Genomic DNA, 72,089 nt, shown 5'->3' with positions numbered 1-72,089 from the left:
GTTTTTTGCAAGGCAATGGAGTTAAGTGACTTATCCAAGTTCGCGCAGCTAGGTAATTAAGTGTCTGAGGAAGGATTTGAACTTAGGTCCTCCTGAATCCAGGGCTGGTGCTCTATCCACTGCACCACCTAACTGACCCAATTTCTGATACTCTTATAAAGCATATCAGAATGATGCATATGGTCTTGACCCTCAAATACTCTACTGCTGACCAAAATCACTGTTATTCTTGGATTCTCACAGTAACTTCCTAGACCTCCTTCTTCCATTATGCTTGTAGATACCATTTATAGTGAAATAGGACTAGTCAGGGATTCACAAGGCTGAGTTCAAGTCCTGCTCCAATTTATAACTCCCTAACGTGATCCTAAATAAGTCATTTAATCTGAATCTACTTATCTCTGAAATAAGGATAATAATCACATTGTCTACTCAGTTGTTACTAGTATAATATGAGATCACTGGAAAGTGTTATCTATGAATCATAATTAATATGATAGCCAATTGTCACAAAATCATCTGCCTCCTGCTATGTCCAAATACATATCACTTTGGATTGATGTTTTACTCAAGCAAGATAAAACACTGCCAAAGGAGCCAATATCTATTCTAGGAAACCTCCCTATTCAAGGTAATTTGTACATTTTATCAAAAGAGGAAGAAAGGGGGAAATAATTATGGTCTATTTACCTTAGAAACACTGATTATATTGGAATTTAAATTTACTATTTTTAATCCTTTGCAATGCAAAACCAATACTGTGTACCAAGAGGATATTATTACTATTGTTGCTGCCACTGCTAGTGCTTAACTAAAGTTCCTCAAAATTCTCACTTCCAAATTGTTCAAAAAGAGCATGAAGCTTCCAGGATGCTTTTTTAATAATGGTAATGATAATGATGAGTATAAACATCTAAATAATTCAGCTGACTGTCATTTTGAATCCTGTTCATACATACATATATATATGTATATATACATATATATATATATACATATATATATATATGAAATGTGACCTAAAGGTCAGTTAAATACCCTTTTCAAGAAATGGGAATTTGAAAATATGTGATATTCATTGTTCAGTTTGTTGGGTTCACATAATGCCATTCACACACTCAGTATAACTTGAATAATGGAGTCGACAAAGTCACCCACCCAGGATTCTAATATTCATATCCCACATAATAAGCAGATAGTGAAATAGTTGGGAGATAACCACATAGGGATCCCAATGTGACATGGTTGGCAATAGGAAAAGTTCCTTGAAAAGTCCACTAGTTTGAATAAAAAAGGTTTTTGAAGCAAACTTCTAAGGGAAATGTCTGGGTTGCCTGAGTGTAGATGAGTCATTTTCTTAGAGTATTAATGGAGGAGTAGCAGAAATCCAAGAAGGAAAAGGAGTGTATGTGATATGTGTCTGGTATAACATGGGTATAACTGTCAGAAGTATACACTGATGGACACCAAAAGGAGGAATTTCCACATCTAGAAGAGGAGAAAAAGAATATATGCCTTTGTCTGTGTAGGCTATCTGAATTCACTGTTCAATACAGACCTGGAGATGAGTCTGGTGTGAAAAATGTGCTAATTCAATAGTGACTCTTCCAGTATATTCTACCACATAGATCTTCACAATAAATAGAGTTAGTAATAATATGTCTGTCTCTCTCTGGCAAGTGCACAGAGTCTCTGTATGGCGTAGAGATAAGATGGTCACTACTAGTAGCAAAAGGAATTAGGATTGGTCTTTTCCTTCTCTACTTGAATATATAAAAATTCACTTTATTTTTTAACTTTTTTCACTTTTGGGAGGTTTTAATTTATTTTAAATATTTTTTACTTTTACCGATTACTTTTAAAAATAGTTTTCAGGGCGGCTAGGTGGCATAATGGATAAAGCACCAGCCTTGGAGTCAGGAGTACCTGGGTTCAAATCCAGTCTCAGACACTTAATAATTACCTAGCTGTGTGGCCTTGGGCAAGCCACTTAACCCCATTTGCCTTGCAAAAATCCCTAAAAAAATAGTTTTCAAGATTCATCCTTTTACAAACTTTTCAGTTCCACATTTTTCTACCAAGCGTCTTCTGTTTATGGCAGTGAGCAATATGATATAGATTATGCACATATAATCACAGTCAACATAGGAAATTCACTTTATTAAAAGTCCATTAATGCTTCCTGATAATGCTGTGTTATCATAAAAATTTGTGCATGAACTTCTAGAAAAGAAAAGAAACTTCATGAATTGAGAAAACCGCTTCTGAGAAATGACAGTAAGAAAGAAAGTGAGTTTTCCTATAAGGGGCAACTAATCTACCTTTCACAGGGTGACATAAATGATCTCCTGAGGTCTTCTTTCCTCAAGTATCTTCCAATTCCACTTCCTTCTGGACAGAACTGCCACCAGATAGGCACAGAATCACAGAGAAAGGGCAGTACTTCCTTATGTACTATCAGTTCTGCTTTTAGCACAGGTCTCTTAACTATCATCCAGTGAAGCAACTCTGTAGAGATACCAAACATCAAATGCCAAGCAACTGCCACAAGCAGAATAGGCAATGAATCCTAGCTGAAACAGAGGTAAACCAAGGAGAAATAGAGGATAATTTGCAGGTAAGTCAAACTACCACCACTACCACCACTTTGACCATTATTCTCCCTCACACCCTGATGAATATAGCACAATACTCTGAACTGAAGAGTCTTAGAAACTACAGTGCTACCCAAAGTACCAGATATCACTGAGAAAGGATATTAATTGTACAGAGTGGAATCTATCTTCCTCATCACTCCAAGTAAGTGCTACAACTGTCAACAAAAAGCTGAAAAGCACAGTTCAGGGAAGAGAAGAACTTTTCTCATCCCCAGAAGATCAGTTCTACTTCTAGTCCAAACCCCACAACTATCATCCCAGAAATTTACTCCCATAGAGAAGGAGTTAGTCATTCCAAGATTTACAAATAACTATGACACACAAAGCTTGCAACTCATCTAGCAAGGCAACAAGGCAACCTGAGGGAGAAAGAGAAGGCAACCAAAGCAAGGCAAGTGAAACCAACTCCACCTTCTTGACTATCATCTTCCCTTCAGACCATCCTCAAGATACCTCAGAACTCTAGGTCTAACAGGATTGAGAATAGCAATACTTTCAGTCTCATGTCCTCAGCCATCATGTTGGGCAGCAACCCTTGTAGAGGTGCAGCCTAGCCACTGTTCCTTCAGATGCTTAACTGTCTCAGATCCTGAAGACCCAGAAAAGAAAATTCTTGTCTACAAGTCCTGGCATTATGAGATGATTCAAAATCAGAAACTAATATGAATTTATCAGTGAAACTAATTTTAAAGAAGAATCTCTATCATCTGCTTTACTACTGCATCCTGAAGACCATATAACCTTGGCATCTTACTTGTAGGAGAAAAGTTCCATGTATGTTGTCTCTGCATGAAATTATGTCTGTCTTACTTTTTCCATTTGCATCACAAGTGCTTAGCACCATGTTTTTCAAATAGTAAAAAATGTAATTAATGCTTTTACTCATCCATTCTTTTGTCCTAAACACTTTTAACAATGTATTTTACTTATATGCACATCTGATTCAACAAATTCCAGTGGCTTCCTACTGCATCTAGTATAAAACATAAACTTCATTGTTTAATTTTTGGAATTCTCCCCAACAATTCTTAGCTTAACTCTTCTTTCCAGGATCAATATGCATTACTACCCTGGTCATAATCTGTGATCAAACCAAATTCTGGTCTTCTCTCTGTTTCTCACAAGCACCCACTCCACTGATTACATTTGCAGTGACCATCCTTCAAACGAGGAATGTGTTGTCTCCTTGTCTCCATGTCAAAGTCTCTCTCTTTTGTCAAGATGTAATTTAAGAGGGGCAGCTAGGTGGCACAGTGGATAGAGTACCCACCCTGGAGTCTGGAGGATCTGAGTTCAAGTTTGACCTCAGATATTTAATAATTACCTAGCTGTGTGACTTTGGGAAAGTCACTTAACCCCATTGCCCTTAAATAATTTAAAAACAAATAAACAAGTCCACATTTTTTAAAAAAGATTCAATATAAGGCATCATCTTTTACATGATTCCTTTTCTTATCTCTCCAATTGCTATTGCCCACCCTCTCAAACTGTCTTAAAGAAGTTTTTACATATTTGTAAATACACATTTATGTTTGTGTTAACATATTTTCCCCAAAATAAGCCCTAGCATGATTTTTCAGCATGCTCACAATATAAACTCTACCCCCAAATAAGCTCCAGTTAAGATCATCAGTCAAATGAATGCATTTGGTATGTTCTTTGCAACATATGCTGGGCATATTGAATTATAAATATAATATTAATATATAATTAACTAGAAATAATGTTATTGGCATTAATACTTAAAATAAATGTTAATATAAATAATAATTAAGTATTCATAAATATGCGAGTGGGTGCCTTTGGACCAAAGGTAAATGTCTATGTAAATAGATGAACTCAAAACATATTGCCAAAAGACTAATCAGAGTACAGACAACACACCAGTAATTTGTGCACTTGATAAATCTGAATGGAAACAAAGCACCACACCTAATCATCACTAAGAGCAAGAAAGATAAGATTGAATGTGTTTCCAGCATTTATATTCTGGAAACTTAAAAAGCCTGGTACATACAAGCAGTTATGAGGCAGTAGATTGATTTAATGCTGTCATTTGTTTTGCGAGGTAGCCAAAGAGCTAGTCTGGAATTTAGCCAGCAATCATTGAGCTAAAGACAAGAGCTTCCTAGCAGACAGAAAAATAGATCAAATGACAATTTCAACAGAAATTTATACATCCCCTTAAAATAAACCCTAATGCATCTTTTGGAGCAAAAATTAATATAAGACTCCATCTCCCTTTGGGGGAAATATTATATACATATATATATATATATATATATACATACCTATTATATTTATTTGTTTTCTTTCCCCATTATAATGCAAGTTCACTGCCAATAATAATAACAATTTCATGCTTTTTATACCTAGTACTCAGTATATAGTAAGTACTAAATATTTGCTAAGTGATTTGCTTTTTCACAGATTCTTTTGTATGTTCTACATTACAGACAAAGCAGAATTTGTGTGTTCCCTCAAATTGACACCCCAATTGCTGTTTCTCTCTTTGCACAGACTCTTTTCCAAGTATGTAATGCTCTTCTTTCTTATCTAAGTCTCTGAGAATTCATAGATTCATTCAAGTCTCCCATTAAATGACATCTAGGAAAAGCCTTTTCTGAGTCTACAGCTTGGATGTATTTTCTTTTTCTTCAGACATAACATATATGTATGCATATATATACATAACTATGCATAAATATGTTTACATATAGAGAGAGATTTGCATATTTGATACTGCCCCTCCCTAGAACAATGTAAGGGCCCCTGAAGGTAGAGGCAATTTTTAATTTTCCTTTATACTTTTTATATCCAACATAATGCTCTATAACAGAGCATTGTTTAATAAATCTTTCTGGATCAGAATAATTTGAACTGAACACAATTTTTAGGGAATAATACAACTAACTGTAACAAGATTGTTACATGTACATGGAAAATTACAATTGTAATGAGGAATGAATTTGGAGAACAAACAAGATTGCTCTGCCTGTTGCTCCCCCATCCACATGAGGGATTTGGTGAATCTATTTCTTTAAGTTTATAATGACATTTAATCAATGATGGCATTACACTAGCTCCCACTGGTTCCTCAGAATTTGGCAGAATTCAACACCTAATGTGAAAATCACAAATTTACATTCCTTATTCTTTTTTAATGTTTATCTGTGCAACAGCACTTTCTAAGCACTGCAGTAATGTTCATTCTGTCCACAGGTGAAAAAAGATTGATGGAACTATGCTTGTGATATTTATGTATTCATTTCTTAAAACTTATTATGCCTTTGATGAAATACTATATTTAATTCCCTCATTTTTGTTATTTCAGTAAACAAACATATAACATAAAGACAAAAAAAGTGTCAAACAACCAGGGGGTGACAAGCTGTCATTTGCTTTAGTTTTGCCCAAATTCCCTCAAGGTATTATGACTGGACTGATGTTTCCTGAACACTGGAATCAATAAAAATACAGATTTCAAGGGTTATCTTATTGCCCATTTCAGAAGCCATGGAAGAAGAAGAAAAAAGAATAGGAATAGACAGAATGAGTTTTGGTTCTGCATGTGTTCTATCATTAGCTGCTGTGGTCACATTGCTGCTTTCTCTATATAAAGTTATGTTTGCTTGAAATATTAAACTATAGCATATTTTTGTATAAAATGGTCCTTAAGGCAGAGAACCGGCTGTAAATTTATTTGAATCCCATCCCTGCATATAATGGATTTACTTGTCCCTCCCTCAGAGAACAGACAGATAACCTGTGACTATTTCTCAGTTGCTTACTGTTTGGTGAAAAAATGTATTTAAGTTAGCTACTCAACTGAAAATGAGTGTGCATATAAAAGGCTATTTTCTGGACAAATTATAGATATCAATTAGGATTTTATCCTAACTCTATTTAAATTGTGCTTCAGTGACCCTGTTTCAAGTGGAGAGAGTGAAGGGAAAGTTTAAAGGTTTAGCCTTTCATTACCCCATTCTACAGAAGTAGCTTTATTAATTATTCAGAAGTCTGTGTGTGTGTGTGTTTATGTATCTGAATGTATGTGTATGTGTTCATGTCAATTAAAGATGAAAAAATCCTCTACACTTGAGTGATTAGGAACTGCAGGTCTGGAAGTGGAACGACTATCATCAGTCATTTATTCTTTATCTTCAGGCTATGTGTCCTTGAATACATCAAACATATTTCTTCCTTCTGTGTGTTTGTTCTCTTTGGTGACTGAGGGTTACAGGCAAATTGAACAAAATATGACTTTATCAACTTTAAAAAAGTTTTGAAGAATCACCAGAGGCCCAGGAAATGAAGTTCATTCAGAATTTCCTAGAAGCTGAGCCCTTGCGGTACAGAACATCTCTGAGATGTAATTTGACTCAATTCAAAATGTATCATGTCACCCTCAGACTTAAGGTCCTAAAAGCAGGTAAGTTAATTTGCTTGAGAAAATGTTTGTAAAAAAAAAGAGAATGTTTGTAGTAGTCATTTTAAATTTGAGGTCACTCTACCCTAGGAATTCAGGCATTAGTTGGATCTCTATACCCAAATTTAAAAGAATGTGTTTTATTCTTTATTTTGGCATTTTTTATAATTCAATATTATATATATATATATTTTTTCCTTAAACTACATGTATAAACAACTTTAATGTTCTTTTAAAAAATTTTTAAATGTCCAAATTCTCTCTTCCCCCTTCTACCCCTTTAGAAAGCAGTCAAATTGTCATAGGTTAAACACTTCTCATCATGCAAAACACATTTCCATGTAAGTCATGCTATGAAAAAAACAACTAAGAAAAAGTATCAGATCCACATTCAAATTATAATGGTTTCTTCTCTGGAGATGAAAAACATCTTTCATCATAAATCTTTTAAAGTTGTTTTGGATTGCTGAGTTGTTTTGCATTGCTGAGAAAAACTATATTCATAGTAGATCATCATACAATTTTTCTGTTACTGTATACAATGTTTTTACTGGTTCTGCTCATTTTACTTAGCATCAATTCATCTAAGGATTTCCAGGGTTTTTTGAAGCATCCTGCTCCTCATTTCTTGAATTATATTAATGTTCCATTGCAATCATATAAAACAATTTCCTCAGCCATTTCCCAGTTCAGCCAATTTTCAGTTCTTTGCCACAACTAAAAAAGCTGCTATAAATATTTATGTACACATAGGTCCTTTTCCTTTTTGTTTTCTATCTCTTTGGAATACAGGTCTAATAGTATTAATAGTATCATTGCTTGATCAAAGGGTATAAATGGTTTTATATTTCTTTGGGCAGTTCCAAATTGCTCTCCATAATTGTTGAATCAGTATACAACTTCACCAACAGGATATTAGTGTTTTAATTTTTCTACATCTCCTCCAACATTGGTCATTTTCTTTGTCGTCATATTGGCCAATCTGATAGGCATGTGGTGGTAGATCAGAGTTGTTTCAATTTGCATTTCTCTAATCAGTTGTGACTAAGAGCATTTTTATATGACTATAGATAGCTTTGATTACTCTGTCTGGGTACTGCCCATTTATATCCTTTGATGATTTATCAATTGAAGAATGGTTTTTACTTCTATAAATTTGACTCAGTTTTCTATATGTTAGACAAATAAAGTCTTTATCCGAAAGACTCACTGTAAATATTTTTACATAGAATACCAACTTGTATTTCCCTCCATCCTATTTCCTCCTGTTTATCCTACCTTCCTCTCTCTTTTTTACCCTGTCCATTCTGAAAAGTATTTTGCTTCTGACTTTTACCTCTCCCAAACTACCCTGCCATATATCACATACACGTGCACACACACACACACACACACACACACACACAATCTTTTTCTTATCCTTTTCCCCTCCTACTTTTCTGTATGGTGAGATAGATTTCATCACCTAACTCAATGTACAAATTATTCCTTCTTTGAATCAATTCTGATGAGAATAAAGTCCATGTGTTTCCTTCCTCCTTCTCTCTTTGCCCTCCAATGTAAAATCTCTTTAGGACCTCTTTTAAGTCAGAGAATGTGTCCTATTCTACCTTCCTTTTACCTTCTTCCACTACATTCTTCTTTCTCATCACAGTCAATTCACATCTGTACTTTCAATGTATATTGCTTCTAACTACCCTAATAATAAGAAAATTTTTGACATATATAAATATCAATTTCCTATGCAGGAATGTAAACAATTTAAGCTTATTGGATCTCTGATGATTTCTTTTTAATTTTTTATGCTTCTTTTGAGCTTTGTACTTGAAGCTTAAATATTCTATTTAGCTATGGTCTTTTCATCATGAATGCTTGAAAGTTCTAAGATCATTTTCCCCTGAAATATCATATTCAGTTTTGATGGATAGTTGATTTTTGGTTGCAATCTTAGCTCTTTTGCCCTCCAAAATTTCATATGCCAAACATTCAAATACTTTAATGTAGAAACTGCTAATTCTTGTGTTATCCTGACTCTGATTCCATGATATTTAAATTGTTTCTTTTTGTCTATTTTCAATATTTTCTCCTTGATCTGAAAGTTCTTGGATTTGGTTATACTATTCCTGGGAATTTTCATTTTGGGATCTCATTCAGAAGATGATCAGTAGATTCTTTTAATTTTTATTTTACTCTCTGGTTCAGAATATCAGGACAATTTTCCTTAATAACTTATTTAAATATGATATCCAAGATCCTTTTTTAATCATGGCTTTATAGTAGTCCACTAATGCTTAAATTATCTCTCCTAGGTCTCTTTTCCAGATCTGTTGTTTTTCCATTGTGATATTTCACATTTTTGTTTTTTCATTATGTTGATTTTGTTTGATTTTTTCCTTGGTGTCTCTTAAAGTCATCAGCCTCCACTTGCCCAATTCTAATTTTTAAGTAACTATTTTCTTCATTCTGCACATTCTTTTCAATTTGGCCAATTCAACCTTTTAAGTTCTTTTATCAGTGAATTTTTGCTTATATTTTTCCATTTGGCCAATTTTGCTTTTCAAGGCATTCTTCTCTTTGGATTTTTGTTCCTCTTTAACTAATTGGCCTATTCTGATTTTAAGCATTTTTGTGCCTCCTTTATCAAACTATTGATTCTTTTCTTCATGATTTTCTTGAATCACTTATTGCTCTTCCTCATTTTTCCTCTACCTCTGTTATTTAATTTCAAAGTCCTTTATAAGTTCTCCCATGACCTAGGACCAATTCATATTTTTCTTTGATGTTTTGGATGTAAGAATTTTGACTTTGGACTTTCTTGAGTTTCTTTTGATATTTCTTATCACTAAAGTAACATTCTATATTCAGGATTATTTTCTGCTCTTTGATAATTTTTCCAGTCTATTTCTTGACTTTTAGTTCCAAGCTAACATGAGGTTCTTTTACCTGAGTGTCCCAAGCTTCAGGATTTTTGGGTAGCTGTTTCCATAGCTAATTCTTAGGGCCTCTATGTTTTTGTTTCTTTTAAGGGGGTAGGCTATAGAGAGAAGTGCATTTACCACTCTCCTGTACTGTGCACTGGTCTGTGAGTGATCTCAAGCACTCTTTTCCACCCTGAAAATAGATCAGGATCCCTATTTCTCTGCAGCTATAAGATCTAGTATTTTAGTTCATTTCCTTGACCTGGGACTGTCACAGCTGTGACCCAGCTCCACATTTAGGCAATGCAAGAGTCCTTCCCCTACTGACAGCCAAGGAACCCATGTTAATCTCCTCTACATAAGTTGTCTGTTCCTCTTAAAATCTGTGGGCTAAAAGGTGTGGAAACCACCACTGCTACCACCAATTCAGTTGCCCCAGAGACCTCCTTCCAGTTTACAAAGATCCAGTTTGGACTGGCACAATCTGTACTTGCCCTTCTAAAATACCTTATACTAGAAAAAGATTTCATTCTATCTTTTTGTGGGTTCTGCTGCACTTGAATTATGCTACAGTCATTATTTAGAAGTATTTGGAGGGGGTTGAGGGAGAGTTCAGGCAAGTATCCCAGCTTAACTCTGCTATCTTGGCTTCACCTAAAGGGATGTATTTTTATTTCTATTCTAGCTATATCGTTTAAGTTCTAAATAATTTAATTAGTTCTAAGTGAATGATATGAGTATAGACCAGAATGGAGGGCTGAATCACTGGAATTTAAAGAATTAGATTGGAAGTAGTAGTAGTAGTAGTAGTAGTAGGAGGAGGAGGAGGAGGAGGAGGAGAGAGAGAGAGAGACCTATAATCCTTCATTCAGAGAGAACCCATTTCACCATGACCTCGAGGGAGAATTACAGCTAGCCATGTTCTGAGAAACTGCCCAATTAAGAGTACATTTAGGGGGCAGCTAGGTGGCACAGTGGATAGAACACTGGCCCTGGAGTCAGGAGGACCTGAGTTAAAATTTGACCTTGGACACTTAATAATTGCCTAACCGTATGACCTTGGGCAAGTCACTCTTAACCCCATTGCCTTAAATAAAAAATGTTTTTAAAGAGTACACTTGAGTTGAGAGTCTAAATCCAGAGACTCTATGCACAAATGTAATTCTTTTTATTCAGTTCTTTGTAGTCTGTAACATACTCATAATTAATCAATTACTCATAATCTTGTAAGGAAAATTGTATAAATATATTCTTTCCCATTTTATAACCCTCTTTGAAAATGAGGGTTAGGAGGTAGTTAGGTAACATGAAACTAGCTTTATTTTACCCAGATCCAGAAGTCTCGATGGCCATTGATTCCTTATCAGTCTTCTCCAGTTGCTGGAGTGTATGAGCATGTGTGAACATGCATTCAGTTTTGTGTTTTGTTAAGTTGGTTGTATTTCTCCATGTAATAGAGCATAGTCTGCTATCCAGATCTGTTCAAAGAAAATAGCATAAAAGGGATTATAAAACTAGCACATTTTCAATTTTTCTAGAAATTCTGTATCTCAAAATGTCAATCATATCTTGTACAATCATATCTTTTCCATATTTCTAGGTGATAAAATGAATAAATTTATTTATTTATATATATATACATATATGCATATAAAATTTGTGTGTGTGTGTGTGTGTTAGATCATTTGGATAGTGTACATATCATACATTATGCCTAGGGAACTCAACCAACTTTCTGTTGCTGAACAGTAAGTGGAGCAGGCCTATATAATATGATTTGAGAAATGCTAGCAAAGGAAACTAAATCCAAAATATCACCACTAATCTATTTGTACTCAAAGCATAAGGGGTCCTAGGCTCCAGTGATCTATGTTTGTGAATGAATTTCAAATCCCAAAGACCCTATCTGTATCCATCAATCCAAAAAAGAGGGAATAGGAGGAAAATAGAGCCTATTAAATTTTCTATATTAAAGGTATAGCTTTTCTCTCAATTTAGAACTTAAATTTCTATTTCTTGCCTTAATCTCTCAAAGACTACTATCATTGATGTGTGGTTAGGATTTTTCCAATTAATTGACATATAAGTACATATACACAAGGGCAAAGAGACTTCTGAATAATGTAAATAAATAACAATGTAGAGTATAGTGATGAAATGCTAAGTGATTAAACATTCAGTCATTTCCTTTCCCTAAAATAGACTCACTAAAGCAGTAGTTATACACGGAAATAAGAGTATTAAATTCCAAAAGATATCTAATAATCTGAAGAGATGAAGAATATTTCCTTTTTAAATTGTTTTTCTGTAGTTCTAGGGAATATGTTGTGATGTTTAAAAGTAATAAGACCTCAGGAGGTTTCATGTTAGAGAAAACTCATCTGCAGTATCCTATTTCACATATGGATAAGTCTAATTCTTAGGAAGCTTTTCTTTACATTGTTTAAACATAATCCATTGACAATCATTGATATGATGGGATGAATCTAATATAATAAAATATATTGATATCCTAAAATATGATAGTGCTACCAGCATAAACCTCTATTAACACCCAGTCAATCATCTTGCTTCTGGTTTGCCCTCAGAAACCATGATCAAATATGCACAGTACATTTGATGAAATTTAATAAATATAAATGTAGTCTTAAACTCATGTTCAGAAAAATTCAATTCATAAATAGAATATAAGACATAGGAACATCAAAAAAGCAGTTTGTCTGGAATTGATCTGATGGCTCTAGAGGGCTAAATGCTCCCTTTGAGTCAATAATATAATGTGGCGTTTAAGACACAAAAAACAGGATTAGGGAAGTAATTGTATCTCCAACAGTCTATTCTGGTGAGCTTGCATCTGGAGCATATTTTGCATGCCATATTTTGAATTACATTAATAAGCTGAAATATACATAATATTGAATATTGAAGGACCATAAATATATACTATATAATAACTTATTGAAGGGACTAGAGGCATTTAGCCTGAAGAATAGAGGATTTTTGGTGAACAAAAAACTGGACTTCAAAAACATAGAAGATAATTATCTAATTGTCTCTAATGGCCATAACTAAGAACAAAGTCTAAAAGCAGAGAAGAGGGAAGTGGAGACTTAATAAAATTTCTAACACTTGAAATTATAAAAAAATGTAATGGAATTCCCATGCACAAAGTGGTTCCCTTTCAATGTAAGTCTTCAAACAAAGACTAAATGGTCACCCATTAAGTAATGTATAGATGAGATTCTAGATAATGAGATAAAGGGAAAAGTCAAGTGGCAGAGTTTCTGGGCAATTAATAATCAATTTATTAATTAGACTAATTGAAAATCAATAAATTGATGGTCAGTGGTTTCCCTAAATCATCAAAGATAAACCAAAGCCTGAATGCTTAAATAACTTTGGAAAAGGATATGCCCCTGACAGAGGAAAATCAGCCCTGGTTGGTGAATGATTAATGAGAGTATGGAAATATTAACGTGGAGATGAGTGGAAAGTTTTTAGTTCTTTCTGCTGAGAACACAACTACTCTAGTTGGTTTTCTCATCTATAAACTAATTACACAAAAACTTAATGAGGAGCACAAGGGTATAGGTTTACTTTTCAAGGGAAAGAATTCACCTAGATTAGGTTCTGTTTGCAAGGTCTGGGGAAAGGGGTGAGAAATCCCAACCAAGAGCATATATCTATAGGGCTTGAGCAATCTCATCTATTAGTAATGTCCTTCAGAGACTGACTGGCATCTACAGAGACTGATCTCCAACTGATAAAATAAAGGAAAAAAACCTTAATCCTAATTTAATAATTAGTTATAAACATAATTGACAATAATAATTTGTCTCAAAAAGATATGGGTTAAACTAGGTGATAAATGAGATTCTTTTCAATAGCATTATTTTCTATTTCTATAGTAAGTAGAAATGAAAAAAGATATATACATACATATATATATATATAACTGAACATTTTTTTAAAAACTGAAAGAACAAAACAATAAATTGCAAGACCAGATAGCCAAAAAACTTAATTCAATTCTATGCATAGTGTTCAGAATGAGGCAGTATATAGTCATCAAAGTGTTTTGTTTCATTCAGTACATGTTTTCTTTTTCAAGAACCTTGAAATAAATTATCCATTTCACCCTAGAAATAATAATAAAATAGGAAAAGTAGCCTAGATATAATCTTAAAAGATTTTTAAATTTCCAGAGAGCAGACTTTAAAAGATTTTAAAAATGATAAATAGGATAATAAAAACTTTAAATTATATAGAAAAATAAATTCAAGAGGAAGTAGATCTCAATAATTACATATCAAGGCATCTATCCATGAATAAAAATTATTCTAATAAAGACAAAAAGGAACAAAGACATTCTAAAGAGAAATTTTTTTTGGCTAAAGGCTCAAAATACTGGACCTTCACTCACCAATTCAAATTTTTAAAAAACATATAGAGAATAGAATCAAGGAAAGTTAACTAAGGAAAGCTCAATAAAGTGGTACAGTTATGCAATAATAGTATCAAAAATATAAAGTCATATGGAGTTGGAACTGGTGAAGAATGCTAAGAGCAACAAAAAGTGATTTGAGGGGTGGCTAGGTGGTACAGTGGATAGAGCACTACCCTGGAGTCAGGAGTACCTGAGTTCAAATCTGACCTCAGATGCTTAATAATTACCTAGCTGTATGGCTTTGGGCAAACGGTTTAACCCCATTTGCCTTGCAAAAAATAATTTAAAAAGTGATTTTGAAAGTTCTGTGTGAGTAAAAGAGAAAAAAATAAGGTATTTTGAGGAATATCTGGTCTAATTTTAACAGATGATAGCAAAAAAGGCAGAGCTACTGAATTCTTATGTTGTAAACCCATTGAGGACTAAAAAAACTAAACACAAAAGGTGATGGAGAGGTATATGTGAGAAGAGTGCAGGGTTTGAGCAGTTGATAACATATAACCTATAAAGAGTCCCAAAGAAGAAGAAAAAGAGTAAACAATATTATCAAGAATTTGTATAGCATGAGGAGTGAGACCTGGAATTTGCAAAGGCAAAATGTTCTAATGGTACCCTTATGATTTTGGAGGAAAGTGCAGAAGACAGCAGGGTAGAAACTTGTGGTTTTGGGGCGGGGGGATAAAAATAATAGAATGAACAGATATGGTTGCAATTTGCTGGACAGAACTCTGCCCTCCTGGTCTGAGCTGCAAGTTCCTGATTCAGATTTGGGTCTATTGGATTGTGCATGGTTGAACATCTCTGGTACCTCCTAGGAGGTGCTGCAGGCTCAGAATAACTGAATTACTTAGTCTTTGGACACTGCAGGAGTCCTTTGTGACTCCTGCCATGCTTATTCCACTGTAGGCTTACCTGCTGGGCAAAAGGCTAGAACTTCTTTGCTCTGCTCTGTTCACTCAGCTCATCTCTACTCTGAAAATCAGTCACACAGCTACAAGAGAAAAAAGAATTTGGAACTTAAAAAAAAAGTTTAAAAATCAATAAATTTTCTTTTAAAACATAACAGATGGGTAACAAAATGAATGTTTATATAAAATTCTAAATAGGTTATCTGTGTAATAGAGAAAAAATAGAGACCTTTTTAATAAAATCAGGGATAAAGCAAGAATGCTCCATTTTAATACTGTTTAATACTGTTTTGACACAGTGTCAAAAATGCTAAAACTATGGTAAAAAGAGAAGCAAAAGAAATTGAGAAAATGATCGTGCAAAGAGAAAAATGGTCACTTTTTGTGGTGATATGATTGTGTGCTTAGAACATTGTTAAAATCTGAATCAATTTGTTGAAATAATTAGTCACTTCAGCAAAATTACTGAATATAAATCATCAGCATTCTTTATTTAACCAATGAAACAGCAGAAAGACCTAGAAAGAGAAATTCCATATAAAATAACTACAGAAGCTGTAAAATGCCTAGGAGTACATCTACCAAGATTTGCTTATAGACTATTTGAATCTATGAATTGTAGATCTGTATGTTGAGATGCTTGGATATTTAGAATAAGCCTAAATTAAATGAAAGTTTTTTTTTCCTGGCAGATTGTACTTAAAGTAGAATAAAGCATTCATAATTTTTGCCTTACTAATAATCAGTAAATAACCATTTCAAAGACCACTTTTGACATAACTTTGAATTAGTGCATAGCATGGAACACATTGAAGGCAAAAGGAAAAGAGGATAGCAGAGGTTCAGATGGTTAGATAGTGTCATGGAAGCAATGATTATGAATCTGCACAGATTTCAGGAGATAGTAGAGGATCAAAGGGATAACACACTATGATCCACGGAGCAACAAAGAGCTGAATATAAATGAATGAATGATTGAACAAAACCAATTTCTTATATAAGAGTTCTGTAATTCAAGCAAGCTATCACCAAGTGATCCTGTTTAATGAATGATGTGACAGAAACAAGAACAAGAGAAAATTAAGGAAGGTGTGGCAGGAAAGAAGTTAATTGGACTTCTGGAATTTTATGAACAAGCTTGTGATTCATTAATATAATTTCTTCCGGTTAGATACTATCGCAACACACTGAAAAGTAAAATGGATTTTCCAGAGTCAATATGTGTCAGAGATAGGAACTTAACTCAAGTCTTCTGATTTCTAAGACTAATTATCCACTATGCCATGCCAGCTCTCTAACTTTATAATTTGAGAATTAACTTTCATTTATTATAGCCTCTCTTCAGAACTGTCTAGTATTTTGGAAATATTTTTTCCAAAATAAATAAAGCATCCTTGAACCTAAGCTGTATGCAGAATGGAGTGAAAATCTAAAGTATATCATAGGAATATCAAAACATCAAATACTGTACTGAACTAAGGAAAGCATGTTACCATGACAACCAAGCTGCCTATTCTGCTAAACTTGGACTGGGCATGTGCAAAATGGTATAACTAAAGGAGAATATAATGGAAATATACAGCAATGGCAAGGTACCTTGTATTTAAATTTACCTGGTATTGTGAGGGGGGGAGGAGAAGCAATTCCTTCTACATCATGGAATTTTAACAGGAGCGGAATGTAGACTAGTCTTATTTTGGGAGTCCAGTCAGTTCTTGGGGATTGTGATCCCCATGATAATTCTTCATGCTCCTTTCCCTTTCCTTACTGCCTATTCTCTCATGGCAACTGCTGCTGCTAATCCCAATTCTCTCTCTCCCTTAATTTCTGCTAACTGCAGCAACATTTAAATAACATTTTTGTCCCTTAAAAAACTATTGTACATAATGTTCCTATCCCATTTAAAAGCATTCTACAACTATATGTGTGTTATTTCTGAGAAACTTTGGGATTTTATCCTGTTCTGACTATATATTTCTCATTGTCTTCTATCCCAATATGAACTCCTGGAAATTTCTGCTGTGGTCAGCAGTTTCTAACTATGCTTGTTGCCACCTAGGGATAGCTCCAAAGACACTTCTACAATCCTATTCTTCCTGTAGCTGAATTATTCTTTTGACAGCTACAGGTAATCCTGGCTTAGGGCATGATCAATGGCCTGTCTTTTAGACTAGTAGTCACCTTTATCAATCCTGTGGTTTTTCTAGGAATGTGCAAACACCCTGCAAGAAATAACCTACCTGCTGTTCTATCTATCTACCTATCTGCCCCTCCTGAGTGTATATAACATTTGCTTGTAATTTCCTTCAATGAACTTCCCAGTCTGAATAAAAGAGGGAATTGTTCTTAGACCTTCAGTAATTCCCTTCTTTTTCAAAAAGGAATCTGAAGAAGGATATCCAGGGACAGCCACTAGACTCTGTCATGTGACTTTGGTACCACTAGGGACCCATTGACTCTATCCAGGGTCCAGGACCTGGACTGTCCTTGGTAAATAGCCTTTCAAATTTCTGATCTTGATGGAGCTTTCTGAGGATTTATTTGAGAGACTTTAATGACTAGTAATTTTGGAAGATCATTGGTTATTTGAAGACATTGGTTATGTGGAGTCATTGACTATTTACTTGTAGCTACAGAAACCTGAAAGAATAACAGGGGATAACAAAATTTTGCATTTGAGATCATATCCAGACAAGGTGGGATGCTCCATCAAAAACCTCTAATGTAATGCATTTTTGTTTTGGTATCTAGAAATGTAAGTGAGAATGTGAATATACATACACATATGTGTGTGTGTGTGTGCATCACAGAATTTGACCCAAAAAAGGATTCTCCTTTATGTACACTAAATTATTGTTTTCCCCCCGTTACATGCGAAAGCAAGTTTCAACATTCACTTTTAAAACCTTGAGTTTCCAATTCTCTCCTTTCCTCTCATCCCATTTTCCCTCATTGAGAAAGCAAGCCATCTGATATAGTTTAAAAAATGTGTAGTCACAAAAATTATCACAATAGTCATGTTGTAAAAGTAAATATAAACTCTCCCCCCAAAAAAATAAATCTCAAGAAAAATAAAAATTAAAAAAGAAGTATGTTTCAATCTGCATTTTGATATCATCAACTCTGCCCTTGATATGGATAACCAGGTAAATTGCAACCTTTGTTCTGTCTTTTGTATAATGTTGTGTGCTTTATATATGTGTGTCTTAGCAAGATGTTTAAAGTCATGCTAGTTCTGCTGGAAGCCACTATCCCACACTTTTGAATGCACTATTTGCTCATTTTCTCACAGCTGATAATCTGCTTCTGTGTCTCTCAGAATCTCTGTGGATGTAATTATATGCAAAGAACTTAGAAGGAAAAACTTTGCTGGCAAATATCAGTGTCTTCTTAGTCACTGAAGAAAATCACCAATTTTTCAAAAAGAGCCCTCCTTTACCTTTACAATCCTGAATTATGGAGAAGGTATGGGTTAGATAAACATTCTTTAAAATTTCTAATTGTTTTAAGGAAGATAAGAGCAGTCTCTCTGCAGGATGACAGGATTATTTTTTCACAGTTAGAAAAGAAAAATCATCTTACCAATAAGAGAAAAGTTAGCTTTTAAGTACTGGAAAATCTAAATGAATATTCAGTAGTTTACAAATTGAAGTAGGAATCAGTGTATGAATAACTTTTCAATTGTATGTTTTGAAGTTAAAATTTTTTAAAATTCTATAAAATGATGAGACTCCTACTCATTTTTATAATAGATTATGAATGAATCTTAAGAATTATCTTGCTTCTTACCCATATAAGAGAAGTTGATTTAAAAAAAAACAACTTGAAAATGCTTTATATTACTTTTGTGACTAATACACCAGTACTTAATTGTTATTAGAATGGATCATGATTTTATAAATCTGTTAAAGTTCTTATAATTCCTAAGAACCTCTTAATTGGTTTTTGTGCCCCCCATCTTTTAAGAAATATCTGAATTGTAAAAAAATCAAAAGAAAGAATTATATTATAATAAGCAAATGAGTGAAAAGGTCACTTGAGTTCTAAAATTTAAAGGAGATTTCATTGTGGTGAATTTGGATTGGGATAGGGTTGAAATGTAGGATTTATGTAAACAAAAGAGAAGTTGTATAGTATTATTAAATGTTTTGGAGATTTAGAAAAAGAAACATAAGAAAGGTGTGATTTTTAAGATCATTGGAGGAATAGAGAAATAAACATTATATATAATGTTTATTTCTAATATTTATTCATTTATTTATTTATTTATTATTTATTTATTGTTTGTTATTTATTTATTTATTGTTTATTTATTATTTCTAATATTTATTTCTCTACACTTAAACACTCAACTGGGTTTAGAAATCTATTTTACCCACAGGAAAATATAAGGGGAAAAGGATAAGATGTAAATGAGGAGGGGATGATGGCAAGGAAGACAGATTGGAGGAGAAGTTAGTCAGAAGTCAAAACTTTTAAGGAGGGGCAGGGTGAAAGGAGAGAGAAAATAGAATAAATGGAGGCAAGGAAAATAAGGTGGAGAAATTTTGTGATGTGAAAAGATGTTAAAAAATGTTGAAGTGTTTTCTTAATAAAGCCTTAATTTCTAAAGCACAGAGAACTAAATAAAATTTATAAAAATAAGAGCCATCATCTTCTCCAATTGATAAATGATTAACAGAATTGAACAATTTTCAGATGAGGTTATCAATTCTATCTATAGCTATATTAAAAACATTCTAATTCACTACTGATTGAGAAAATGCAAATTAGCTTGGTTAATAGGACAGAAAAGCAAAATGACAAGTATTGGAGGGGCTGTAGAGAAAATACCCAGTTAGTGGAGTTGTGAACTGATTCAATCATTCTACAGTGCAATTTGGAACTATTCCCAAAGGGCTATAATACCATGCTTACCCTTTGACCTAGTAATGCCACTACTAAGTCTGAATTCCAAAAGAGATAAAAAAAAAGATAAGGACTTATAGGAACAAAAATATGGCGCAGGGGAAAGAGCACTGACTTTGAAGTCAGGAAGTTGGAAGTTCAAATCCAGCCTTAGACTCTTGACATTTATTAGCTGTGTGACCTTGGGCAAGTCACTTAACCCTGATTGCCTCATATCCAGGGTCATCTCTAGTCTTTCTGATTCAAATTTGACCACAGCATCCTGATAGCTCCAGAGAAGAAAGTGGGTTGGTGACTTAGGACAGTCCCCCCTCATTCAAATCCAATTCATAGTATCACCTCCCTGATGTCATGGTCTTCTTCAAGAATGAAAGTCAAACACCATTACTGTTAATTTGTACATAATACATTTCATTTTGCATTAGCTCATGTAAGTCTTTCTAGGTTTTTCTGAGAGTCTCCTGCTCATCACTTCATATAGTACAATAGTATTCCATCATAATCACATTCCACAACTTGTTCAGTCATTTCCTAACCAATGGGCATTCCCTCAATGTCTAACTCTTTGTCATCAGAAAAGAGCTGATATATTTTTGTTCCTATAAGTCCTTATCCTTTTTTGTTTTTTATCTCTTTTAGAATTCAGACTTTTTCCCCTGATAATGTATGTTCAGTTTTGCTGGATGGATGATTCTTGAGTGAATTCAAGTTTTGTTTTTTGGAATATTATATTTCAAGTCATCTAATTCTTAAATGTAGAATGTTTTAAATTTTATGTTAATTTCATTGTGGTTCCATAATACTTGAATTGTTTCTTTCTGGCTACTTGTACTATTTTCTCCTTGACCTAAGAGTTCTGTAATTTGGCTATAATACTACTGAAAGTTTTCATTTTAGAAATTCTTTCAGGAAGTATGGATTCTTTAAATTTCTATTTCTAGAATATCAGGACAGTTTTCCTTGATAATTTGTTGAAAGATGATTTCTAGACTCTTTTTTTATCAGAGCTTTCAGGTTGTCCAATAAACTTTAAATTCTCTCTTCTGGATATATTTTCCAGGTCAGTTGATTTACCAGTGATTTAGCAGAGATATTTTACATTGTCTTTTATTTTTTCATTCTTTTGGTTTGTTTTGTTGTTTCTTGATTTCTTATAAAATCATTAGCTTCCATTTGCTCAATTCTCATTTTTAAGAAATTAATTTCTACAGTGAATTTTTGTGCCTCTTTTTCCATTTGGCCAATTCTGCTTTTTTAAGGATTCCTCTCTTTCCTTTTTAGACCTCTTACCATTTGACCTAGTCTCATTTTTAAGGTGTTATTTTTTTCATTATTTTCTTATGACTCCTTTACCAAGCTGATGATTCATTTATCATGATTTTCTTACATCATTCTTATTTCTTTTCCCAATTTTCTTCTACCTCTCTTACTTGGTTTTCAAAATCTTTTTTGAACTTTCCCATGGTCTAAGAGAAATTCATATTTTGCTTGGAAGCTTTGGATGTGGGAGCTTTGACTCTATCCTTTTCTGAGTGTGTGCTTTGATCTTCCTGGTCAACTTTCTAAGGTCAGATTTTTTTTTCCTATTATTTGTTCATTTTCCCAGCCTATGATTTGATTTGATTTTTAATGTTATTTTATTCTTTTTTTCCAATTACATGCAAAGATAGCTTTCAACATTAATCTTTTTCTAAGATTGTGTTTGCCATATTTTTCCTACCACCATTCTTTCCCTCCCTTTTCCCATGAAAGCAAATGATCGGATACAGGCTATACATATATAATCATGTTTACCATATTTCCATAGTATCATGATTTGATTTTAACTCTTTGTAAAACTAGGTCTCTGCTTCCAGAGTGGAGGGTACTGTCCCAAGCCTCTGGGGTTTTTTGTAGCTGTCTTAGGAGATACTTCTATGGACCTGAAAATTTTCTGTTCTTGCAGGGTAGTATGATCTTTGGGATGTTTATTATTCCCTTGGCCTGTGCTATGGTCTGTAAATAACTACAAACACTCTTTTATGCCCTGAAACTATGAGGAGGGTTCCTGCTTAACAGCAGCAAGCACTGGTGGACTGCTGCTCCTCCTCTCCCTGGGACTGCAATCCATGACTGCTATCTAGATCTGAGTATGGGCAAGGCAACAGAATTGTGTCCCTGTGATAGCAAAGAGACCCCCTGTAACCTCCTTCTAATTCAGTGATTTCCAAGGACTGATCCTGGGATGGAGCTATGTTGGACTGTGTTCCACTCTCACCCTGGTGTGACAGATCTTTTCTGCAGAGCTTCTAAACTGTATTTGGTGTCTGTGACTGTGAGGTCTGGAAATTGCCACTACTGCTACTGATTCAATCACCCTGCTGCCTGTTTCTGGACTACTGTGGTCCTCTCTCACCTGGAGGTGAGACCTCTTGCTACTGGCCTTCTAAGTAGTCTTAGGATGAAAAAATGTTTTACTCCAACTTTTCATGGATTCTACCATTTTAGAATTTTTTGGAGTCATTATTTAAATGCATTTGGAGGAGTTTTGGGGGAGAGCTGAGTGAGTCCCTACCTTTACTCTGCCATTTGGCTCCACTTCCTGAACTGAACCATTAAAATAAGATGGAAAAATCATCAGCCCTTTTAAACATTTTTTGTAATTTCTAAAGTATTAAAACATAAGAAACTGGAAATTTCCATCTTTGCATATAATTAAGAAGTTGCAGCTAAAACTATTTGTCTGTCACTTTAAAAAGATATAAAATTGTTAACTAAGTCATTAAGGGTTATTGTCACAATGTTAAAGCATACATTTTACAAGGGAACATTGATAACTACTGGGTAGGAAAAGGCACAAAGAAAAAGATACTGTAAAATTTCCTTGTTTGTTTGAGACCATCTGCTTGGGCAGAGTCATAAATTCTTATCTTATCAATTCTGTGCAAAAGCTGCAGATGTATGAAATTTCCATTCCCTTTCCCACTGCAAATACTTTTTGTCAAGGGGGAAAGTATTATTTAAAAATTTATAGCAATTAGGAATTTATTTGGAGTAGTCCATAGTGAAGTTAACCTACTTATTTATTTTAACCAATTTATTTATTTTTGTTTTAAGATTGAATAAGAGATTAAACAATTGTCAGTCTGGAAGTTTATAGCTATCATGAATTCACTCTCTATGTGAATTTACAGAATATTATTACTTCATTAGATTGTAATGACTGTCCTTTCAAACAGGATAAATTTTAAGTTGTTTTGAGGAGAAATATTTGTAGAAAATAATGTTAAGTAAAAGTTTTTGTGTTTTTTTAGAAAACCTGATACATTTTTATTTGTTAGCTAAATTACCACAACAACTTGAGATTATTAATAACAATCGTGCCCAACCCAACCATGATCAATGAGACTTTACTGTTTGGAGTGAAATATTTTGGGATCCTGAATATTCTTTTTGAGATATATTTTTAAATTTGTTGCTTTGATTCATCACTTCAAAATAAAGAAAAATAATAGTGGCTCCTTGAGAGTAACATCTGAGATCTAAGGTCAGTAGATAACTGTCCCTAAGAACAAGATTAAAAATGCACCTTGAAAAGGATGAGGCTAGACTGTCTTAATTCATTTTTCCATACAAGAAATCTACCCATTTGATTAATTCTAAGCCTGACTATTATATCCTGTCATATATTCGGTCAGTTATAGTCATCCTGAACCTTGGCTTGACCTAGAGGATTAGCATTGATAATGTTACATTTATATCCCTGTCTCTTCTTTTCTTAGCAAATCTCAATAATGAAGAAAAGTTAATCTATAATTTTTTATGGTTAATCTCCTGTTTTGATCTGAAACCATAGTCAATATATATTCCTCACCATATATGATCCTAAATAACAGAATTTATCCAAAGCTATGAAAATTGAAACTTGTTGTTTAAGACTAAACCTTATGGGCCTGTAATTGAGATTATTCTTAGTCTGATTCTAGTTACAATCATCAAGAAATGCTATTGAGCCGATGAACCATGAGGCCAGTAATCCTATGGAATTGACATCTATGAGGTGGAGTTCTCATGGGGAAGTCTGGGAAATGACTGAGGTATGGTTCTCCTACTCAGTTTTCCCAGTTCGAAATTTTCTCTTGAATAGGAAGTTTTGCATCTGACTTACTCCTGATTATAACATTTTCTCAATGTAACTCTTAACCTGGAACTCAAGGTAGGGGAACATTTTCCCCTTACTATAGCTATGTGCCTATTTTCCCTTTTATGAAAAATAACTATATTATCTATATATAATATATATTATTATATAATTATTATTTATTGTATAATTATATATTATATATATTATATAATTGTATATGTTATATATATTATATTATATATATTATATTATATTATATTATATTATATTATATTATATTATATTATATTATATTATATTATGATATTATGTTATATTATGTTATGTTATGTTATGTTATATTATATTATATTATATTATATTATATTATATTATATTATATTATATTATAAATATACTATATAATAATCTATATTAGCATCAGATGAATATGTCAATAACAATGGCAGGTAATCAACTTGAGTACAACATTAAAACTTCATCAGAAAGGCTAATACTGGAGCACATCTAAGCTACTATGAGCTATTCAGCCAAGAACTATAGTCTTTTCTATATCCTAAACAATGAAGTAGATGAGTATTTGGACTTGTCACTTGCCTATTACTAGTTTTATATAATTGTGCTATATATTGGTCCTTAAATACTTCAAAATGATATAAAAATAATTGGGTATTGATTAACAATTTATGGAATTAAGATGTTATTTTATTAGAATATATATAACATGACATATGACACATGACACATGACATCATATATCATATAATATACAATATGTGTTGTATTATGTATGTTATATGATATATAATGTAATGTGTAGTGTGTAATGTGTAATATACAATATATAATATAAACAATAAAATGCTATTTTATTAATTATTAAGATTAAATCAGAAACATCTTCAGTTTTGTCTTGAAGAAAATAATTTTAATGCAATCAGTTTTCACAGAGGAGAGTAATTCATGGAATATTTTGTGTACATCAGTGGAAAAGTGAATTGTACTTAGGTTTATTATTTAATAATAGCCCCTGGTTCAAGAGTATTTCCTGTGGTGCAAACATTATTTTAAACAGTTTATTTGGTATACACTATTTTTAAATTTATTGTTTAGAATATTGGCACATACCATCCTAGGACATTTTGCTACACTTGACGTTTAGTTGACAGCTTTAAGGTGAGTTCATTCATGTAATAGAGGTCATCTTTTTTATTAAAAGCATTCTGTCATTTATGTTTTATAGCAAGACTGGAAGTTTAGCAGTCTCTACTCCTCCTAAGGGACATTATGAATTAATCATAACTAATTAGTTTAATGCAATTGTAATTAATTGGAGTTCTAAAAAATTGAGTAAAACTTTTAAGAAAGCAATAAAGCCAACTGAATATATCTGTAATTTAAAATAGCTTAAAAATTCTACTTGTGTGATCTTTTAAATTGTTTGACTTTTTAATGTTCAGTTGAATTTGAGTTTCTTAAATATATCAAAATAACAGCTTGGTAATTTATACCATAGAAACTGAAATGACAATGAAGGCAATGCTAGTTTAGAAACTTAATTTTGTTCTTACCTTATATGTCTACTTCAGTAAATATTAAATTTTTAACTAAAAGGACTAATTTTCAAATCTACTTTTTTTAGATTTTTAAAACTTCTTCATATTTTTGATGCTAATGTTTATAACAAGTATAGAATTTAGAAAAGAATAAGGGTTCTTTAACAATTGAAATGCTCTAAAGTTTTAAGTAATCTATAGATTTCTAATTTAATATTTTTCTTAAGGCTTGAAGTAATTGTCATCACATGATCTAATTATTGGGGAAGTAATGTTTAAGAAGTACTAAATTGTATTGTGATCTGTTTTGTAAAAGATTTTGTGAAAAACATCTAGGGATCTAAAAGTGACATGGAACCAGAAAAGCAAATGTACTAAATAGAAAATCCAGTTCCCTGAGGAAAGATGTTTTCTGAAGAGCAAAGATACCGAGAATCAAGATGAAATGTGCACCTTGAATGTATGTTGAGGATGGATGAAAAACTTGATTTTCGACAATCCTGGCTCACCATGGTTGAGTTCAATCTCTTCTACCACTGGTGATCCTTTTGGCCTGAAGGATGTTATTCATCCCCTTTTTCAGGGACACCTCACTTTTCTTCTATATACTTTACTTCCTTTTTTGAGAATTAAACATTACCTAAATGACTCTTTTCATATTGGGATCTGTATTACTGATAATGTTATCTAGAAGTGACCCCAAACCTTAGAGTTGGTCTAAAGGGTACTCCTGGTTCTCCCACCCTGACTAAAAGGGGAAACTATCAATCCATAGGAAAATCTAGGACCTCTTCTGACTGCCAATTTTTAATCATCCTCTACCCAAACCCCCCGCCAAGTTAAACTCCAGGGAATGTCTGTTGTGATCAGTAGTTTCTTTCTCTGTTGTGATCAGTAGTTTCTGTCTCTGTTGCTAGACAGAGATAGCTCAAAAGACATTTCTTCAACCACAATCTTCCTATAATTCAGCTGTTCTATTGATCCTACAGTTGATCTTGACTAAGGACATGGTCAGTGATCTGCTTCTTTTGGCTAAAAGTGATCTGAATCAGTTCTGTGGATTGTTTTTTGTTTGTTCGTTTGTTTACTTTTAATGAATAGGCTTTCCTGCAGTGGATAAAGCCCTGGCCCTGGAGTCAGGAGGGCCTGAGTTCAAATCCAACCTTAGACACTTAATGAATACTTAGCTACATGACCTTGGGCAAGTCACTTAACCCCATTGCCTTGCAAAAAACAAATAAAAAATCAATAAAAACTTATAGTTTGCCCATTCTTCCATCTTTCTACCTATCTATCTTAAATATCATCTCCCACCTATCTTGAGTGTATAAGACCTGTTTGTAATTTCCCTCACTGAATTTTCCAAAGACAGAGCATTGTTTCAGATTCTCATTCCTTGGCCCTGAATATATATGTCTTACTTTATTGATTACCTTGTTGACTTGATTTTTATACAGGTTTGACCTAGATCATGAAAGCATTTAAATGAATCCAGTTTATTTACACTTTTCCAGTCATCTACCTCTGAGGTCATTCTTGACTATTTCTTGAGCCCCTCATCCTGCATCCAATCACTTTCCATGTTGATGATCTTACCTACTTATCTTTCCCATCCTTTCATTTCCACTTTCACTAAGACCAACCAAATGTTGCTCTTTGTCACCCCTTTCCTGGATTATTCAAATAAGATTCTAAATTGTTTTGTTTCATTTATTTTTTCTCTTCTACAATCTATCCTTCATACAGATTTACAAGTGCAAAACACCCAATATTTAATTTAATTCAATTTAACATTTATTGAGGGCCTATTAGGTGTATCAAGTACTGAGATAGAAAGACAAAAGTTGACATAGTCATTGCCCTTTTAGAGCATGAATACTAATAAGAGAATTAAGCATGTACATGAGTAAATAAAATTTTAAAAATATATCAGGTTACAAAATAGAAGCAACCAGTAAAGCAATCAGGAAAGATCTTGCATAGAAGACACCTGAGTTGTACTTAGAAGGAAGCTAGGGATTCTGTGAGGAACAGAATTTCATATATGGGAAGCAGCATGCTATTATAAGTAAGACAGAGTTCTTTAAAAAAAATTAGATGAAATAAAAGACCATAAAGACACATATAAGATATTTTGATGAAGATTTTAAAGGTCAGGCTGAAGATTTTGTGATTAAGTAAATAGGGAGTTACCACAGATTTTTAGAAAACAGTATAACATACTGATAGAGATAATTCACTCAGTGAGCAGACTGAGACATCTTCCTCTTGTGAAGGGCCAATGTGGGAATTCCCAGAATAATAAATATTTATAACAAGGGTTTTGTTTTTGATTCTTTCTCAGTAGGGTGAAGTGAGTGAGAGGAAAGAAGGCAGATTTTTGTTCATTGAAAAAATAAAATTTAATTTTCATATAGGTAGATATATAGTCATATTTATATTTTGTGATTTTATATATATATATATATATATATATCCTTTTGATGGTTTTATAAAGAATAACTCAAATGGAAGAAAAACTTAAAAGCAAGAATCTATTATATTAACCTAGGTAAAGGTGATGAATGCTTGAATTACAACACGATATTGGCAAGGCTTGGCAAATGATTAGATGACATAAACTATGGCAATGCTGAAGAAGAAGAAAGAAGAAAGAAGAAAGAAGAAAGAAGAAAGAAGAAAGAAGAAAGAAGAAAGAAGAAAGAAGAAAGAAGAAAGACGAAAGAAGAAAGAAGGAAGAAGGAAGAAGGAAGAAGAAGCAACATGTCATTATAAGAAAAACAGAGAGTTCTTAAAATAAAATTAAGTGAAATATAAACAATTTTGATGAAGACTTTAAAGGTCAGGTTGAAGATTTTGTGTTAGTAAATAGGGAGCTATTACAGATTTTTTAGAAAACAGCATAATATACTGTCAGAGCTAATACACTTAGAATGCAGACTGAAGCATCTTCTTCTTGTCTATGGTCAATGCACAATAGATGTAAGGAAATAGGAGGAAGGAAGGAAGGAAGGAAGGAAGGAAGGAAGGAAGGAAGGAAGGAAGGAAGGAAGGAAGGAAGGAAGGAAGGAAGAAGAAGAAGAAGAAGAAGAAGAAGAAGAAGAAGAAGAAGGAAGGAGAAGAAGAAGAAGGGAGGGAGGGAGGGAGGAAGAAAGAAAGAAAGAAAGTTTGGGAGAGGGATGAATCTGAGGCAAAAATATAATGAGTTCAGGCTTGGACATGTTAAGTTTGAGATTCTACTGCAATATCTACATCCAATATCCATCAGTCCATTGTTAATGTTGTATTAAAGTCCCAGAGATAAGTTAACCTACATATATGAATTTGCAAGTCATCAACACAGAAATGATCATTTAATCTATTGAAATGAGATTACTAATGTATAAAGTATAGAGAAAGCCCAGAAGACGTTGCTTGAAGACACCTCAAATCTAGTGGGTGGAAAAATATGATATGGAGAAAGAACAATCAAGGAAATAGTAGTGGATTCAAGAGAGGAATATCTTCGAAGATCAGAAAGAAAAATGTGTCCAGAAAGAGGGGTGAGCTACCAAGTCAAAGGGTTAGAAAAGTAAAGGAGAATGAAAAGTGAGAAAAGACCTTTGGATAAACCAGTGCAGTGAAATTTAGTGTTGTTGAAGACAACTATTTCAGTCAAGAATTATGATAGAGGAGAATTTTTCAAAACAATGAAAATAGAGTGAAAAGGGAAGAATAGATGCAATGAACATAAACTAAAATTTCTAGAACTTTGATTATAAAAGAAAGACAAATATCATGATAGCTTGAGGGGATAAAGATTCTTTATATCACCTTTATTTCCAAATATATCACTCCCTCTCCTTATCCTGTTTGTCATCCCTTGTAATAAAGAATTAAAAGAGAGAAGGTAGGAAGCATTTTAGCAAAACTAATCAACCCAATGACCCAGTAAATTCCATGCCCATGGTTTCCCACTTCTGCAATGATGGAAAGAGATACAATTTCCCAACTTTCCTTTGAAGCCAGATTTGATAATTATTACAGTATTAACATTTGGTTTTATTGTTAGTTTTATTATTGTTGCTCTTTAGATTTATATTTTTCATCGTGTATATTTTTTTTCCTCTGCCAAGTAGATAGATTTGTTGAAGATAATAACCTACCTGGTCAGAACGGAAATTTTATATTGTTTTTGACCCATTGATTACAGAGAGAAAATTATTTAAAGAAAGTGTTCTCCCTGGCCTGCAGGATGTTTTGCAAAATTCTCTAGTGATCTTATTTATTCAAAATCTTGTTTAGGTTTCTCATGTATGAAAAAAAAATGGTGGCATTGGTAATGAAACATAGGCTGTTTTCTATCTTCTCCATTCTCTTCTCCTTTTCCTCTGTTTTTTTTTTAGGATTTTGCAAGACAATGGGGTTAAGTGGCTTGCCCAAGGCCACACAGCTAGGTTATTATTAAGTGTCTGAGGCCGGATTTGAACTCAGGCACTCCTGACTCCAGGGCCGGTGCTCTATCCACTGCACCACCTAACAGCCCCAGTGATGTAAATTTAAAGGAAAACTGATTTTCAATTTAATGTACATCAGGTTACACTGACAAAAGCAGAATTTCAATGAGAGACAAGAGAACAGGGAGAAGTAATTCTTAGGGATAGGAAACTTTCAAAGAGGGCAGACATAGGCATTATGTCCCATTCTGAGCACTCATTATATTAAAGCAATAACTTTAGGGATAAAGTTGTATATTAGAAAAGGGGTTAAGATTGCACAAACATGGTGGAAAGTCGACAAATGGGCATTTCACATTAAAAATCATATTGATATAATTACACTTAAATATCAGAATATAATAATAATAATAATTATAACCAGCATTTATATAGTACTCTGAAGTTTGCAAAGTACTCTACATATATTATCTCATTGGATGCTTACAACAACCCTGGTCGTTAAGTGCTCTTTTTACATTCATTTTACAGATTAGAAAACTGAGGCAAATGTAGATTTACTGACTTGCCCTGGATCATAGACCTAGGAATTATCTGAGGTTAGATTTGGAGTAACTATTCCTGATTTACTCAGGGTCACCCTACAAGTTTGAAGTAACTATACCTGATACTACCCCATTTAGCTGCCTTCAATGTAGACAGGTTGGAGATTTGGTTCAAAATATTACACATTATCTCAGATATGGTGGCTTTGTCAATATCCATTGTATAACTCTTTTCATTGCTATAAAGGGGAGTTCAGTGGAAAAAAAATTTTGAAAAATGTGATTAAAAAAAATTCTTCAGAAAAAAAATTTATCATGTAGGAAAAGTATACAAAGTACAAAAGTACAAAAAGATAAACCTAATGCCTTTATCTTGATATTAAGGGATTAGATATAAACTTTGTATATCTAAGTCTGAAACCTTTGTGAGCATGAATTAGAAAAGCCATCTTCTCCATTAATATACTGTTTATCAATATCTAGGGATGAATCTCAAATCATAGAATCCAAGGTTTATTCACAATTCACAACCATTATTAGAACTGGGCATTTGTAATCACAGGAAGTTAAAACTGGTAAGATACTGGACTCCTTCATAGAAGAAAACAGCACCTAAAGTGGTTAGAATGAATGTTAAAACAAAAAACTATAATATAATTCTTCACTATTTTCCCTATTTTAGATAAATGTCTCTATAGCCAAACTCCCCTCAACAATCTCCTACAGTATTCACTGACAGACACCAACATCCCTGGATCACATGCATCCTGGTGTGTCAGTTTCTCATCACCTTTAACTGAATTTATCTTTAAACTCTTAGTCGAGGACACCTTTCATCCTTCTTACTTTCAAGCATTCAGTGCCCCTTTCCAGTATGACAAATTTGCTTGTTATACTTCAAACATCACCAGATCTCTTTAGGGGTCAAAAAGATAATAGTAATAGCAACATTGAAGTCAAAGTCAGTATTTAGCTCTTTTCTCAAGAGGTTAATTATAGCATTCTTGTTTAATGAGCATGGGTCAAGATGGTTTTCTTTGGGGATCATAGCTCCAAGAAAGTTAAAATAAATTTTAATTGATAGAATTGGGAATGAATTAACTGTGTAAAATTTAAAGAACTACAATGTCTTTTGCAAATTAGTATCTACTTCAAATCAGTAAGAGGGAGAAGTCCTAGCTATAGGTCATTCTCTATTTCATACATTCACTTGGCCCTACATGAAGTTGAAACTTTTGAATGACCAGGAGAAGAAACCCAGGGGAATGAAAGACTGGGATGGGTAAGTGAATCAGATTACTTCAATCCACAGACACTGATGACTTTTCAAACTCAGTTCCTATATTCAGATTTCACTTAAGTTCAATTGACTGATTATGTAGACATCAGATAGAAGGACTAGGGAGACAGACCTATGTGAATTTGAATAAGTTAGTTAATCCCTTTGAAATTCCATGAAATCATTTGTACAGTGCAGCTGAACTAAGTCATCCTGAAGAAACCTTCAATATCTAGAATTTTATTCTTCTAAGATACCAAACACAAAGTCATTAGCTCTGCTGTAATGTTAAGAGTTTTCCATTTAGATCCTTGGTGAATGGGTTCAACCATTTAATATTTATTTATTCATTTACCAAGCCTCTATTATATTCTAGAGAGTATTCTAGGCAATGGTTATATAGAAACAAATTCCAATATTGTCATCTCTTAAGAAGCTATATCTGAGCAGGTAAAATGTTTATAAATCATGAAGTACAAAATAACAAAAGTAAATACAATATAATTTTCTGGAAGTGAGGAGTGGTAGAGAGTACTAATGTCTGGGAAGATCAGAAAAGTTCTTGGCTATCAGTGCCACTTGAACTGAATTCTGAAGAAAATTTGGGATTCCAATAGGAATTGATAAGGAAGGTGAGCATTCCCAGAAGGGGGAACAGACTGGACAAAAACATAGAGTAAGAAATGAAGGAAGGAAGGAAGGAAGGAAGGAAGGAAGGAAGGAAGGAAGGAAGGAAGGAAGGAAGGAAGGAAGGAAAAGAAAAAACAAAGAAATGAAATGCAGTGAAAGAAGGAAGCATTAACTAAACATTTATTATTTGCCAAGAACTATACTGAGTACTAGGAATAATAACTTTCAGGGAGTCAACATTCTAATTAGGGGAGAGAATACATAATAATACCATTTATAAAATGTTTCAAATTATGCAAAGTACTTCTCATTTAGTATCTAAATTCAATCTAGAGGATAGTTGTCATAATTATCCTCATGTAAATAAATAAAATGAGACTGATAGAGTTTAAGTGATTTACCAGGGGTTACCTGCAAGTAAGTTTCTGAGGAAGATTTCAAACTCAGGACTCCCTAACTCCAAGTCTGGCACTTCATTTACTATATCCTCTAGTAGCTCATATAAGAGAATTCAGTTCCAGGGCAGATGGAAGTGCCTAGTGATCCTAAGGGTATAGCTAGAGGGCAGGTGGTAAGAACTAGTGATCTACCATCTCACTGGAATGATAGTCACTTTTAATTCACTGCTCAGTCAAGTTTTATGGGCAGTAAATACTCCCATTTTGCATGGGTATACAACTGAAGAGACTTATCCTCTTATTTTTAAGAAAAAAAACATGATGTAGAGCATGAGCTCTGGGACTCTTCATACAGTGGTGGGAATAAGAAGTAAGCATCTAGCTTAAAGGAGAGTCTAACACTCATTGGAAAAAAGAGAAAAGATTTGGTCCTTATTGTCTTCTTTACTGGGCCCTCCACAATCTACTAGGATCTTGGTCTCAAGAAGGCAAGAGTGTTCTGGAAGCAATAGGGAAGCAGGGAATTTTTTTTTTATTTAGTCAAATCTGTTCTTTAAGAATATATTTGGCAACTTGTGGAAAATGGACCTCTCCAGATGAAATGTATGCTCATTACCTGTGGATTTTATCTAGCCCAGGGCTTCAAGAATTCTGAGAATCACAACTTGATTCTGGATTTCATATCAAAAAAGGTTGCCTTTTCTATGTAGCTCCCTTCCATTTGGAAATGGTACGTCTTTGTTATTGTTGAATAGATTATGTGCTTATATGTAGTCATCTCTCTCACTTTATAGTGGAGAATATGGATGATTATCGACCATTTTACTATTTATGTTATGGAACCAACTGGAATAAGTGAACCTATTATAATTCCATGAATCATTATGGTACCAGGAATCAAACTACTTGATTTCCAATCCTGAGTCAGACAATAACAAGCATTGTGAGGCCTAGGAGATTAACCACCCTGAGTTTTAGTTTACTCATCTCTAAAATGAAGAACTAAGCTAATGATCTCTAAGGTCCTTCCCAACTCTTACATTCTATAAACCTATGGGGTACCAGCTACCCACTGCATTATCATGCTCAGTGTGAATTTTACAATAAATTGGCGTCCCTGGAGATGATGCTGTAAGAAGCCAAAAGGTTCTGTGGTGATTAAAAAAAATTTGCTAAATTGATGACTTAATTGATTTCATCCTTGTCTTAGAAAAGGGAACAATGCTGAAGTAGGCAGGAATCTATATATCTACCAAGTCTGGCAGGCATCCCCTTGCCCAATCCAAAGGAGAAGCAAGTTTCCTTCTACATGTTATGAAAGTAAAAATCATAATAATAACATATGATGGAGTTTGGAGAGAGAAAGGAATTAGAGGTCTGCTTTCTCAATTCCTTCACTATCTCATTTCTTTCTTGTAGATTCCTGTTGGTTCAGATTGTTTCTCCATCTTCCCTTAGCTCCTAAAGCTCTCTCTGGTGCATCCAGTCTAATCATGACTTGCAAATTATGGTTTTCAACAAGATTTGTTCCTTTTGTAATCTCTAAGTCTCTCCTCCCTCTCTGGAGGGGCCTTACTTAGAACTGAGCCAATATTCCAGTACCTTTGATGACCACATAACTTTTGTACTTCCTTTTCAGGCATGACTTTCCAAGGTCTCTTGGTAAATTCAGAATTAGATTAGAAGTCAAGAATCCTTATTCACAATACAAGACTGTTTCCTTTCTGCCATGCTGATTAAACATTATGATAGCTTTCAAACACATGCTTTCACAAAGTCACAGATAGTAATTATAGTTTATTTCTACAGATCTTTGGACATAACAAAATGCTTTTCTCTCTGCAATATTATTAGGTAAAGATTACAAGTATTATGATTACTATTTTACAGATAAGGAGACTGAAACTTACATACTTTAAATAATTGTTCACAGACACAAACTAGTAAGTGGAAGAGTAAGGACTCAAAGCTAGGTGATTTAATTGTAATTACTGAATTTTCTTCCTTAATTGACATGAGGGACTCAATAACTTTTTGTTAAATTGAATGTAATTGGTTACCAATTTCCAAAGAATTAGGATAAAAATTCTTAATTTATCCATAATTTAATATTTTTCATAAGATCTAGAGCATTCATCTAGTCCAACTTCCTCATTTTGTACATGAGGAAACCAGTATCCCAAACAGAGTAATCCCCATCTCCTACTGCCTTTTCCTCTGTTTCTCCTACAACACTACATTTCCCAGCTACCAGTCTTTGCACCTACTATTCTCTCTGCCTGGAATATATACTTCCTCCTCTCTTCTAATTTACAGAATCCCTTGATACCTTTAAGATTCTTTTTCCACTATGCCAAGATAACTCAGAAGATCCTTGTGACTACAAGATTCAGGGATGTGTCACAATAATTCAAAATTTTATTCCTAAATACTCACAGTCATAAATTTATATGACTCATCTTTAAACAATAACCCCAATAGCAAGTTACTAATATCATATACACTCATTCTACCTCCAGCCATGTATTAAACTACTCAGACCTTCAGTCCTTTTTTACTGCTTCCCCACCCAGAACCCAGTGATGTAATTTGGAATGGGAGATAGGCTGCCAAACTCTTCTCAAGCTCTGGAATTTTAGTCAGAAGATTTGGATTGGTTGATTCTTGGGTTTAATAGATTTCAGTTGTTTGACTATAAGTCTCTTTAGTCATTCAGCTTTTTCATTTATAAAATGCAAATAATAATGGCCTCACTATTTATCTAATGAGTTGCTCTGTGGAAAAGTATTTTATAAACATTTGCTTGTAAACAACCTGTTAGGTTTATAGTCTACCAAACTGAGTGGAGCTGGGGAAGAATTAAGTTTTTAAGAGAAAATTTATGGGAGCAGGTGCTTTACCTGTTTTGCTTAACCCTAAAGGATTTATGTGCAGCATAGCAGTCTTGTTCTTTCTGAGTTTTCCTAGAAAATTTGGGAAAGAGTGTACCAATACCTAGGTTAGAAATAATCAAAATGTCTTCCAAAAATTTTTCTTCCCAAAATTCTATATCTTTCACTACATGCAAGTTGGAAACTCTTTTATCTTTTATGTTTCCATAGTCTAGCCTGAGGCCATCTAAATGATAGGTTAAAAAATAAAAATTTGCTTAACTACCTAACATATCATCTCTGATGTCCTTTTTTTTAGACAGATAGAGGGAAATGAATCCAGAGAATGGGACCCAGGTAACAGAATTTGTGCTTATGGGTTTACCTGGGAGCTGGACTCTACAACTCATGCTATTCCTGGGGCTTCTGGTGATATATGTGGTAACAGTTGTGGGAAACTTGCTCATCATTGTGCTTAGCTGGTCTGACCACCGCCTGCATACTCAGATGTATTTTTTCCTGAGAAATTTGTCCCTCCTGGAACTGGTGTTAGTCTCTGTTGTTGTCCCTAAGATCTTGGTCAGCATCCTCACCAGAGACTTCTCTATCTCCTTTGCTGGCTGTATCATGCAATCCTATCTCTATTTCCTCCTGGGCACTACTGACTTCTTCCTCTTAGCTGTCATGTCCCTGGACCGCTACCTAGCCATCTGTCGTCCACTACATTACGAGACTTTGATGAATCGTTCCATCTGTGCCCGACTAGTAATGACTTCCTGGATTGCTGGTTTCCTTTGGGTGCTCTCTCCTACCATCCTTATGGCTAATTTGCCTTTCTGTGGCCCTAATGTCATTGACCACTTCTTCTGTGATAGTTGGCCACTTATGCGACTCTCTTGTGGAAATACTCAACTTCTGGAGTTAGTGGCCTTTATACTTTCCACAGCTGTTCTTCTTGGCTCCTTAGCAGTGACTTCTACCTCCTATGCCTGTATCTTTGCTACTGTCTTCCGAACTCCAACAGCCACAGAACGGAGAAAAGCCTTTTCTACCTGTGTTTCACATCTCACTGTGGTTGTCATCGTCTATGGAAGCTCTATCTTCCTTTATATCCGCACATCAGAGGCCCAATCTATGCTCCTTAACAAAGGGGTCTCAGTCCTAGGGTGCATCATCATCCCACTTCTAAATCCATTCATCTTTAGTCTCCGTAATGAGAAGGTGAAGCAAGCCCTAGGAGATATCTTGAGATGGCACAAGAACATAGGTGTCAGAAGGCTGTAAAGACCTGTGGGAATGGAAGGAGGATCTTCTTATTGTTTGTAAGGCAAAAAGTCCTAGGTTGATAGGATACTGTTGTCTCTTAGAGTCAAAGGAGAGACTTCATCCATAAGCAAAAAAAAAAAAAAAAAAAGAATTCTTGGAGATTTATACATGTTTTTGCCACTGATGAGGCAAAAACAATTAGAGTCATCTTTAACCTGGAGGGATAGCATTGTGGTCTAGTAGAAAAAGTGCATGGAGTCAAAAACCTTAGATTTGAGACTCAGTTCTTCTACTTAATACCTATGTGACATAAGACCAAGTAAGAAAAATCATTTATAAATTGAGGAGGAGCGGTCCTTTCTAGAGCTAAGATTCTGCAACTCCTAGATTTAAAAAACTTTATAAAATACATTAAAAACTTAACTAGAAATCTACATATGGAGTGAGAATGACATCTCCATGAAAATATCAGTAGGGATAGGGTATTATCAACAGTGGGGCAAAACATATTCTAGATAACGTTGAATTCAGAAAACCTTTCCTCCAGAGAGAATTTCAACTTCCACACAAGTCACCATGGTAAAGATATTTAAAATGGGGTTCTGATGGGTGCCAAAATGGTAGATTAGGTGTAACCCAGTTGAACTCTCCCAACATGCCCCTCTAAACAATTTTAAAAATAATACTTCAAATCAAATTTTGAAGAAGAGGCAACATAAGTTTGGGATGAAACATCTTCTGGCTGGAGAAAACTTAAGAGCTTGACTGCTGAGGTCTGTTGGAAGTTGAAAGCCTCTGTAGAGTCTACACACACACACACACACACACACACACACACACACACACACACACACACACACAAACAGTGACCTCAGCAGCAGCATCTATGGAATCTCAGCCCCAAAATAGCAAGGGATTCATAACTAGGCAGAGATTGGCAACTCTATTGCCCATTTGCAGTTCTGGGTCATCATTTCAGTGTGAGAGGAGTGTTGGTGACCACTGAAAAGGGAGTAATTCCACAGTTCCAAAGCAGAAAGGAATGCTAGCCCTTGATGCCACAGGATACCAGAATTCTTCCTAGAGAAATATATTAATGCAGATCAGGAGAGTGGCAATCAAAACTCTTCCAGAATTACATTATCTTGGAAGCACCAAAAACTTCCCCCCCCCCCCAGAAATAGTTGTGAAAATATCAGTATAATAAAGTCTGAAACTTGGGGAAGCAAAAAATGGAATGAAAAAATGGAAGAAAATGTATAGTTTTTCAATGGAAAAATAACTGATCAGGAAAATAGATCAAGAAGAGACATTTTAGGAGTTATTGGACTAACTTAAAGAAATGATCAAATAAAAGGTTTTGATATCATATTTCAGTAAATTATCAAGTAAAACTGTACTTATATCCTAGAATTGTAGGGTAAAATAGAATTGAAAGAATCCTCCAATCACCTTCTGAAAGATTTTCCAAAATAAAAATTCCCAGGAATAATACAGCAAAATTTCAGAGTTCCAGGTTGAAGAGAAAAATACTTTAAGGAGACAGAAAGAAATGATTCATATATTATGATGCCACAGTCAGGATGACACAAAGATATAGTGACTTTCAGAATAAAAGAGCAGAGGGTTTGAAAAATGATATTCCAGAAGGCAAATGGTCTAAGGCCAAAAATAATCTACCCAGTAAAAATGAAGATGATGTTCATCATTTAGGGAATGGCTAAATAAGTTGTGGGATATAATTGGAATGGAGTACTATTTTTGCGGTGGGAAATAAAATGAAAGGGGTGGTTTCAGAAAAACATGGCAAGACAAATGTGAATTAGTGTGAAGACATAAGACATGAACTGAAAGATCATTGTGTACAACAATAACAAAATTGCAATGTTGATCAGCTATGAAAGATTTGGCTACTCTGATCAATACTATAATCCAAAAAAATTTCAAAACACAAGATGAAAAAAAATGCATGAACTCTAACTGCAAATTGAAGTAGTAATATGTGTATATTGAGATAGATAAATATTTTTACTATCTTTAACTTACTTTTTTGAAATATGACTGATATGGACATGCTTTGCATTATTTCATATGTATAACTGATATCATATTGCTTGCCTTCTCAGCGGCTATGGGGTGGGATAGGAGGGAGGAAGAAAGTAAGAAAATAAAAATATAAAAAGAAAAGAATGGTAAAATTAATAAATAAATATGTTAAAGTAGGAGGAGTACCACTTTAAAAGCAGCAATGAGATTCTGAGAGTGGAGTTAGGCAAACAAGTAAAGTTGAGTTTAGTTGCTGAGTTCCAGGAAAAGAAGCAGCATGGTGCTGAGTTGCAAGTAAAGGACCCTAAAGACCTAGTACTGTCTACACAGCATGGGAATGAATTTTTCTGAATGAGAGGAAATATTACCCTTCCCTCTGTAAATAATGTATCCCCACTAGAAAAAACTCTATTCACTCCCATGATTTTTATGTCTTTAAGTACATGCACAGTACTAAAAAGAAACATAAAAGGTAGTCTCTAAAGTATGCCTCAGGGAGATCCAAGTAATCTCTGGTAACTTTAGTTTTTCCATCTTTGATTGGAAAGAATGACTTGTAAGTAGATAATGTCATCCTCAAGTTGCAAGAAGGAAAGTATTGGGTAGTAGAAAAAACTCAAGATTTGTAATAAAGAACTTTTGATAACTATGACAATTTAACCTTTCTGAGCCTGTTTCTTCATCTGTTAAAGAGGGATTACCACTCATGTCCTGCCTACTTTATAGAACAATTGTGAAGATCAAAGAAAATATTTAAACTAAACTGTTCTGAAAAGTGTAAACTCTAATCAGAAACAAATAGTCTAATCCTAAATAATGGGTGGACCAACAAGCAAATAATTGAAGCTATCAATAATTTCATGAAAGATAATGACAACAATGATTATATTAAATGTGACAACATATCAAAATTTATGGAATCCAATAAATACAGCAATTAGGGAAAAATTTATTAAGTGCTTAACATTAAATTTTTTAAAAGACAAAGAGCAGAACCATGAATTGAGACTTCTTTGACATAATTTTTTCTACCCTTTCCCCACACTGGGCACATTTCCCCTTTCTCCATAACTCAGGCATCTCCTTTGCTGGAGATACAGTAGCTACACTAACCTCTACCTCTGTCTCCCTGAGTACTGTGAATTTTTTTCAATCTGTTGAATTTCTACACAGGAATGTAGCATTGTATGTTGTCTGTTTAGAGTAATACAGTATAAGAGAATTGGGATTTAACTGCCATTTTTCCTCCCTACACATATAAGTTCTCTGTTTCAAATTCCTGCTCTTGTCAGTCATCTCTTGAACAGGGTCACCATAACTGCTTTATTTTGAAATGAACACACTGATTCTATAATATCTATGGTCTTAAGTCACCTGGATACCTACATTTGCCAAGATGACTGGTATACTGCACCAACTTTTTGCTGCTTAGCAGGTTCACATGATGTGGTTTGAAAGATGACAGCAAAGAAAACTCCTAAAAATAGCACATCTAATCTAGGAGTCACCATTATTCAAAATTCATTTTTCCATAGAGCTTACATTGTTTTAAATTTTGTTTTGCTTTTTATTTATGAAATACAGAAACATTTCATTTTTAAGCCAACAATTACTCATTTACTACAGACATATTAAATGGAAAAATAAAAATATTATTAAAACAGTATAAATGATTTATCAGATAATTTTACATTGTTAATGAGTGTTCAGCATAAGTATATATTAATATATTAAAATAATAATATTCAATTGTTTTTGTCAAATGTAACTTTTCATGACCCCCTTTAGGGTTTTCTTGGAAAATATAAAGGAGTAATTTGTCATTTTTACTAGCTCTTTTAACAAAGAAACTGGGATAAAGAGGTTAAATGACTTATGTAGGGTCACAGCTAGGAAGTGTCTGAGACCAGATTTGAACTCAGGAAGATGAGTCTTCCTAACTCCAAACCTGATAATTTTTTCATTGCATGACCTAACCACCATCCAATAACAATAATAGTCAACATTTATATAATGCCTTCTATATTCCAAGTACTAGTTAAAGCATTTTACAAATGTTATCACATTTGATCCTCACAACAATCCTAGGGGTTAGATACTATAATTATTCCCATTTTACAGATGATGAATTTGAGGCAAATAAAGGTTAAGTGACTTGCTAGTGATCATATAGCTAGTAAATGTCTAAGGACAAATGTGAACTCAGCTCTTCCTAATTCTAGGATGAATATTGTATAAACCGCATCACTTACTTGTCTGTAACAGTGGAAAGAGAGATAGAAAAGAGCAGGAAAAAATTTTTCATAAGCAATTTGCATCTACTTATAATAGAACCTAGAAAAACCATTGGTTAATGGAGCCCTAGAGAAGTAGCATCTTCTTTATTAATAATGTGGGATGTCCAAAGTTCTGAAAGGGAAGACTACTAAAATAGTTAATTCATTATATTCTAGACTACACATTTGGAACAAGTGTACAAAGCATTCATGCTAGTATTTGCCATCCCCTAAATGGTGACAGTGTCTAGTTCATCTGGTATGAAGACCATGCAACTGTACTGACAAAGCTGTAAAAATGTCTAGTTTTCTGCTCAAGCTTAGGAAATTTCTTCTGTATCTGAATAAGCAGTTATTTGAGACATTTTTAACTTTGGATTTTTCCTTTACTCCCCATTATCCTAGTTCCTAGGGTTATATTCAGGGGAGGCAATTTTCTTTCCATTAAGCTACTGGGAAAATGGGATTTCTTGTGAAAGTTGGAGACTACAGGTCTTGATGTATCTATTTAAAGTTGGAGAAATTTGGAAGCTCTTGCTAAACTGATCAAAATACCAAAGATACATATTCTTAAAAAACTACTAAACAAGCAAACACTAACAAGAGTGCTTTGTTCATTGGTTCCAAGCTTCTTAAAAATCCACCTTATAGTTATCTAGGCTTATGCCTGAATTTCAATGTCCAAAATCCTTATCTGAATTTATCAGAACAAAAAGAAATTGTGAGAAAAAATAAGAACCTATTAAACTTTCTATATCTGTAACTTTTTTTCTTTAGACATACATATTACATATATAATGAATATACGTTTTTATGTTGTAATTGCTATCCCAACTTAGAACTCAATTTTTTATTCAACTGATTTTGTAAACTCTCATGAAAAAAGCCCTATCACTCAAATTTGGTGAAGACTTTTTCCTTTTAACTAACATGTATATATATATATATATATATATATATACATACATAAATATGAATGTATGTATGTACATTTATACATACACCTATACATATGCTGAACACACAAACACACAACAGAGACTGCAAAACTAAGATCTATAAAAAATTTGATATAGAACACAGTAATGAAATGATAAACTTTTAAACATTTCTTTTGCTCTCACCTCTTGAAATAGAATAGAATCAGTAGCTATTCAAAGAATTAAGAAAAAATTCAAAATTACCTTTAATAATCCAAGGAAATAGGTTGATTCTTTTAAAAATGCTTCTATTGTAAGATCAAGGACTATGTCAGAATGTTTAAAAGCAAAAGTTTAAAAACAACTGCTCTTAGCATCAACCAAAGGATGGCTAATAAAATCCTGTATCAGAAATACTTGGGAAGGTAAATAGCATGCAATTTGTGCTTCCATAAATCTAGAGAGGGAGCTAACTGAAGCACAAACATGAGGATGAAACTACAATCTATTGAAGTTACATTCTATATAATTAATGTAAATCTACATAAAATTCTCAAACTCAGTTTCTTTTAAATTTCAGGCAACTTCTCCTTTTTACACATAGCCCTATTACTCTGAACAAATCCAGATACCTCTGATAACTTACATAGTAATGTCATCATTATCCCTATCAGAATGATAGAATTGTGGAGTTGGAAAGGACTTCATCATCCATCTAGCCTATCCTTTACCTGAAAAAGACCTTCAACTATGATATACCTTGAAGCGTTCATCTAGTACCTGATTAAAGTTATCTGCAGAGATGTGGGATAGGAGAAACTACCTCCTGAAGCAGCTTTATGAATAACTCCAATTCTTATAATGCATTTCTTAACATTAAGCCTAAACATAATTATTTGGCACCTAATAGATATAAAGAAGAGCTCCATATGGAACTATTTTGGAAGCAAAATAAATGTCCATGGATTAAGGTTTAGCTAAACAAATTAGGGTACATGAATTGATGTAATTTTACTAGTCTATAAAAAACAACAACAAATAATAAATAAGGAAAAGTATGAATAGATTGCATAAACTGGTGCATAGTGAAACAGAACAAAAATGCATGACCTAAACAATAAAGGACCACAATCACAAACCAATCCAAAATAAATACAACAAAGGTAAAAAGAACAAGATTAACCCTAAAGAAGAGTTAATGAGAAACCAATCCTCCTCCCCATTCCTATGTAGATATCAGGATTCATGAGGGTGGAATATTGTATATATTGTAAAAAATGATCATTTTTGCTGAATTCTCTTTTTTTTTGCTGAATTCTCTTCTTTTAAATTATTTTTCATAAGATGTCATTCTAGGTTGGAAGAAGTTTACTGGAGTGGCTAAATTCTACCCCTAGGTACTGGATTTTTTTCTTGGAGGTTATACTCATACCCAAAGGCATTTTTGGATCATCCCTCTTCTTTACTGATGTCAGCACAACCTGCACCCAATATCTGATTAATCACCAAATCCTGTACTCTTCTTTTGTATTAAATCTCCATTTTATTCCATTTTATCATTTCTACTGCCACTATTGTAGTTGCAGTATAGATTACCTTGAACCTGATCTTTTATAATAGCATCATGATTGCTTCCAATATTCTCTTTCCATTCTCTAATACATACCATAACCAGGACAATATTCCTTTAACACTGCTTTAGTTTTTTTCACTCCTCTGATTTAAAAACTTTAATGATCTTCCATTGTCAAGTAAATAAAAGATAAGATCATAAGTGTTAACATTAAAGTCAGTCTAGATTTCAATTATTTCCATGCTTTAGCCCTAACCTAACTTTCCACTTTCCTTTGCCTCTATTTCAATTGCTTTTATTTTGACCTAACAGGCTGTTGTTGCTGTTGTCTTCAGTCATGCCCGATGCTTTGTGACCCTTCTTGGCAAACATACTGGAATGGCTATGTAATTTCCTTCTCTTAGTTCCTTTTACACATGAAAAACCTGAAGCAAACAGGGTTAAGAGACTTACCTAAGGTTATAAAACTAGTAATATCTGAGGTCAGATTTGATCATAAGAATATAGTCACTCCTGATTCTAGGAGGGGTACTCTATTCACTGCTCCACCTAAATGGCCACTGGAAATATCCATCAAACAGACTTATGTATTTCTACCTAAAATGCAATTGTACTGAGTTCAAACCTCTCCTGTGTCACTTATTATATGGGATTTTCTTACAACTCTTTTTTATTAATTTTATTTTTTTGTCATCTTAATCAATCTGATAGGTGTGAGGTAGTACCTCAGAGTTGTTTTAATTTGCATTTCTCTAATAAATATTCATTTGGAGTATTTTCTCATATGACTATATATAGTCTTAATTTCCTCTTCTGAAAATTGTCTGTTCCTATCTTTTGAGCATTTATAAATTGGAGAGTGACATATTCTTATAAATTTGACTCAGTTCTTTGTGATATTTTAGAAATGAGTCCTTTATCAAAAACACTAGTTATGAAAATTATTTCAAAGCTTTCTGCATTTCTTCTAATCTTGGCTGCATTTAACCTTGTTTTGCAAAAGCTTTCTGATTTAATGTAGTTGAAATCATCCATTTTGAAATTTATAATATTCTCTATCTCTTGTTTGGTCATACACTTCTTCCCTCTCCATAGACCTGACAGATAGTATTCCATCTTCTCCTAAATGGGCTATGGAATCACCATTTATGTCTAAATCCTGTACTCTTATTAAGTCATTATCTTAGTATATAGGGTGTGGCTTGCTAGTCTATGAAGAGTTTTTTCCCACAACTTTCCAAATTTTGTCAATTTTTCTCAGCTTTTGTCAAATAGTGGATTCTTATGCCAAAGGGAGGGAGTCTTTGAATATCTCAAATAGTAGAATATATAGTCTTTTACAAGTGTTTCTTTTAAATTTAATCTATTCCATTGACCCATTTCTCTATTTCCTATTCAGTTCCAGACAGCTTTGATGACTGCTGCTTCAAATGTAATTTTAGATCTGTTACAACTAGGCCGCCTTTCTTTGCATTCTTTTTCATTAATTTCCTTGATATTCTTGACACTTTACTTCCTATTCAATATTTTTACTATTTTTACAATTATATTTTTAGTAATTTGATTGATGTGGAACTAAATACATTTAATTTGGGTAGAATTGTCATTTTTATTATATTAGCTCAGTCTATCCATGAGCAACTGACATTTTCCAGGTTTTTTTGAAATTTTTCTGTATTAAAAGTGTTTTAGAACTGCATTCATATAGTCTCTGAATTTGTCTTGAGAGGCAGATTATCAAATATTTCATGTCATCTCCAGTTACTTTGTTGGGAATTTCTCTCTCTGTTCCTTACTGTTGACCTTTGTTTGTCATATTAAAAAATGTTTTTTGGTTATTTGAGTTTATTTTATATCCTGCTACTTTGCTAAAGGTGTTAATTGCTTCAAGTAGTTTTTAAATTGATTTTTAGAATTCCTTAAGAATACTATTATATCATCTACAAGGAGTGAGAGTTTTGCTTCCTCAATGCCTATTGTCATTCTTCTCATTTCTTTTTCTTCTCTTAATGCAAAAGCTAACATCACTAAAATCATTTTGAATAATAGGTGATAAAAGGGTTTTTTTTTTATTTTACATTTCAATGAATTGTATATAATCTGTAGGTTCCAGTTAATAATTATTGTAGTTCTCCAAACTTCTAGAACAATGTCTTGTACATGATTCAACTTAATATATATTGCCTGAATGAACAGTCATGGAATCATGGGAAATAGAAAATAAAGAAATATAATGTTGGGAAAAGGTGACATTTCTGTTTTGTTTCAAAGAAAATGAGCATATATCAGGAATTTTCCTGGCAAAAATAATGTGAAAAAGCAGAAACTGTGCTATAGTTGGATTTCTGAAAACATGAATTTAAATTCTGTATATGTATTAAATATATATATATATATATATATATATATATATATATATGACGAGGTTGAATTAGATGATCTCTAAATTACCTTCCATCTCTAGATGCAACAATAGATTAAATAGTAGTTTAAGTTTTGTTTTTGAGTTCATGCTTATTTTGCTATAATATTTGTTTTTTCAACTCTCCTTATACAAAACTTCAAATTTTTCAATAAATATTATATCATATTTTCTTGGGATAAGAAACACAACAGTCTAATGACCATGAGATATCAAGTAGTCCAAATTTCATCATAGCACAAAATAATCACAAAACTTAAATTTTCCAAAATTTCCTTTCTCAATGCTTTTCACACACTGTTCTCTATTCCTAGAATACTTTCCTCCCTATCTCTGTGAGAATGGGCCCCTCTCTTTAATACTCAACTCAAAAGATACTTTCTTTATAAAGATATCTTCATTTCTCTGGCTGTGAATAGAATTTCCTTTCTCAGACCTCACTTGGCACATTATTCTAGCCTTCTTAATTAATTATATCCTTTTCTGCATGATAGTTGCATATATATCTTATCTCCATTACTGCTTTGTAGATATTTGGGGGGAAAAAGGAAGTCACCATACTAATCTTTGAAATCATTCTCAGAACTTAACACAGCAATTTGCATTTAAAAGTCATTATTTTTGAAATATTGAATAAGTGAATAACAATCATAGATTTCCTAGTTTACATTGGAGTTCAATGAGTGATTCTTACTGGCCTTCTAATACATAAAGAAATGAGAAGGTGGATGAAAATCGTTAAGTAAAAAGTCAATTAGAAGTTAGTTCAAGGGGGCAGCTAGGTGGCAGAGTGGATAAAGAATGGGCCCTGGAGTCAGGAGTATCTGAGTTCAAATTCGGCCTCAGACACTTAATAATTACCTAGCTGTGTGACCTTGGGCAAGTCACTTAACCCCATTGCCTTGCCAAGAAAAAGACAAAAAAAAGTAGTTGAAAAATAAACATGAGGGATGAGAAAACTTTTCTCTCACATTCCCCTCTTAAGCTTTTACTGTAGTCTTAGAGAGTAAGAAATAAAAATTATTGTAGAAACAATAATTCAAAGGAACTGATATAAAAGAAGTAGGACAGCAATAAAACACGTGCTCAAGATAGATAGATAGATAGATAGATAGATGGATAGATGGATGGATGGATATAGATATAGATATATACTTTCACTCCTGGCAAATGGAGATAAATTTTACATCATGGATATCACCACTGAGATTTAATGATGTAGGACTCATGAAAAGAATATAGTTATAAATGTATTTAGCTTATTAAAAAAGGAATAAATATGGAAAAACTTAAATGAACTGATACAATGAGCAAAACTAGAAGAGCAATATTATAACAATAATCTATTGTGAAAGACTAAGCAATTTTGATTAATAAAATGTTCCAAAAAATTTCACAAAACTTATAATGTAAAATGCTATCCATATCCAGAGAGAGAGAGAATTAAAGAACTATGAATATAGACTGGTGTGTTTCTCCCTATTTTATTTTTCTCCATTTTTGTGATGGCTAATATGGAAATATGATATACATGGCTTCACATATATAATGAGTATCATCTTTCTTGTTTCTCAGTATGTGAGGGGCTAGAGGAAGAGAATTTGGAACTCAGAATAAAAGAGGAATGTTTAGAAAGGAATATATAAGGTACATAGGATAATGTGACCAGCAGTGAATATTTAAAAAATATGATTCTTTGAATAAATTGAGTATGTCAGGAAGTGGATGTTGTATGTTTGAATGAGAATCAGTGAGTTGATAATGAAGTTGGAATAAAGTTGCCAGCAGCATGTCCCAGGAATCTGTCCATGGCCCTGAGCTGGTCAAGATTTTAACACTGATTTGTATGCATAAATGGCATGTTTGACAAATTCTCAAATGATGCAAATCTGGGGACAATAATGAATAAGTTGCATGATTCAATCAAGAGATCCAAGTTCCTAGCAGCTATAATAGCTTAAAGTTAATAAAGATGAATGTTAATGACTTAGACTCAGTTTCATAAAATTAAATTCATCAATAAAAATAAAGGGTATGCCTGTCAAAAGAGTCATTTGCCTGGAAATGATCTGCTGTTATAAAGGACTGAAGACTTCTCGAGAATCAGTAATGTAATGTAATCACTAAAGATGGAGAAATGAATCTTAGGCTATATTTCAAGTTGAAAAGGACCTCAATTAGGGCAGTAACAGTATCATTTTCTGCTTTCTAGCCTGATAAAATCATATCTGGAAGACTATGTTCTATTTAATGCACTACATTTTAGGGAGGACATTGAAAAGCTGGAGTGTGGCTAAAGATATACAACAAAGATGCTGAAGGACCTTAATTCCATGATCTATAAGAATCTACTGAAGGAACTGAGAACATTTAGCTTGAAGAATAAAAATTTCTTATGGATACAATATATTCAAATATTTGAAGGCCTAACACCTGGAGTGGGGATTAAACTTGTTATTTTTTGCTCTAATGAGCAAAGCTATGAGCAATGGACAAAAGTAACAAAGTGGAAAATATAAATTTGATCCTATCCTTAACATTTAGAATTATTAAAAAAGAAATGCCATTCCTCTGGAGAATGTAGGTTTCCCTTCAACCCAAGCCTTCAAGCAAAGGATAGAAAACCAATTACAGCATGGGTAGAAAAAAAAAGTTACTATGAAAAAGATACATATATTTGTATAACTGCAAAGAAAAACACAATTAACTGGATAATCAAAAAAGTTAATCCTAGCCTAGAAAAAACAAAATATCCAGAAAGACAGTCTCATAGGCTATGGACATCACACAATTTCTGTAGTACTCTGTTTCATTCTAGAAACTATTTGTTCATGATTCTTGGGAGAAAACAATTCCACAGCATTGTAAATGACATAATAAGAGGAAAAAAGTAGGTATAATCAGATGACTATGCAAAATTTCAGAAGAATAGATATTAAAGAAGTTAAAGAAATGATAGCACTCTACTCTGCATCATCTACCCTGCCTGCTTTCAACAAAATAGAACAAGATGTCCCAATGTAGGTACCCCCTAGTCTGCTTCCCACTTACCTCCTCATGCTTTCATTCCTTCTTTATTCCCTTTGATTGAAAGCTTGTGAATGGATGGGTTTATCTTTCTTTCTATTAATTTTTATCCCCAGCACCTTATCTAGGGCCTGACACATCATAGGCACCCAATAAGGGTTTATTGAATTGGAGTAGATGCATGGGATGCCATAGCCTAAAGTTATGCTGTCAAAGTCAGACTATTTTCTGATAATATCTTCTGAGCCCTAGTCATCTATTGATATAAATATAGATTTGATTGTAAGAGTCTTATTCTTGAATATCTCTGCATCTAGAAGTATGAGACAAGCTATTTCAGTCCTTGAGGGGAGTGATCAAGAAAATAATTTAGATGTGAATATGGTTCTACACTATTAACTTCAAAATATGTATATATTTTATATCTTATATTTTATATATTTTATACATTTTATAATATATTGTGATCTTTTCTGCTCAACACTCTAATAAATATTAACTCAAATTGTATTGCAGATTTAGTCATATCTGAGAATATCAGGGGTCTGTGCCAGTTTGTGCCTGTCTCTAAACTTGAGAGTTTTTGATATTTAGAATATATTAAATCAGATTGATTCTAGCAGACTGCTTAAAACAAAGTAAAAAATAATTTTTACTTCAGCAAAAATGAGCAAGCAGTCATTTCAAAGACTGGTTTTTTTCCCACTCCATAGACTGGTTTCCCTTCTACTTTTGAGACTATATTGACTTTATACAAATAGTGAATAAAAATATCCAGCTGAGAGGCAACTAGGTGGCCCAGTGGACAGAGCACTGTCCCTGGAACCAGGAGATCTGGTCTCAGACACCTAATAATTACCTAGCTATGTGACTTTTGGCAAGTCACTTAATCCCATTGCCTTGCAAATAAGAAAGGGGGGGAAGAAGAAGAAGAAGAAGAAGAAGAAGAAGAAGAAGAAGAAGAAGAAGAAGAAGAAGAAGTAGAAGAAGAAGGAGGAGGAGGAGGAGAGTGGTCACTTACTTAGGTACTATGATTTTAAGGTAACACTGCTCCTTAAAAATAACTTTTTTTTCACTTAGCCTCATTATCTAAAGTTCCACGAGTAATAAACTTTAACAAATAAGTATTCTCTTTAAACACTGAAATAATAATCATAGAAAGGACAGTTATCATAGTATCATTCACATTTTAATCTGAAATAGTTCTACCAGATTACATATCTACTTATACAAATCTGAGAACATAAATACTAAGGGAAACTGAATTGCAATAAGAGGTTTGGAGGAGAAAGGAAAGAAGGAAAAGAGAAAGAGAAAGGAAGATGAGGAATAAAGGAATTCCGAAAATGAGGCAGTTTCAAGGAAGGTAGATCTGAGCAAGATAATCTATATGGGCTTGAAGACTATGGGGAAAAGATATATAAAGGATAGTAGGAGTCAATCAAAAGCAAACTTCACCTAAAAGTATCTCTCCTTATTTTTCCTACCACTAATTTCTTCTTCCTCAGGACTCATAACTTTCTCATTAGACCTATTCCTAAGAGAATGAAGTCTGGGGAAAATAGCACTATATTCATACTCTGTCTCTGCCCTTAATATGTATACAGAACAGTAACTAGGAATATGATGTTTTACCAATGATCACTAAAATTTAGAGGTCAACAACAACCTATCTGTAGCATGTTTTCTTGCTCCTATGGCCACATCCACAACCACCTCCCCACATTTGCAGAAGAAGCCAATTCTTCAGTAATAGAAAATTTAAGATGACCAAGGTATGCCTCCTGTTAACATCCCAAGTAAGCACTCCATCATTCCCTAATCTTTCTTTTGCCCAGGCATAAAAAAATTGTGTTATAGTTCTAAATGTGTATTCAGATTAATTTACATTTAACTTCAAGTTGATAAAGGAAATCATGTAACCTGAGAAATAAGTGATAAAGTAGACTGACACTACCATATTTGTCTTGGTGATGACAGCCCTATGGGTGTATAAAGATGTCGGAGATCTTTATGGACCCCAGGAGACAAGTTATCTTTTCTCCTCCCTCTTCTACCTCTACTATGTATTGTTGCTGCCAGTGGGAATGAAAATAACCAACTCTTAGAGATCAGATATACAGAACTCACAGGATAGCTCTGACATTGGATTCAAAAAGGAAACAGCTACAGTATCATCAAAATCATAGACAATACTCACCTTCTGCCCTTAAGGGATTAATTACACTGCTCATATTTAATGAATATTGGTCAAGGTACTTTAGGGATTCCTACTTCAAAAAAATAGTTAATTTTAATTGATTGAACTGGGAATAAATTATTAGTGCAAAATTTGGCAAACTTGGACTGTTTCTTTCACAGTTGCTGCTGTGCTTCATGTTATTTGAAAAGAGAAGTCTTTTTTCAGATTGAAGCACTCTATTTATAGAAATAGAGCTTCTGCATCCTCTGATGTCAAAACCTCTAAAATGGCCATGGGAAGAAAGAAACCCAGAGAATGAGACATTGGCATGTGTAAGTGAAACACTTGGTGGTACATCTGACTTTTCAGATCTAATCTTTCTCCTTCTCAGTTCTGGTTCAGACTTTAACCAAATTTTAAAAGGTTCCTACATCATAAAGCCCATGAAACACGGTGTTTTTTGCAAAGTGCTAACTCAGCAGTATAGGACAGTGGGTAAAATAAAAAAAAGCAACACTGAACTGAGAGTCAAGGAGACCTAATTTCTTTTATTGACTCTATTATTAACTTCCTGTGGTAGCTCAGGAAAGTCACTTTCCCTCTGTGGGCCTCAATTTCTTCACATATAAAAATATCTTTTATATAAAATATATTTTATAATGTGACCTTTGATGCTCTAGAATTACATAATTCTGGTGAGTGAGAATTCTTCATTTATATTCCCCAATTATTGTGGCCAACTGCACGGAGAAGACCAAAGTCTCAATCACTACACAAGATGGGCATAAAAATAGTTTGGAGATGCTGGGATAGTCAAAGTCTCCTGGAATTTTATAATCCATGACTGAAACAAGTATTTCATATTTTTCCTTCCAGTTGTAAGTGATTAGCTATTATACTTTCAGGGTAGAAGTGATGCATGTGTCTGTGTGTTTAGTGAGAGGTATTGGAGTAGATTGGTGATGAACCACCTTCCTGCCGTAAAAGGGACAATGGATTTTTAAGCAGTAATGTGATGATTTATAATGATGGACTCTTGGCAGAAGGGATAATTTATGCATGCTACATCTTTAATTTAAATCTGCATTATTAATATTTTTCATTTTTCCTTAAGTCTAGATTAGCAAAACCATAAATAAAAGCCCAATAATATATTCCAATTTTTAAGGTGTAAAAACACCCACTGAAATTTTCACAGTAGGTTCTCACTAGCCAGTTTGGGGCCCTGGGTGTTGATGGGGAGAGTATTGGTCTAGAAGTTGAGAGACCTAATTTCTATTCTCAAGGCTATCATCAACTAGAAGTGTGAAATTTTGAGAAAGTTAGTTAATCTCTCTATTTGCTCTCGTATACAATAAGGCATTTTGTCTAAGTGATATCCAAAGTCCTATCCAAGGGTCAATGTGGTGAAGGTGAAAATGCATTGCTTCTGAAAACAGAGGACCTGATTGTAAATCTCATTTCTAAGGCTTATAATCATTGACCTTAACCTTGAGCAAATCTTTAGCTTCAGTTTCTTCACATGTAAAATAAAGGGGTAAACTAGACAGCATCTGAGGTCCCTTCCAACTCCAGAAGAAGATTGCTTCCTTCAAGGTCTAGTATTCTCTGATTCTGAAGAGGATCAGGCACTCAATGCTGTAGCATGGGCTAAATGAACTTTACAGATAAGAATCACGTCATATGATGATTTGAGAGCATACTGGAAAGATAATTAAGAAAAATTTGGACAAGACATAGCTCAATGAGTGTTGTTGTTCATTAACCTGAAGAAATACTACAGAACTATATGACAAAGAATAGAGGCATTAGAAGTTCATCTAATGAGAGAGAATTAGAAATTCTCCCCTTATGCCCTGAGAAAAATTATATTCCCAAAATTACTATAAAGAACAAATGAATAAAGATTCTATTTGCACCAAGAAAAAGAACTTATAGATGTGTATATATATATATAGAATAATTTTGCATATTTGCATATTAGACACCTATTTGCATCTAATACTTATCTTCTCTAGAGTGGAGAGGGGAGAAAAAAGAAAACAAAAGAAATTTATATAACTTTGTTGTGTATTTTAAAGAAATAGCAAGTTGCACATAGGAGTTTTGCAGTTCCTTGTGCAATATCCTTTTATATTATACTCTGTTATAGAAATGCTTCTTTTATCCCATAAATTAAAAATAAAATTAATTTTTTTAAAAAAGGACTTCCTTCTAAAAAACAAAACAAAACAAAAAAAAAGGACTTCTTGGGGGTGGCTGGGTGGCAAAGTGGAGAGGCAGCTGGGTGGTGAAGTGGATAGAGCACCAGCCACTGCCTTGCAAAAACCTAAAAAAAAAGGAATTCTTGGTATGATCAGTGGTCATAATCACTAATAGATATAGTAAAAGTAAATTCCAGAATCTTTACAGAGTCCTCAGGGATTTGAGGGTTTTGCTTCTTTAGGCTTCTAGGTGATATCTACTGAAGCTTTAGAGAAGAGGAGAAAGAAAAGTTGGAAGATTGCTCTAAGTAGTCCTGCTCCTTTTCATCCTTGATCTGTTTAGGAAAGCTCGCCTGTTGCATTTTACTTACCTGTTGCAGTTTACAGGAAATCTATAAGACTGTTATATCTTACACCTTTCATAGACCTCAATTCTCCCCTGCCTCAAGTTAACTCTCACTGGAGAGGAATTATTCATTATTAGGTCGCTATTATAATTCTCTCTCCTGAATCTGTACCTTCATCTGTAATTGCCTAATAGAGAAAAATCTATCTGCCCAAGGACAAAAGTAGCACTACAACTGGTAGCACTAGAGTTAAAACCTGGGTCTCCTGCTTCCTCCTAAGACTCTCTCCATTGTACTAGCTTCCATTATGCAAAAGAACATTAGAGTTATTATGGTCCCCAACAATGCCAAGAAAATACAATTAATAGCTAACATTTATGAGAGCCTTTTATAATTAGTCCTTATTTATATTGCTAACATTTATATAGTTCATATTATAAACTCAACCTTGTACTAAGTACTTTTAAAATTTGACCTTCACAATGATTCAGGATTAAAGGTGCTATTAATATCCTCATTATAGTTGAAGAATCTGAAACAGAAGTTAAGTGACTTGGCCAGGATCACACAGCTAGTAAATGTTTGAGGTTGGATTTGAACTCAGGTCTTCCTTGACTCCAGACCCAGTCTTTGTCCACTGAAACCCCTAGCAAAGTGACAAAAGGGCTTTCTTCACAATGACTCTGTACCATGAGCAATGCAAATATTATTATCTCTTGTTTAGACATGTGAAATTTGAAGCTCAAAGAGCATCAAAAATTTGTTCACAGTCGCAAAACCAGTAAGTACCAGAATTTGCACTCAAATCTAGATTTTGTGTTTTAAGCAGAATTGTGACATAACTGGATCTGGGTTTAATGAAAACCTATTTATTTAATCGTCTTTTAGAAAAGAAATTGGAGTAGGGAGATACTGAAACATGAGAAACCAATTAAGAAACTATTGAAAGAATCCAAACACAGGTAACGAGGCCCTGAATGATGGTAGACATTATGTGAGTGGAAAGAAGAGGATAAATGGTCCAGGTATTGTGGAATTGAAAGCAATGTCTTAATAAGTGATCAAATATGGGATGTAAAAGAAAAAAAGATAATTACAATTTTATGAACTTGATTAAATGAAAGGAACAGGAAAAGGATTTTGTAGGTGAAAGGAATTCAATAGGAAATTATGAGTTGTGTTTGGAAAGTGTTTTTAGGTTGAGATGACTGTGGGGCAGAATCATCTTCATGAAGGGGATAGCTAAATCTTTGCAAACTGATGAGATTACCCAAGCAAGAGTGTAATGAAAGAAGAGGATCTAGGATGAAGCCATGGGGGATGTCCACACTTAAGTGGGTGAGACTGATGATTGATCAAAGACACTTAGGACTGATCAAACAGGAAGTAAGAGAATCAGGTGAAAGTAATGTCATAAAAGCCTAGGGAAGGAAAAGCATCCAAAAAGAGGTTGATCAACAGTGATAAAAACTGCAGAGAGATCAAGAAGGCTAACTGATAAATGATTATTGGATTTAGCAATTAAAAGATCATGGAGAATCTCATTTTCAATAGAGTGGAAGGGTCAAAAGACAAACGGTATGATATTATTAAGTAAATATGAGATAAAAGAATGGAGGAAAGTAAGAACAATCCTTTCTGGGAGTTTGGTTATAAGAAAAAAAAAGATAAAGAAAAGCCAGAATCAAGAGAAAGATTTTAAAGGATGGAGAATTGTGGTTGTTGGTTGTTGGGTTTTGGTTGTTGTTGATAATGATATAACAATTATATTCAAAACCATCTATTACTAAGAAATAGAAAGGTAGATCAATAGAAAAGAATAGAATAGAATAGAATAGAATAGAATAGAATAGAATAGAATAGAATAGAATATAGAATAGAATATAGACAGACAATTTGCAGCAGCAAACATGATAATCATGTGTTTGACAAGTGTAAAGGCAAGTCTTTGTCAATAAGAATTAATATTTAATAGTGATAACAATGTGCAAGACACTCAACTGAGCACTATAAATTTTATCTTTCTATCCTTGCAATAATCCTGAAAGGTTGGTGCTATTATTGTCCCCATTTTATACATAAGGAAACTAAGGCAAGCAGTAGTTAAGTGACTTTCTCAAGATCACAGAGCAAATATGTGCTGGAGGTTGAATTTGAACTCAGATTCTTCTAACTCCAGGCTCAGCACTCTATCCATTGTGTAGCCTAATTACCATCAATGAGGATAACTATGTGACCTTGGAAAAGTCACAACCTCCAGACCTTGGTTTACCTACTTGTAAAGTGAGATGAAGTGATATCATTTTTGTCTTCTTTGATAATGAAGGACAAGAACCAACCAATCCTAAACTATTCCAATTCATGGCATACTTCTAGATCTTGTAGTCTCAGGATTATTGCTCTGTGCCTTTCTAATTATACTATCAATGTGGAAATGTCAAGTCTGATTATCCCTGTGAATCAAAATTATAGAAATAATATGTGTGTATTTATCTATATGCACATATATCAATCAATATATAAGCAAAGAGAGAGAGAGAAAGAAAGAAAGAAAGAAAGAAAGAAAGAAAGAAAGAAAGAAAGAAAGAGAAAAAGAACTAAAAACTTAAAGAGTCCCAAAATGTCCCTCTGAAAAACAGAAATATGAAAAACCTGCAACTTTTGGCAATGCCTCCTCCAGAGTCTAACTTTACCATAAAGTTAAAAGTCAAGAAATAGGCTGAAAAATAATCAAACAAAAAGAACCTGATCATGAAAATATACCATGGTGACAGGGAAGATCAAGATACAAGCTCAGAAAAAGATAACAATGTCAAAAAACTACAGGAAAAACCTCAAAGAAAAATTTTGAATTGAAAAATTCCAACAAACATTTCTGGAAGAACTCAAAAAATCTTTTTTGTTTATTTTTTAAATTCTACTTATTCAAAGGAATATTTCCAAACTCATCCTTTTGTGAGTTTTTGAGCTCCATAATTTTCTGCCACCCTCCCTTTCCTCCCTCCATCCCATGGTAGTGAACAATCTTATAAAAGTTGTACATATACAATCATATTTAACATATTTCCATAATAGTAATGTTGTGAAAGAGGAAAGAAAAATCATAAAAGAAATTTTAGAAACTGAACTTAGTATGATTTGCTCTTCATTCAAACTCTATAGTTTTTTCTTCTGGATTTTTATGGCATTTCCCAATACAGGTCTCTCAGAATTGGTCCTTGATCACTGAACTGCTGAGAGAAGCTGTGTCTGCCATAGCTGATCATCTCATAATATTGTTTTAATGTGTATAATATGCTCCTGACTTGTTCACTTCCTTCAGTATCAATTTATGCAAGTCTTTCCAGATTTTTGTAAAGTCTGACTGTTCATGATTTCTTACAGAACAATAGTACTCCATAACTCATTCAGCCACTTTCCAATTGATGGGCATCCCCTCAATTTCAATTTTTTGCCATTACAATAAGAACTGTTATAAATACTTTTGTACGTGTGGGTCTTTTCTCCTTTTTTAATTATGCCTTTGGCATATAAATCTAGTAGTAGTATTGTTGGATCAAAGGGTATGTACATTTTTATTGCTCTTTGAGCATAGTTCCAAATTGCTCTCTAGAATGATTGGATCACATCACTACTCCACCAACAGATCATGTCCCTGTTTTCCCACATCCTCTCCAATGATAATCAGTTTCTTTTTTCTGTCTTCTTAACCAATCTAATAGGTGTTAGTTTGTAGCTCAGAATTGTTTTAATTTACATTTCTCTAATCAATAATGATTTGGATCATTTATTCATATGACTATAGAGAGCTTTAATTTCTTCATCTGAAAATTGCCTGTACAAAATTTTTCAGGGTGTATCAATTGGAGAATGATGTACATTCTTATAAATTTGACTAACTTCTCTAAATATTTTAGAAATGAGTCCTTTATTAGAAACACTAGCTGTGAGAAATTTTTTCCCAACTTTCTGCTTTTCTTCTAATCTTGGCATTGATTTTGTTTTTGCAAAAACTTTAATTTAATGTAATTGAAATTATCCATTTTTCAATTTATAAAACTTTCTCTTTGTCCTTTTTTTCATAAAATTCTCACTGTTCCATAGATCTAACATTATTCCTTGTTCTCCTGTATTCCTTGGTGTCTCCTGTATGCCTAAATTCTGTACCCATTTTGACCATATCTTGGTATAAGGAATGAGATGTTGGTCTATGACTCATTTTTGCCATATTATATTCCAGTTTTCCCAGAAGATTTTGTCAAAGTCTTTGGATTTATCAAAGTAGATTTTTATAGTCTTTTACTACTGTTTCTTTTGTACCTAATCTATTCTACTGATCCATCACCCTATCTTTTAGCCAATATCAGACAATTTTGATGACTGCTACTTTACAATATAGTTTTACATCTGGTACAACTAGGCTACCTTCCTTTGTATTTTTTATTAATTCTCTTGATATTTTTTATCTTTTGTTTTTCCAGATAAATTTTGTTACTATTTTTTTCTAGCTCTAGTTTGATTGGTATGGCACTGAAGAAATAATGTAATTTAGGTAGAATTGCCATTTTTATTATATTAACTCAGCCTACAAATGAGCAGTTGACATTTTCCCAATTGTTTAGATGTGACTTAATTTGTATGAAAAGTGTTTTGTAATTATTTTCATATAGTTTCTGGGTTTGTCTTGGGAGGTAGATTCTTAAATGTTTTCTTTACATGCAATTTCTTTCTATTACTTCCTATTGGGCTTTGTTGGTCATGTATAGAAATGCTGATGATTTATGTGGATTTATTTTATATCATGTTACTTTGCTAAAGTTGTCAATTATTTCAAGTAGGTTTTTAATTGATTGTAGGGTTCTCTAAGCATACCATGAAATCATCTGCAAGGAGTGAGAGCTTTGCTTCGTCATTGTCTAATCTAATTCCTTCAATTTATTTTTCTTTTCTTATTACTAAAGCTAACATTTCTAATACAATATTGAATAAAATTAGCAATAATGGACATCCTTATTTCATACCTTATCTTAATGGGAATCCTTCTAGTTTAACCCCCCCCATTACATATGATTCTTGCTGATGGTTTTAGATTGATACTGCTTATCATTTTAAGGAAAATATTTATTGTTATGATCTCTGATGTTTTTAAGAAAAATGGATGTTGTATTTTGTTAAAAAGCATTTTGAGCATCTACTGAGATAATCATGTGATTTCTCTGAGTTTTGTTATTGATATGATCAATTAGGCTGGTTGTTTCCCTAATATTGAAATATCCTTGCATACCAAGTTTAAATGTTACCTGATCCTAATACATTATCCTAATGATAACTTGCTATGGCCTCTTTCCTGAAAACTTAATTAAAATTTTTGCATGAATATTCATTAAGATGATTGCTCTAGAAGTTTGTTTGTTTTGACTCTTTTTGGCTTAAGTTTCAGCACCACATTGGTTTCATAAAATTTGGTAGAATTCCTTCACCTATTTTTTTAAATAGTTGATATAGAATTGGAATTAATTATTCCTTAAATGTTTGGTAGAATTCACTTGTAAATCCATCTGGCACTGGATATTTTTTCTTAGGGAGTTTATGGCTGGCTTGTTCAATTTCCTTTTGTGAAATGCTATTTTTTTAATATTTTATTTCCTTTTCTGTCAATCTGGGCAGATGATATTTTTGTAATCAATTTCATTTATGTGGCAAATTTTTTGGTATACAGTTGGGCAAAATTGTTTCAAATTACTACTTTAATTTCCTCCAGATAGGTGATCAATTAACTCTTGCTATTTTTGAAACTAGTAACTGAGTTTACTTCTTTCTTTTTTAAATTAGATTAACCAAAGATTTATCTATTTTATTTGTTTTTTTTCATATAATCAATTCTTAGTTTTATTTATTAGGTCAGCAGTTTTCTTACTTTTGACTTTATTAATTTCTCCTTTTATTTTCAGAATTTCTAATTTAGTATTTAATTGGGGATTTTTAATTTGTTCTTTTTCTAGTGTTTTTACTTGAATATCTAATTCATTGTTCTCTTTTTCTATTTTATTCATGTATTTAGAGATATAAAATTTCCCCTAACAAATTTTGATATGTGTCTCACCATTGATAATGTTTTGGATGAAAGTGTTGATTATTTCTATGATTTACCATTTGATACACTCATTCTTCAAAAATACACTATTTAGTCCCCAATTAATTTTTATTTTAGTTTTCTGTGGCCTTTTATTACATATATTTTTATTGAATCATGATCTGGAAAGGATGCACTTAATATTTCTGCCTTTCTGCATTTGATTTTGACATGTTTATGCCCTAATACATGATAATTTTTTGTGCCTGTGCCATGTACCACAGAGAAGAAGGTATCTTCCTTTCTATTACCATTAAAGTTTCTTCAAAGGCCCACCTTATCAAACTTTTCTAAAATTCTATTCACCTTCTTAAGTCCTTTCTTACTTATTTTGAGATTAGATTTATCTAATTCTGACAAAGGGAGGTTGAGTGAAGTTTTGCTGTCTATCTTCCCATGATTCATTTAGCTTCTTATCTATGAATTTGGATTCTATACCACTTGGTGCATATATATTGGTTTAAATTCGATATTACTTCAAAAATCTATGTCACCTTTTAAGAATATGTAGTTTCCTTTCTTAGCCCTTTTAATTAGATCTACTTTTGCCCTTTCTTTGTTTGAGGTCAGGTTTAGTATTCCTGCTTTTTTACTTCAGATGAAGCATAATATAGTCTCTTCTGTTCAAACCTTTTTACCTCTACTTGTGTGTATACACACAATGAGTTTCTTGTAAACTACACATATTGTAGGATTCTTATTTTTAATCCACTACACTTTTTTCTTTTATTTTATGGGAGAATTAATCCCATTTGCATTCACAATAATGATTACTAATTCTATATTTCTCTCCATCCTATCTTCCCCCTATTTATATGTTTCTCTTTTTTTCTTTTTTTTTTTAAGGTTTTTGCAAGGCAAATGGGGTTAAGTGGCTTGCCCAAGGCCACACAGCTAGGTAATTACTAAGGTAATTACTAGGTAATTACTAAGTGTCTGAGACCGGATTTGAACCCTGACTCCAAGGCCGATGCTTTATCCACTAGCTACCTAGCCGCCCCTATATGTTTCTCTATCCTTTCCCTTTTTCTCTACTCACCAATGTTTTACTTCTTACTGTTGTCTCCCTCATTATTCCCTTTTTTTCTTTCCCCTCCTACTTCCCTGTAGAGTAGGATAACTTTCTAAACCCAAGAGGGAATGTATGCTATTATTTCTTTGATTCAAATATGTTGACAGTAAGATTTACTCAATGATCACCCCCTCCTTCTTTCCTTCTACTATAATATGTCCTTTCTGTCTCTTCATGTGCTGTTATCATCTAATGGCTTTGCCATCTCCTAATATAATTCTTTTTTCATGTCTTCATTTTTTATACCTGTCATATATACACCCTCATCAAAATATACTCCTTTAAACTATCCTGATAGAAGCACAATTCTCAAGAACCATAAATATCATCCCATCATAATCATCACATTATACCCATATACTCTGTCCAAATAAACTTCCTCCAGTTGTTCAGAAGAAATACAAGTCTCATGAACTAAAGTACCACTAATCATGATCATTTTATACCCATACCTCCTGTCTCACTATATTCCTTTCAACTGTCCTAAAAGAAATACAACTCTTAAGAGTTAACAAGCATTGTCTTCCCATATAGAGATATAGGCAAATTAGTCTTATTGACTAATATTTTTCTTTCCATTTACCTTTTTATGTATCTCTTGTATATTGTATTTGAAGATCAAATTTCCTGTTCATTTCTTGTCTTTATATTAGATCAGTTGGAAAGGCTTTTATTTCATTGAAAACCCGCCTTTTCACCAGAAAGACTATGCTGAATATTGCAGAATAATGGATTCTTGAGTCACAGTCCAAACTTCCTTGCTCTCCAGAATATCATATTCCAGACCCTCCAATCCTTTAATGAAGTCCCATGTAATCTTGACTGTGACTCCCTGATATGTAAATTGTTTCTTCTTGGCTGCATGTAGTATTTACTTCATTTGCTGAAAATTCTGAAATTTGGATACAATATTCCTTAAAGTTTTTATTTTGGGATCTCTTTCTGGAGGGGATCATTAATAAATTCTTTCAAGGACTATTTTATCTTCATGTTCTAGAATATCAGGAGTGTTTTTCATGATAATTTCCTGCAAAATATTATCCAGGCTATTTCGTTGATTGCTGCTTTCAGGTAAATCAATAATTCATAAATTATCTCTTCTGTGTCTATTTTCCAGGGCAGTAATTTTTCCTAAGAAGTACTATATATTTTATTTAGTTTTTCTATCTTTTGGTTTTATTTAATGGAATTGTGGTATCTCATAGAGCCAGTAGTTTCCATTTGTCTGATTTTTAGGGTTTTATTTTCTTGAATTAGTTTTTGTGTTTCCTTTTGCAGTTGTTTAATTTTATCTTTAGAAGAATAGTTTTACTTTTCCAGGTGGCTGATTTTACTTTTTCCATGAGTTGTCTCTTTTTCTAGTTGATCAATTTTACTTTTTGGTGAGTTGTTTTCCTTTTTTCAGTTCATCAATTTTCCTTTTAAAGTGTTCCTTTTTCTAATAGGTCATTTTTGCTTTTAAAGGAGTTGATTTCTTTTTTGCATTTGGAAAATTTAGTTTTAAAGATGTTGTTTTCTTCGGTAATTTTTTTATAAATTCTCCTGCATGACTCTCATTTCATTTCTCAAGTTTCTTACCCTTTCTTTTTGCTTTTTTAAGTCTTTTTTGAGCTCTACCAAGTGGCCTTTTGGGATGTGAGATCAGTTCATAAATCCCTTTGAAGCTTCATCTGTCAGCATTTTGTCAATGCTTCTATTTTTATCTTTCCTATCAGAATAGCAGCTTTCTACATTAGCACTCTTTGTTTTTTTACTCATTTTGATAGTTGTCCCAAGCTTTTTTGTGCTAGAGGGTGGGGGCTGGTCCCTGGCTTTCCTCTCTGGTATCTCAGGTGCTCACAGTTTGTTCCCTGCTTTAGGGTAGACCAGTTTGCTATACTACTGTCCCTGGGCTCTAACTTTGCCTCCCAAGCTGGGGTTGAATCCTTCCCTACTGATCTGTGGAGCTAGGACCTTAACTGTACAGTGACTAAGAATCTCCAAATAGCTTCTTGACTCTTCCACTCCCATTTTACTCACATGAGACAGATCTTCTTCATGATATTTTGAGCTGAGAACTTATTTCCCTCTAGTTTTATTAAGTTCTGTCCCTTTAAGGTATGTTTAGAGGCTTTATTTAAAATTGTTCTGGGAAAAACTCTAACAGCTTCCTAGCTCCACCTTCAAAGCCTTCAATTTAAAAAAACTCAAATAAGAAGGGAGAGGAAAAATTAAAGAAAGAAAAAAGAGTGATAAAATAAAATTATAAAATTTGGTTTGTACCATACTGAGATCAGGATTACCATTCCTGCTTCTTTTCAAATGATCTAATATAAAGACAAGAATTGAACAGGAAATTTGATCTTCAAATACAATATACAAGAGATACATAAAAAGGTAAATGGAGGGGCAGCTAGGTGATGCAGTGGATAAAGCACTGGCCCTGGAGTCAGGAGTACCTGGGTTCAAATCCGGTCTCAGACATTTAATAATTACTTAGCTGTGTGGCCTTGGGCAAGCCACTTAAACCCATTTGCCTTGCAAAAACCTAAAAAAAGGTAAATGGAAAGAAAAATATTAGTCAATAAGACTAATTTGTCTATATATCTTTCTATATATGGGAGGAAAATGCTTGTTAACTCTTAAGGTTGGTAAAAAAGGCACAAAAAAATTCTAAAGAAAATCACAACTTAAAAATAGAATCTGCCAATTGGTAAAAGAAACACAAAAATTCAATGAAGAGAAGAATCCTTAAAAAGCAGAATTGACTAAACAGCAAAGGATATACACAGGCTCAATGAAGAAAATGATTCCTAAAAATTATAATTATCCAAGTAGACACTATTGACTTCAAGAGACTTTAAGAAATAAAACAAAGTCAAAACAATCAAAAATGGAAGAAAATATAAAATTTATTTGGAACAACAACTGACTTGGAAAATGGAAAGTGCAGAAATAAATTAAGAACTACTGAACCACCTGAAAGTAATGATCAATGTAATAAACTAGACCTCATATTTCAAAAAAATAGCAAGAAGAATGCCCTGATATCCCAGAATTAGAGGACAAAATAGAAATTGAAAGAACCCACCAATTACCACCTGAAAGAACAACCAAAATGAATATTCTCAAGAATACTAGAGTCAAATCCCAAAGTTCTCAAGACAAAAACAAAACACTTCAAACTGCTAGAAAGAAAGAAAATAAATATCATAGAATCACAAGCAGAATCACATAAAATTTATAGATTGCATGTTAAAAAAAAGCAGAAGTTTTAGAATATGGTATTCCAGAGGCAAGAAAGAACCAACAAAACTGAGCATTCTTCAAGAGGAAAAAATATATCTCTAATAAAATATGAGTTTCAAATATTCCTAATGAAAGACAAACAACGGAAAATTTAACATAAGAAATACAACTTAAGCAAAGAAAAAAGTAAACATGAAAGAGGAATCATGAGGATCTCAATAAGGATAAACTGTTTATATTTCTATATGAGAAGATGATAATTGAAACTCCTAAGAACTTATTAGGGCAGTTAGAAGAAGTATGCATTGAAAGAGAACACATATATGAGTTAACTATGATGAAATAATCTAAAAAAATGAAGGATTGATTAAACGAGATGCACTGAGAGAAAGAGGAGGAATAAAAAGAATGGACATTATCTCATATAAAAGATAAAAGAACAGGAAAGAGAGTAAAGGAAAAGGTGTAAAAAGAAAGGAAAATGGAGGAACACTTGAATATCATTCATATTGGAATTGGTTCAAAGAGCAAATAATATACACACTCAATGGGAAAAGAAAGTTATCGTACCCCAATAGGAAAGTAGGAGAGAAAGGTAAAAAAGAGAAGAGAGGGTGGGGTGAAATAAGGGAGGGTAGATTAAGGGAGATAGTAGTCATAATCAAAACAGTTTTGAGAAGGAACAAATCAAAAAGAGATAGAAGAGTAAGGAGGGGAAAAATATATACAACTAGTAATCATCATTGTGGATGTGAATAAGATGAACTCATGCATAAAACAGAAGTTTATAGCAGAATGGATTAGAAACAAGTAAGGAACAATATGTTATTTACAAAACATGCACTTGAAACAAAGAGATACACACAAAGTTAAAATAAGAGGTTTCAAGTGAAGTTAAAAAAACTAGAATAGCAGTAATGATCTCAAAAAGAAGCAAAACTAAAAATCAACCTAATTGAAAGTAATAAGAAGATCAACTACATTTTATTAAAATGTACCATAGACAATGAAGTAGCATCAATACCAAATATTCACTAAACTGTATAGCATCCAAATTCTAAAAGGAAAAGTTAAATGAATTAAAGGAATAAATAGTAAAACTAATCACTTCGACTTTTTCAAACCTTAACAAATCTAACCATAAAACCAAAAAGAAAGAAGTTACAAAAATGAATAAGTATTAGAAAAGTTAGCTGAAATAGACCTCTAGAGAAAATTTAATGGAAATAGAAAGGAATATATATTTTTCTCAGTGATACATGGCACTTACAAAAAAATTGAAATGTATTAGAAGATTAAAAAACTCAAAACCTAAAGCAAAAATACAGAAATATTAAATGCATCCTATTCTGACCAAAAGGCAATAAAAATTACATTCATTGAAGAGCCACTGAAATGTAGAATAGTGAAAAGTAAATGATCTAAACTTAAAGAATTAGGGAATCAAAAAAATCATAGAAACAGTATATAATTTCATTAAAGAGAATGACAACAATGATACAACATTCTAAACTTTGTGGAATGCAAGTCAATACTTAGGGGGAAATTTATTTTTCTAAATTCTTACATCAATAAAAATAGAGAAAGGATAACTCAATGGATTGCGTGTGCAACTAAAAATAATAAAAAACGAACAAATTAAAAATTTCCAATTAAATACCAAATTGAAAAACCTGTTGATGAAAGGAGAGCTCAATAAAACTGAAAGTTATAAAAGGAACTGAAGTATTAAATAAAACTAGGAGCTGGTTTTATGAAAAATAAAATAGAAAAATAATTAGTTAATTTTAAATATTAATAAAGAAAACCAACTTACTAGTATCAAAAATGAAAAAAGGTGAAAGCCCTACCAATAAAGATGAAAATTACAACAATTGCCAGGAACTTTATTGTTCTATGTCATATCAACAAATCTGAGACTCTTTGAAATGGATAAATATTTAACAAAAAATACAAATTGTCAGGATTAATGAAAGAAAAAAAGAGAAAATTTAAATAACCCTGTCTTAGAAAAAGAAATTGAAAAAATTATGAGTTCCATGATTAAAAAAATAAAACTCCTCAAGATCAGATGGACCCATAACTAAAATCTCAAGTTTTGTCCTTCATTCTAGAAGATTAAAACATCAGGTTGGTGATACCATAAGCACATGAATTGGATTTGAATGGGGGGGAGGGTGCTAAGTCATCAGACTCTCGCCTCCAGAATCTTCTCTGTCCAGTAATCAGATATGAATCAGGAGGACGGGAGATGGCCCTGGATGTGAGGAAATTAGGGTTAAGTGACTTATCCCCAATCACACAGCTAGCAACCTTCAAGTGTACAATGGTGGATTCAAACTCCTGTCCTCCAGACTCTAAGACCAATGCTCTATCCCCTGCACCACCTGGCTGCCCAACTAAAATCTAAAAAGCATTAAAAGAATAATTAATTCTAATTTGACTATTTGGGAAAATAAGCAAAGGAGTCCTACCAAATTTCTTTCCTTTTTTTGCAAATTTCTTTTCTGACACAAATATGGTGCTAATACTTAAATCAAGAAGAGCAGAAGCAGAGAAAGAAAACTATAGACCAATTTCCCCAATGAATTTTAATACAAAATTTGAAATAAAATAGCAAAGCAATTACAGCAATATATCACAAAGATCATACAGTATGACCAGGTAGAACAAGGAATCCAGTACTGACTAGTTCAACTTGAGGAAAACTTGCTACAAAATTGACCATATAAATGAAAATAAAACAAAAATTATATGACAATCTCAATAGATTCAGAAAAAGCTTTTGTCAAAATACAACATTGTTGTTAAAAAAACACTAAAAAGTATTTGAATAAATGACTTTTTTCATTGAAATGATAAAATCATCATCTGTAATGGGAATGAGGTGAAAGTCTTCTATATAAGATCAGGGATAAAACAAAGATGTCCATTATCACCACTATTACTAAATATTTTATTTCAAATGTTATCTATTTTAATAAGACAAAAAAATAAAATTGAAGGAATTAAAATAGGTAATGCTGAAGAAAAAATTATCTTTGAAGTCAATACAATGGTATACTTAGAAAATCCTAGAAAATCAATTAAAAAACTCAATGAAGCAATTAACTAGCAAAGCTGCAGGATAGAAAATAAATCTATATAAATTATCGGCATTTACCTACATATTACCACAAAGTCCAGCAGGAAGAGTTGAAAGAAAAATTCCATTTAAATAACTTTAGACAATATAAACTATTAAGAGTCTACCAGTCAAGATAAACCTAGGAATGATATAAACACAATTACAAAAGACTTTCTACACAAATAAAGACAAATCTAAACATTGGGAGAAATATTACATTGCTCTTAGGTAAATTGAGCCATTATAATGAAAATGACAATTCTACCCAAATTAATGCTCTTATTCAATCAAATTATCAAAGAACAGAAAAGACTAAAATAAAATTTTAGAACAAAAAAGTCAAGAATATCAAAGGAATCAATGGGAAAAATGTGAAGGAAGAGGGTACCGGATTGCAAAGTATATAACAAAGGAATAAACATCAAAGCAATCCTGTAGTTGGTAAGAAACAGAATGGAATATCAGTGAAATAGATAAGTAGTAGTAAATATATATATATATATATGTATATATATACATATATATATATACAGAGAGAGAGTAGAAAATATAGATGGATGGACAGATAGATAGATAGATAGATAGATAGATAGATAGATAGATAGATAGATAGATAGATAGTAGTAATTCACCATAATAATAATAATCTTCTTGTTAATTTGTTCAGTCACTACCTCCTGATGCAAAATAGAGTGAATAGAACCAGAAGATCATTACAGACAGCAACAAAATAAAGTATGATGTTCAACCATGAGTGACTTAGGTCTTCTCAGCAATACAATAATCCAAGATAATTTCTAAAGGATCATAGTGAAAAATGCTATCTTTAGAGAAAGAAAGTCTAAATACAAATTGATGCATAATTTTTTCACTTTGTTTTTCTTTCTTTTTTGGTAATTGATTTGACATAGAACTCCAAGTAAAAGGAAGAGTCAAAGATAAATTTGAGAATAGGATAAGATTTCAAATTAAAACTATGATAGTGGGTGCATTAACTGTAGGTTTCACTTTATCTTAAAGAAAAATTTCAGGTTTGTTATCTATCAATAATTATAGAAAATTTAGAAAAGAGAAATACAGGTACTTTTCCCAAACTCTGTTTATTTTTAATCAGAAGTTTTCCCCAAAAAATGTATTTTAAAAGTGCCAGGTTTGAAGTGTCATAAATCTGGATTTAAACCAACATATTTTAAGTGCTTAATTACAGCATTTTGGATAAATTTCTGTCACAAAATAACAATCCATCTCCCATGTATTTCTTTACTGCAGATAGCTAAAGATGAAGACAGAGAACTGGACTCAGGTAACAGAATTTATACTTTTGGGTTTCCCTAAGAACTGGACCCTGCAGCTGTTGCTGTTCCTGGGGCTTCTAGTGACATATGTGGTGACAGTCATGGGGAACTTGGTCATCATCATTCTCAGTTGGTCTGACCAGCGCCTGCATACCCAGATGTACTTCTTCCTGAGAAATTTGTCCCTGTTGGAGCTGATGATGGTTTCGGTTGTAGTTCCTAAGATGCTAGTCAGTATTCTCACTAAAGATTATACGATCTCCTTTTCTGCCTGCATTGTACAGTCCTATTTCTACTTCCTCCTAGGCACTACTGACTTCTTCCTCTTATCGGTCATGTCCCTGGACCGTTATCTGGCCATATGCCGTCCATTACACTATGAGACATTGATGAGTGGTACCATCTGTGTCTGACTAGTGTTGGCATCCTGGCTTGGTGGAGTTCTCTGGACACTTTGCCCCACTATCCTTATGGCTAATCTGCCTTTCTGTGGCCCAAATGGCATTGACCACTTCTTTTGCGATAGCTGGCCACTTATGGGGCTCTCCTGTGGGGATACCCAACTTCTTGAGTTGGTGGCTTTTCTGCTTTCCACAGCATTACTACTGGGTTCATTGATAATGACCTCTAGCTCCTATGCTTTTATTCTTGCCACTGTCTTTCGTACCCCAAAAGCCTCTGATCGGAAGAAAGCTTTTTCTACCTGTGCATCACACCTCACTGTTGTGGTCATATACTATGGCAGCTCCATGTTCCTTTATGTCCGAACATCAGAGGCTCAGTCCATGCTCCTTAATAAGGCAGTCTCTGCCCTGAGCTGTATCATCTCCCCACTCCTTAATCCATTCATCTTTAGCCTCCGAAATGACAAAGTGAAGCAAGCCTTATATGATGCCATAAGATGCCACAAACCCATAAGCACAAAATTATGAAGACACTAATAAAGGGAAGAGGTTATCTTTGTGGGTAAGAAGATGAGCGTTCCAATGTATCTCTGGAAGTCAAACAAGGGTCTATATAACTATGCTACAGTAAAGGCTGTTGGTAATATAGGAGCTATCAACTTTATACTAGAAGGATTGTAGAATAGTATAATGGAAAGAGTGCTGAACTTGAATTAAGAAAACTTAGAACTTGGTTTTGATTCTCAATCCTTAGTTGCTTTAAGATCTATGACAAATCATCTCCCTTCTCTGGACATTGTGGGAAAGTTCCATTCTGAATATCAGATTTTCATTCTATAACATATTTGTCAGACTCACAAGTATGGCTATCAGAGAAATCAGGAACCATTCTGTGATTCAGTTGTCCCATTTGTGAAATGAGAAGAATAACTTATAGGAAGCTTATATTTTCTCCTAAAAGGAAGTCATTGTGGAGTAGTTAAAAATGTACTGGATACTGCATCAGAAAGACAGTGCCATTTCTGTCTCTGGGAAAGTCATTTGATTTCTTGAACCCTGTGCTTTCTCATTAATAAAATAGTGATCAAAGACGTGTAATGCTGATGTCAGTTACTTTGAGCCTGAAATAAGAAAATGTGTGTGAAGTGTTTGCAAATCTTACAAACTCTTAAGAAGAAAGGACAGTTTGTTTATTTTATTTCCCAATTTGCAGCTCAGTGCCTTTTATATAGTAAGTACTTAAATGTTTGCTGGATTTAATAAATTTGTTAGGAATCATGATGAACTGAAGTTTTTAAGTCTGAGGATATGAATGAAAGGAGGAGAAGATGAGGAAAGGACAAAGGGAGAAAGAGGAAAGAGAAAAAAAGAGGGAAAGAAGGAAGGAAGGGAGGGAGGTTGGTAGGAAAAAGGAGAAAGGAAGAAAGGAGGAAAGAAGGAAGGAAAGAAAGAAGCAGAGAAGGAAAGAGGGAAGGAGGGAAGAAAGAAGGAAAAAGGGAAGGAAAGGAGAGGAAGAAATGACAGGAGGGAGGGATGCAGGAAGGGAAGAAAAAAGTTCATTTTTTAAGCACTTAACACATTGAACTCTATTCTAAACATTGTAAGTAAATATGTAAAAAGTGAGGCAGGCCCTGCCTACAAGAACTTATATTATAATGAAGAAAGACAATACATTTAGGAGGGGAGTGGTCAGAAGTTGATTAGACCAGAGAATTCACAAGGGTGGTGACTAGAACCATAAGATAAACAACTGAAATCCTTTTCTAAAAGTAATGGTATTATTGATTTATTGTGCTCTAAGCAATAGACTGAAATATGGAGTTCATATATATGACAGCAAAGTACACACAGTAAGATGACCTGGAAAAACAGATGGATGGAATTTTAAATACCCTCTTGGAGACAGCTACTGGGCTATATAAGTTTTTACTCACCCAGTCTCTAAGCAAAATAACTTAGACACATGAAGAGAATTTTAAACCTGAGTGAATTAACTCTCTTAGAGACTACCAAACAGATTCTGCAAGTTCAGTAATGACAATGAAATAATGATCCAGTTGGGGAAAAAAATTACCCAGAAACTGTTAGTGTAGCCCTTTGAGGTTCATGGGTCCTTCATATGGCCAAAAAAACCATAGTTAATGAATATCTCCCACTACCAGCAATTGCCTCTTCCATGAATGTTATAGAACAAATCCTCAGATTCAAAGGTTGAAAACAAAAATTTACTATAAAACACCACAATCAAAAAAGTAGCAAATCATTCATGCCAATCAAATTTACCAACTCCCAAACCTTCAAAGATGGCTGCAAGCACACACACCTATTTATAAGCCCTATATCCTCAACATAATAGGATGAAATAAAGGGATATATAATCATTCACTGGGATACAGTTTATAACAGGTTTTGCCTTTTTAATGTCCTTCACCCTTGACCCACTAGAATAGAGAGCACTAGCAA

General features: G+C 33.3%; 1 protein-coding gene and 1 pseudogene across 1 annotated transcript; both read left to right on the top strand.

The window, feature by feature from the left end:
* Positions 1–36,437: 36,437 nt before the first annotated feature.
* LOC141522307 (olfactory receptor 6T1-like) lies at positions 36,438–37,388 on the top strand. The gene has a single exon (XM_074235651.1). It carries the CDS (start codon positions 36,438–36,440, stop codon positions 37,386–37,388), a length of 951 nt encoding a protein of 316 aa, XP_074091752.1.
* A 31,818-nt stretch (positions 37,389–69,206) lies between these two features.
* Positions 69,207–70,154, top strand: LOC141522301 (olfactory receptor 6T1-like; annotated as a pseudogene).
* Positions 70,155–72,089: the final 1,935 nt, after the last annotated feature.

The sequence above is a fragment of the Macrotis lagotis genome, chromosome 1, assembly GCF_037893015.1.
Source record: "Macrotis lagotis isolate mMagLag1 chromosome 1, bilby.v1.9.chrom.fasta, whole genome shotgun sequence".
Classification (NCBI taxonomy): Eukaryota; Metazoa; Chordata; class Mammalia; order Peramelemorphia; family Peramelidae; genus Macrotis; species Macrotis lagotis.
This window is presented reverse-complemented; position numbering and strand designations above follow the sequence as displayed.

Bases quoted from the DNA above. Each gene is read 5' to 3' on its own strand.
- LOC141522307 (XM_074235651.1), top strand. From the start codon at position 36,438: ATGAATCCAGAGAATGGGACCCAGGTAACAGAATTTGTGCTTATGGGT.